Source organism: Propithecus coquereli, unplaced genomic scaffold (genome assembly GCF_000956105.1).
Source record: "Propithecus coquereli isolate 6110/MARCELLA unplaced genomic scaffold, Pcoq_1.0 Scaffold44, whole genome shotgun sequence".
NCBI lineage: Eukaryota > Metazoa > Chordata > Mammalia > Primates > Indriidae > Propithecus > Propithecus coquereli.
The window spans coordinates 11153339-11224197 of record NW_012150174.1 but is presented as its reverse complement, the minus strand read 5'-3'; the positions used below and the strand labels follow the sequence as shown (position 1 = coordinate 11224197).

The window sequence follows — 70859 nt, the reverse complement described above, 5'->3', positions numbered from 1 at the left end:
ATAATCTTTTGAGACTGAGTTCTTTGACTCAGCATGATACATTTGAGATTCATCCAAGTTGTTATGTGTATCAGTAGCGCATTGTTTTTTATTGCTGAGTGGCATTCTATTGTGTGTGTGTAACACACTTTATCTATCCACCTATTGAAGGACATTTGGGCTGTTTCCAGTTTTTGGTATTCATGAAATGTTGCTATAAACATTTGAGTACAGATTTTTATGTGAACATAAGTTTTCATTTCACTAGGATAAATACAAAGAAATGGGATTGCTGGGACATAGGTGAATGTATGTTTCACTTTTTAAGGAACTTTTTATATTTTCCAGAGTGGCTGTATCATTTTGCATTTCTACCAGGAATATATGGGAGTTCTAGTTGCTCCACATCCTTATCAGCACTTGGCATTGTCATTTTGGTTTTTTTAATTTGAGCCATTCTAATGTGTGTATAGTGACATGTCATTGTGGTTTTATTTTGGATTTATTTAATGACTAATGATGTTGAGCATCTTTTCACATGGCTATTTGTTATCAGTATACTCTCTCTGGTGAAGTGTCTATTTAAATCCTTTGCCATTTAAAAAATTGAGTTGTTTTCTTATTGATGAGTTTTGAGAGGTTCTTTTTTATATTCTGGATGCAAGTCTTTTGGTATATGATTTGCAAATATTTTCTCCCAATCTGTGGCAGATCTTTTTATTTCCCTTAACAGTATCTTTCACAGAGCAAAAGTTTTTAATTTTAATGAAGTCCAATTTATTAATATTTTCTTTTGTGTATTGTGCTTCTGGTGTTGTATCTAGAACTCTTTGCCTAATACAAGGTCAAGAAAACTTTTTCCTATGTTTTCTTCTATGAATTTTATAGTTTTGTATTTTACAGTTAGGTCTACTTTCCATTTTGAGTTTACTTTTGTATAAATTGCTTTTAATTCTTGACCTTTCAAAATTATTGGTTGTTTTAATTGACTTTCTTTTTTAAAGATAATGATTATGTTTTTTATAAAATACATGTATATTATACAGGATACAAACAAGAAAGCTAATATTTACTACCAAAATATACCACCCAAAAACAACCATCTATAACTCTTGATGAACATCATTTTAAAAATCTCTGTATATATGTACAGATAGAGCTAGAAAAAAATAAAAGATAAGTATGTGAAAGATAGGTAGTTTTTATTTTATTGGGAATATTCTCAAGAAACACCAGTTTTTTCTTATTGATTTTCTTAAGTTCTATATAGATTCTTGTCATCAGTCCTTTATAGGATATGTAGAAAGCAAATATTTTTTTCCCATTCTGTAGGTTGTCTATTCGCTCTAATGCTAGTTTCCTTGGCTGTGTGGAAGCTTTTTAATTTGATCAGGCCCCATTTATTTATTTATGTTGCTGCTGTGATTGCTGTGGGGGTCTTCTTCATAAATTCTTTGCAGGGATCCTAACGCCACACGTTCTCTATGTTATGATCTCATGACCCCCATTTAAGCTCCTCCTCTGTAAGCATTTCCCCTCTGACTAGGAGTCTGGCTAATAGACAGCAATAATGGTGTGTTGGCATCATCTCTCCATATAACTCATCTGCCCTGCTCTTCTTCCATATCAAACTAGGTATCTCAATGGACCATCCTTTCTACTCTGGTGACCTATCCATGCCCTGAACGTGGTTGCTCTCATACCCTGGCTGGACGTCAGAATCACCTGGGAGCTTTTAAAAATGCTGATGCCTGGACCCCACTCCCCCAAATTCTGAATTAATTGGCCTACAATGTGACTTGAGTATTGGTATTAATTAAAATGTCCCCTAAGGGATGCTGATGTGTGCCCAAGGTCGAGTCAATTGCCAATCAAAGGAGTATGGGATATTCAAGATACTGATATCTGGTACCGATATCAGAAATGGTATCCCGCTGCAAGCTCAGGTGTGTGTTGTCTTTCAGGGTCCTCCCATATTTTGTTCTAGATTTTTCATAGCCTTTGTCAGGTATGCCCCAGCCTCTCATTCCTCCTCCTTCTCGTGCTCCCTCCATTGAAGGTCCGATGCACATGCTGCACTGAATGGGTGCTGGGGCATCTAGATGGTCCCAGCTCTCAGCTTGGCACAATGAGGTCTTTCTGCAGACCACTGGGAGGCCCGAGGGAAGATGAAGCCATAATGCTGCCATTGCTGCCATCGTCTTCACAGCTTTAGAACAATCTGTATTCTTGGGCCTTTTCCTTAAGAGAGAGTATGGGAATACATACGATTCATAATGTAAACAATATACACTGACAGGATGTGAATGAATAAAAGATGAATAAATAAAAGCACAGGAATAAATAAGCCTCCTACCTTGGTCCTGCTCTGAGCAGCAAGAGAAACAGTGGAAGCATCACAGCAGGACAGGCCAGCTGGTGGCTGCTGCCTCAGTGTTCCTCTCCCCACCTACCCCAACCCCCAACTCTGGAGCACCCCATCTTTAGCAGACCCTTCATTAGAAGCTGACCTCTTCACACCTGGGCAGGCTGGTGCACAGAAAAAGCACAGGCAGCATAACAACCTCGAGCAGATCAGCATCCCTCCCTCCTGCTGCCCTCCAGGCCTTGGCTTCCCCATCCATAAACGATTAGATTAGATGGATGTCCTCTAAAACCTTCAGGAATGTGCTTTCACAGTCCCTACTGTCAGGAGGGTAAGTGTGATATATCCTATTTCTGAGCCTCAGTTTTCTCATCTATAAAGTGGGGTCCTGAGGAAAGGTCTCAAAGGACTTTTCTACCTCTGATGCTCTGCTAGGTGGCTCTGACTACCCTGACTTTCTCCCAGAGTTTGCATCTGTCTGAGCTTCAGTGCAGCTCTGGAATGGGCCTGGTTCTCTGGGCCTGCGGCCCTTGGGCAGACTGGAGGCAGCACATCCACATAGCCTCCTCTCCCCTGATCTGTGCATGACAGAGGGCAGAGGGTACAAGCATAATCTCCTGTCCTGTGGGTCATGCATCCCAAAGCCCTCTTGCTGTACCCTCAGCAACTACGCAGTGAGCCCCCGCTCTGTGCCGGCACCTCTGTGCTTGGGATCGAATCTGCTCTCAGGAAGCAACTGCCTAAGGTGGAGAGCTGGGATTGGTATCCTGAAGGGATGTGAAAGAAGGTTTGGGAGGCTGGAGGAAGTAGGCAGGCAGGCAGGGAGGGAGGCTGGGGCACCTTCTGGCTGGGACTAGCAGGAGAGAGGGGTTTTCCTGGGCACACGACTTCTGACTTGGGCCCATACTTAGTGCAGTCTCAGTATTGCTCCTCCGTCCTCCCAGCAGATGGCAGTGTGTGTATGGTAACCAAGGTGACAGCTCCTGGGATCACCAACCCAGGAATCTGCAGGCTAGAGAGCAGGAAGGGAACCACTTTCCTTCTTGTCAATGAGTTGGATGGTCAGATAAAGGGTCCTCTATCCTGCCGAAGAATCTGTCCACCCTCATGGGCTGCTAAGGGGAGGCTTATCTAGGAGTGCGAGGCTGATAGTGGCGAGTCCCTTCTCTCTTTCCAGGGGGGTCCTTTCCACCTTGCTCTGCCCAGTGCTTGGGCTTCCTGTGGGCCTGGAAGTCAGGATTGGCCACATGCCCTCAGGGCACCCCCACACTGGGCAAGCCCACCCCGCATAGCCAGCTGTGGCTGCAGCATTGTCCCCAACTCTGAGCTTGAAGCTCCTTCTGAGGAGCTCTCCCAAGTCCATTCCAGTCTGTGTCTTAGGCCCTGTAGCAAGGGTGGACTGGGGAGAGAAAGAGAGACACCGTGGGCAGGATCAGTAGTGACAGTGGGGTCTGGGTGTGGGTGCTGTAGCTGCTTCCTGATGGCACAATTTCCTTTGCCCTGCAGCCCTACAACTCATTTCTCCTGGGTCTATCCTACCAAGACCAGGGGCAGAGGTGGGGACTATCGAGAGGAAGGTCCGTGGATGGGCAGTGATGGGGTTTGCCTGTCTTTGGATCTGTAAGGCCTCGGGCCTTGGGAGATAAGCTTCTGTTTTACTCAGGGGTCGTTGGTGTGCAAGGAACGGAGCATCACTCAGGTCAACCCAAGTAAGGGAGCCAATAAGCAGGGAATCCGAGTCTTTCAGCAACACAAGGACAGGACCCTAATGGTGCAGGGTCTCAAGAGCCTGGGTGAAAGCTGCTTCCAGATCCCTGGTAGCTGGAGGACCTCAGTGGCAGGTGTTCACACTCCTCGCTGCAGTGCTCTGTCATTAACCTGACTGAGCTATGCCCTGTGCGTCTGCTTCACATCTCCAGCTATCACTGTTCTCACAATCCTCTGTCTGCTTTGTATTTCCAGCTCCTATTTACTCATGATTTCTCAATTTCAGCTTGCCACAAGCCTCCACAGCCCCTCAGATCTGATCACCCCGTACTCAAAGACCTTTCTAGATGCATCTTTTTACCTTCTACTCCTGCTACTGATCTTCTTCACATTTTTAAATCCAGATTTCCAAAAGCAAGAATAGGGTTTGTCATCTCCTGGTCAGGTACCAAGTTCTTGTCCGGTTAGCTGTGTTGGGTGGGTAGCATAGTACAACACCTGCTGCCCAGAGAGGGCAATATCAGACTCTTTGATGGCATGCAGGGAGGCTGCTTACAGTTGGGGAAGTCGTGCCCTGCACAAGCTGCCTGACTGAGGGGGCAAATGGGGGCTCTTGTTCACCCCCAACATCTCTGTCTCCTGCTTTCCACAGAAACTATTGCAGAATTTATTCCCTCTCCTCTAACCTCCTGCTGCACCACCTGCCACTTCACTCATTATCAGAAAGCCCTAAGGAATAGAAACTTTCATACGAAAACTCCTTTGATGCCCTTCTCTATCAATAACAAATTGTGATCTCTCCCCGACTGCTGGCTCTGACTCTAAATGGTCCACAAACTGTTTTTCCTTCCTTTCCTGGGTGAGCTGCTTCAGAATTATGTCCACACCAATTGCCTGTTTAGGTTTAGCCTAGAGGGGGACACAGCCTCATGGCTGATATGGGGTCTGGGTGCCATGTGGGGGCTCCTAGACAAGGCCAGACAGGAGCAAGCTAAATCATACCCCATTTTAGAAAAAGTCAAATTTCACGCACTGGAAACACCCAGAACAAACTCGAAGTACAAAGGGATAGTGGCAGAATCAGAGTTTGAGTTCTGAAGTCAGAATCGTAGCAAGAGTTGAGTCACATGAGATGGCATCACAGGAGAAGCAGATGAGGAAGGAACAAGGAAGGGTAGATCTAGGTGATTTCTGAGCAGCCTTAGAACATCCAGATAATGTTTCTTGGCCTTTGAGTGCCATATGTCAAAGGATAAAGGGGTCTAGAGTAACTTAAATGCATGGGAGATGGAGGCCACCAGCTCCCTTTGTGGTTAGAATGAGGCCAGGTTTTCCCTGCATGCTCCCAGAGGAAGTGAGGATGTTCCTGGGAAGAGAGGAAGTGGGTAGGGCCTTCCTTCAGGGCCTGTGCCTCTTCTTGACACCTGTACTGAGCTCTCCATGGTCTCCAGGTGCTGCCTTCCCTTTCTGGGTTGTGACAGCCAGGCTGAGGGTAAGAGAGAGAAGAGCCAGAGCATTGTGACAGGATGTCTTCCACATCCAGGATGTCCTGCAGGACACCTCTTGGCACACAGTATGATCTCAGTTAATATTTATTGAATGAACGACAAATGACAAGATAACTCTGGGCATGTCTGGAAGCTAATTTGTCCACTTGTTGCTTTCTTCCATCCCGATGAGGCTGTCGTATCCTGACTTTATGAAGACTATGCTCTCTGAGCAGATCCCAAAGGCCAAATGAGTTCTACCCTGTGGTTACCACACCAGCTCGACTATGACAGAGCCAGAGTTCTTCTCCTCTCCCTCACTCCCTGCCAGGAGGTGGTGTGCTTTTATGGGAGGAATTCTATAGTGGCTGGTCTTTGCCCCTGAGCTAAGTAGCGAAGGAACGCAGTGTTTAGAGAGAAGGGGAGAGGCCAGAGTCTGAAGGTGAAAATGGCTTCCTCAGCTAAGTTCCTCCCCATATTTATTTCCAAAGACAAGTGCAAAAGGTCAGGGCCGTTTGCTAATTTAACATCCATACGGGTCAGCTGTTTTCAGCTGACCTTTGCACACAGCAAACAAGCAGCTCCAGGCAGGCGTTTTTGCCTATCCCTTCATTCACCCTGCTCACATTCTTTCCATCCATCCTTTCTTCTAGGCCCAGCCCCACGTGTCCCCCTTTTTATTTAAAATTAGAAATGCAATATGAGGAGAAAGATGTAAGCTTTAGCCAGTGTCTTTTCATAATAGCGTTGGGAGGTCATCAATTGGCGGATCCGCCCTAGAAAGTAAAAGAGACAGAAAGTGACAAGACCAAGCACAACAAGTTGATAACATATTTTTGGGTGGTCATGGGAATGTAGCATGTTGTATTATGTAAATTAGTAACACACGGGAGGATTAGAGGAATGATGAACTGACTCTGGCATTAAGCCAGTCTGTTCCATTTCTCTGCCAGGAACGTGGAGGCAACTGTACTCCAGTCCATGTCGAGTCATTGGTAGACAGGGATCTCCGAGTCCCACCATGCTGGGGCTTAAACACAGGCGGGTTTAAGACACAAGCCCAGTAAACTGTGGCTGTACTGCCTGGGAGAAATAAAAGGAGAAAAAGGCTGCAAAGTAGCCCTCGGGGTACCTGACTGCTGTGATGGGTGACAATAGCCAAATACGCAAGAAAAGTGTTCCCCGGGTGGGAGGAGCCCCCAGTTGTGTTATCATAGCTGAGGCCTGTGTCTCTAGTTGATTCCATTGACCCCACGTGATCCTGGGCGCCGTCATGGTGTTATGTGTCTGTCATGGCGGGACCCCCATTGGCAGCAGCTAGAGGGAGAGATGTTTCATTTGTGGAATCGGGTTGTTGGGTTGATTTCTCCAGCTCATGGTGTAGGTGAACTCGTCTGGAAGGGAACCACTCGGGACCTGTAGAAGTTTGAACACAAACATCCTCTTCTCCACGTTAAATCAATTACAAAGGCCAATCTCTTGGAATTAACCACAGCTGGGGAAGGCCGGGTTGTAGATGTCCCATTGGGACTATAATAGCATTAAAAGCTCTTAGGTCCTGTAGTAAATGCCGCTTATTGTTCTTTTTAGGTATGACAAGTACAGGAGTGTTCCATGGGCTCAGGGAAGGTTCTATATGTCCCACTTTAAAGTTGGTCCTGGACAAGAGATTTTAAATGTTTTAATTTATCCTGCGTAATGGGCTACTGCTCTATCCAGATGGGCGAATTAGTGGTCCATTGTAAAGGTGTGGGTTGTATTGGATGCATCTGAGCAGTGGCCCCTAATGAACAGGCTGGGTAGCTAGAAGATTCCATTGTTCTAGCAAATCTTGTCCCCATGAAGATTGGTCCTCTCATAGGCCATGTTAAAAAGTGGATGGTTTACCAGGGAGGAACAGAGATCCCCTTTGAGATGGGGAGGAGGGGGGAGGAAGGGGGAGGAATGGTTTACCAGGGAGGAACAGAGATCCCCTTTGAGATGGGGAGGAGGGGGGAGGAAGCGGGAGGAGGGGGCAGGAGCGGGGAGGAGGCTGCTCCTCCTATTGAAGCACAGAAGGCGGTGGTGGAGAGAATGGCCCGGGTTTCAGGAATTTTATGGCAGGGGACGCAGCTTCTCCAGCAGAGCAGGAGGAGTGTGTGCCAATGATTAGAACCCGTAGGAACATGCATCGGTCCCTCTCCCAAAGCAGCGGGTGGGACTGTCCCTTACCAGGATGATTCCCCTTGTACTCCAGATGACGAAAATGCTCCCTGGATGCTCGGATTCCTGAATCATATCAGGGTCACCACTTGCAGTGGCCGCTTTTCACTCCAGAGCTCAGTAACGAAGGAATAATTACTCGAAACATGTAGTGTTTAGACAAAAGAGAAGAGACCAAGGTCTGAAGGAGAAAATGGCCTCCTCAGCTAACTTCCTTCCCATATTTATTTCTAAGCACACGTGCAAAAGGGTCAGGGCCTTTGCTAATTTCTTTAACAACATCCATATAGGTCAGCTGTTTCCAGCTGACCTTTGCACACAGCAAACAAGCAGCTTCGGGCAGATGTTTTCACCTGTCCCTTCATTCACCCTGCTCACATTCTTTTCATCCATCCATCCTTTCTTCTAAGTCCGGCCCCCACAGAATTCTGGACTAGGAATTAAACACTGGTGTCCTGGTCCCTTTATTGTCACTGACTTGTTAAGCAAGCTTGGGAAGGTCACCTACCCTCGGGACTTCAGTTTCCCCTGGGGGTGATTATCTCTGCCCTTATAGAGTTATTGCAAGATTGAATGAGCTAATGAATTGAAAGAGCTTTGCAGGTCATAAAACGTGGTGCGTGGTGGTGGTAGGACTATGATGATAATGATGTCAATTGTGGCATCCAAGATAACGCAAGCTCTTTGAGGGCAGAGCACGTGGGTGATTCTCCTCTATAGGCCCACAGGGCATCACATAGATGCTGTATAAGTCATTGAATAGAACTGAACTTCTTTCTCCAGAGGTCCTTAGTAATGACCCAGATCTGGAGGTTTTAGGCCCAAGGAAGGTGAAACTGTCCATCCCCTGCTGTTCCCCAGGACCAGCTGCTTCTCCTTTTGCCCCCATCCACCCACCCATCCCTCTGGGCCTCAAGGAGAGAGCTTGGAGTCTGAAGTCTCCAACTTTGCCATGTGCCTCCTCTGTGCTCCTGTCACCATGGACTGTTAGTGCCATCACCGTGTGCAGTGGCTACCCGGAGGGAGGCAGATGCACAGCATCGGCACCTGCTAGTCAATCACTCCCTTTTAGAAACGCTACTTAATGCAAAACTGAAAGCAACAATTATGCTAACTACATCTATTTTTTGTTATTAGAAGCTATTCAGTAGGGCAGCTGTAATCATTGCGTGTCTATGTGTCATTTTATAATTTTCAATTTCTTAGTTATATTTGACCAAAAATGGATACATTCATAAATTACAGTCCTGCCCATTGATTCGTACCATGAATGGGATCATGGGGTGTCCTCTGTAGTGCCCACCAGCGCCCACATGCCTTTCCTTCCCTCCATAGCTGGCCACTGAGGGTGCCCAACTTCAGGCCCGGGGCACTGTTACAGGGCAATGTTAAGGGAAGAGAAGCAGCTGCAGATTTAGGTGGTTATGAGAGGGCACATTTGACCTGAACCCAGAGAATAGCCCTGGGGCTCAGAGAGGAAGTGTTCCAAGTGCACATGAAGTGATGGATGTGTCATGAGACTCTCTGATGCTAGTGGGCATTTTACAGCCTGTTTGCAGCTGGACCGGATGGGGGCGAGGGTGGGAATCCAGATTCCGGAAGGCTCTACCTATCCCAGCCTAACAGCGGTGGCTCACGGCATGGTGGGTCTGCTCTCACTCTTCTCCCTTGCTGTGCTCCTTCAAGTGACGCCCCTTCCAATGCTCTGCCTTGACAGCCATGTAGCTTCTGGATCTGTCTCCCTTCCACACTGCACTCCTCCAGCCACATTTGTCTCTGGGAATGAACCTGCTATAAGGGGGTCAGAACGGAAGAGAACATGAGAGCCTCAGGATAGGTGTTCCATGCTCAGCAGTGTCCAGCAAGCCTGTTCCTATACACCAGCGGTCCCCAACCTTTTTGGCACCAGGGACTGTTTTTATGGAAGACAATTTTCCCACAGACCAGGGAGGGGGAGGGATGGTTTTGGGATGATTCAAGCACATTACATTTATTGTGTACTTTATTTCTATTATCACTACATTGTAATACATAATGAAATAATTGTACAACTCACCACAGGTTGGGGGCCCCTGCTATACTACATTCTGATATTGGGGCCTCTGGCACCCCTGTCATCAATCCTTTGTTCCAATCCATTTATTCAATAAATACCAGCTGAGCACACACTATGTACCAGTTTTGGTTTAAACATGCTGACCAAAACATGTGAAATGCTTATGGGAACATTTTGGTAAAAGGTAGTGTCAAGCCCAGATACCTAAGAAGTCAGAGCTCTTGGTCTTCAAAAGATGGCACCTGGCTCCACTCACTAGCTCTGTAATTTGGGTAAATTATTTAATTCTTCTGTGCCTTATTTTTCAAATTTGTAATACGGAAAGAGTAATAACAATGGTGAGTGTATAGTAAGGATTAAATGAGATAATATTGGGTTGAACAATGTGAAATTGCGAGCATTTGGCCATTTTTGAACAACAAAAACACCAATGTTATATGGTTGAACTTGCCAAAGTCCTTAGCACAGTGCTTGGTACAGAACAAACTGCTCAGGAAATGATACTTCTGCTTCTTATTATTTAGATGGACAAGCCCGACAGTGTGTTGCTTTGCCTGTCTGTCTAGTGCTAACATTTGGATAGGAAGCTTTCTAGCACCACAAGAAAGATTTTGACTCAGGTTAACATACTCAGAGGATTAGTTTCACTCAAGCCCAGGGGACAATCATATTTGAGCAGGCAGTGACTGACAACAGTTAAACACTAGCCAAGCAGCTGCCTAATTGTGTCTAGGAATTGGCATTTCTTTAGGTCTTATTCAAAGTAGTCTTATTCGCATTATTTAAATATAAAGCTAACTATTAATGGTAATTCATGATCTCTCAATTGTTGTAACAGAGAGTTTTATTTGTAGGAAATCATAATGAAGTAGGAATTCTCTCTGTTCTTAATAACAGATCATGTGTCCATTAATCACAAATATATATTTTTAAGTGCCAGAAACAGGAAGAAGCAGGAGCATGTTGCCTCTGAGCTGAGGAGAGTGCAATCCTTAGGCCTAGGGGGCCAGGAAGGGAGTGGGAGATAGGATTAGAGTGTGTTTTCCAGAAAGTTTAAATCCAAAAGAAACTACCTGGAAGCCAGGGCGCTGGACAAAGCCCTCCTTCTCGCTGTATCTTCTTCTGGTGAATGATCTACTCAGGCAGCACTTTCACCTGACCCTGGGTCCGGAGCTGCTCCCAGGGCAGCACTGGTCTCTGCTCCGGCGCCCAGAGATCAAGAGCTAGCTAGCACCTGTCAGCTATCCATGGGCACCTTGTCAGCAAGGCAGAATTCTCAGGGCTTCATGAATTTTCTCTATGCCCCTAGGGCTCTTCTTGCATTTCCTCTAGCCAGGACCCAATTCCTAGTTTTCAAGGAAGTGAGGCAAGGCTGCTAGCTCTGCCTTCTCCTGGGGTCTTCTGACTTAGCAGAGCAAAATGAACCAACACCTGCTGCAGCTGCGAGCCCCTTCCTGTATTTCCTCATCTCCCTGCTCCAGCCCATTTCCAGTCCTTGGATGATGGGGTGCCTGAATTCCCCTGGGCTTTTAACAAAGAGGCTGTATTTTTATTTGCAGAATCAATGTGAGGAGTGGCAAAGAGAAAGCAAAAATAAGTGGTTTGCCAGTCATTGCCTTAGAGCAGGAAAGCCCCACCCCACATGTTGCACGGGAACGAATGGAGGCTCAGCGAGAGGAGGGGCTCGCCCAAGGTCACCCAGCAAGTCTATTTTCCCTGCTCTAATAAGCTTTTCTTTCCACAATATTGTATTAAGTGCCAAACTGTAGGCCACCCCGGAAGAAGGAGAACTAGAGAACCAATCTCAAAGTCTGCATCTCAGCCACAGAACCCTCTGTGTGACGAGGCCCCAGGGAAATGCAACCCCCCAAGTTTGAAGTGAGGAGGCCCCCTCTTGAAAAATCAGTTAAAATGCCCTCCTTTATGCACATGCCAACTTTGACTTCAAAAAGACTTTATTCCCAAGGATAAACAACCCCATGTTTGTGTAATATAATTAAGTGAAGGCATCTTTAAATGTCATACTAGCTTGTGCCCATTTCAAATTGTTATGCATCAACAGAACTTAACGAGATAGCCAAGCCTTCTCCTTGCTGTGAGACGGAGATAAGCCACAGCACTGTGGGCCCTTTAATAGATTGCCAAAATAAAGCATTTTCTATGCAAATTATTCATGCAGTGGGACAGCTAATCGCTTGCCAAGAGCCCGCCCACTGCCTCTCTGCAATTAGTCTGGAAGTTGAAGGAGCTCCAAACTCTGCAGGCGCAGGCACACGCGGGCCTCCTGCTCCTGTGGCTTGTTTTCAGGTTAGCAGAAACTTTCTTTCCCCGGGAGGTCGGGCTGGACGCCCCGCCACGGAGACGTTCGTGTGAGGGCAGTGGGGGCAGGCAGCAGGCAGATAGCTAACGGTGAAAGGGTGGGGGTGTTCCTGGGCTGTCAGGGCTTGGCACCTGACTCAAGGTGTATAGTGTGCACTTGGCAGCTGTGGTGCCCTGAGCCTCAGTTTCCCCATCTGTAAAACTGAGATGCACTGTGGTCTGAGGGTGCCAATAGTCTGGTGTTTTGAGGACAAGTGGCAAGGGGAACTGGGAGCAAGCTCAGGAAGAACCCAGTTTGGGCTCATGGGAAACCAGAGAGTCAAGGTCAGGAGAGGGATTTGGAGTCAGAAAAACCTACAGGATCCCAGCCTGCCACCACTCCCATCCTGGCAACAGTCATCGTGGGCAGTAGGAAGGAAGTCTCCGTGGCAGCCAAAGGAGAGTCCCAGATAATTGAACCAATGATTAGGGGTCCCCGTCACTCTCACACATCTCTCTCCTAAGGGTGTCTCTGAGTCTCTCATTGTCTCTCTCTCTCCATGCCCATGTTCTGTCACTGCCTCTCGCTCTCTCCCACCAACAGCTGGCTGTGGGAGCTGCGCCAAAAGGGACCAGCATCCGGTGGCCTCCTGAAACACACCAGAGCAGATTTGATCTGGGAAAGGAAAGCTGGGGTGTCTCACTCTTGCAGGGTCCAGCTTGTGCAGGGCAGTACCCACAACCTGGGATCACACGTTCACTCCCCAGAGGGTTGGAATCAAGAATCTAGCCCAGATGAGGCACCTTTGGCCTCCAATTCCAAGATTCGGTGAGATGGTCAAACCCAAGTTATCCAAAGGCACGGACTTGCTCAGTAAGGGATCAAGGAGCCCCATGAGGGCTGAAGTCACATGGATGAACATATGCAGGGGAAGGACTGGCATGTTTTGGGTGTCTGGGCAGCTTTGGGAGCTAACTGCTCACTTGGTAGGTTAAGGGCCTGGGCTAACCCATGGGTTCTCAAGTCAATGGTTTGCTTACTTAACACAAGGCTATTTTCCTCATTAGAATTTGTTAATGCATCAGTATGACAGTTATTTAACCCAGCAGAGTGACGGATAATGGATGCTTGCCTTTGATTTTCTTCCATAGTTTTTTGATACACTGAGAGCCCCAGGGAGGGCACAGATGAAAGGATCATCTGATTGGGACCCGGAGCATCAGTGATGCTCCTTCCCAGGCTGATTTCTGGTGATTCTGACAGCCCCACCAGCCAGAGCATGTAGCCAAGCCTCCCCTGAGGCCCGGGCAAGTTCTTCTAGAGCTGTTAATCCTCTCATGCAGGGGCTGAGCACTGAAGACCCCTGTTGCTAAAGAAGTAAATGACCCAGGAGGAACAGCGCATTGAGCCTTTGCTGCTGGTTCACAGTGGAGACAAAGGAACTGGCCAGATTAGCAAGCCGCCTTTGGGATGCAGCCTGGGAGGCAGGGAGAACTTCAGTAGCTCCAGCCCCTCACTTGGTCTCACTCGGAATCACATCTGGTCCTTGCCTGTACCCCAGGGATGACAACTTTATCCCAACTTGTTTTGGGGCTCAAAGCTCTGCCAGGTCACCTGCCCCATGATAACATCTTCCTAAGCTTAGAGCTTCCCTTTGCTTACACCAGCTTTGCCCTGCCAGCCTCCCATGGCCCCTGTGGCTGAGATCCTGTCACCTGCTGATACCCAGAGCTCCTTGCATCTGGCCCTGGATCTAGGAGAAGCTCAGCCCTGAATTCCTCTCACCAAGTTCCACGATCAGCAAGGTCCTCCCCCACTGTGTTGGATCAGGGGTCCCGAGGCAGAGCTGTGTTTGCCCCTCTCTTTCTGGCCTCCTTATTCCCACTGCTTGACTAGGTCCTATGCAGCACGCATGAGAAGGTGGGGTGCAATTAGGATGGGGGACTCTCCATAGCTACCTCATCCTAAGCTAACTCCAAGTCCAGATCCCACTAAAGCCCTTCTACCCCAGAGAACCAGGCTTGTTCTTTCAAATGTAGAGACACAACCATGCTGGTCGCTAAGTGCTTGCGGCTCTGAACATGTGAGGCTGGGCTGGGGAAGGCAGGGAGGGGCAGAGCTGTGAGACTCTGAGCACCACCTGAGAGGCCGTCAGGGAGCAATGACAGAGAATGGGCTGGCGGGGTGAAGGGAAGATGGGGCAGGGCGGGAATGGAGGGTGCTTAAGAAACTGCCCCTGAGAAAGCAGCCAAAGCCTGACCCTGTGCTTGGGGCCCTGGGAAGAGAATAGAGTCCCCTCCTCTTCTTTTCCCCGGACTTTCTCTACTTCCTTCTCCTCCCTTCCCCATCCACGGCCCCGCCTGCTAAGGAGATGTGCTGCGACTCAGCTCTGCTGAGGGTCTCACAGCATCTGGGGCTAGCCTGGGAACCCTGTGGAACAGTGTTTCTATGAAAAATGCATCCTGGCGCTCAGTGGACTTCCAGACCCAAGCCTGGTATAGCCAGAGCTTGTCTACGCCGTTGGACATGTGCAGACTTATTCCACACTGGACAGGGCTCCCATGGGCATGACCATGGCAGCCGGATCGCTGCCTCTTTGCTGGCCAGTTCTAGTGTTCCCAGAGGGCCTTGTGCCCACCAGTGCTCAGGGCACTCGCTTCAACAGCTGTGGGAAAAGTGACCCCACACCACAGGACCCGGGCATTTGTATGTTTAATTCCCACCCCAGGTGATGCTAACACATAGCCAGGAGTGGGAACCCTAGTCTTGTTAACTGCATCTCAAACTTCAGCGTGCATCAGAATCTTCTAGAGAGCTTGAGAAAATACAGACTCCTGGGACCCCTCTCCAGAGAGTCAGATTTAGGAGGTCTGAAGTGGGCCTGAGAACTTGTGTTTCTAACAAGCTCCCAGAGGCTGGGTGCTGCGAGCCCATGGACCACACTGGAGTTGCAAGGGACTGGCCCAACCTCTCATTTTCCTGAGAGAAAGACCAAACCAAGAGCAAAGTAGAGCAGGCACTGCTGGCCATCCACCCAAACGCCCAAGTCTCTGAGGGCAACGAGACTCAGGCCAAACCCAAGAGGGCCAGGTTGCTGTGTGTGGGGCTCTGGCCTGGTCCAGATGGCTGGGGCATCAAGAGTGCCAGCCGCTGCCATTGGCTGGTCCCTCATTGACAGGTTGTCATTAACGGCAGAAACTTGGCCAATGGCAATCAATCAGGAGGCCCGCGCTGCCTTAAATACCAGCAGAGCAAACAGCCTCAGACAAAGCTGCGCCATATATCAATTACCAAGAGGCTGCTTGCTCCTCTGGGCGGAGGGAGCCAGAGCAAGCGGCCAAGGCTGCTGCCCCAGCTGATAAGGGCCCGCATTGTTTGGGGACAGCTGGCAGCCCGATAAGGGCCTGCTCGCCTGAGATAATGGCAGTGGGCAGGCGCCTCAAGGCAGTTTAGAATTTCTTGGGTCTCCAAGAAAGGTTCTATTAAGCCCACTGACCCCAATTGAATATTAATTAGCTAATTAACGGATTTATTGTTCCACGCCATTTCTGGAGAGGCCATTTTTTTCGAGTGCCATTATTTTTGTAAATGATTTTTCGCATTGTGCATAATTGAATCTTTGCAGCTGCCAGCATCTTCTGCATGATTTGGCAAAAAAAAGGAAGCAGAAGCACTTAGGGTTTTTTCCCCCCACCCTCGCTCTGAACAAATGTTTTCAGCCCCTCCTGCTAATGCTGGAGCGAGGGGGGCTGTGGGGAGGGTGCTGTCTCTGTTTCACAGGTTTGTTTTTTAGCTGAACTGCAGCGTCCACACTCTTTTTTCCTTCCTTTTGTGGGCAGCTGAGGGCCGAGGCACTCCATGCAGTCCCCACCAGCCCTTTGTCTGGCTGTCTTCAAACTGCCCAGAATTAGCTTTTCTCAGCCCAAATCCTTAAAGCATTGTGCGTTATATTAGGGAATAAAGGGAACAAGGCCTGAGCTCATCCCACCCGGCGGTGCTCCCAGTGCAGGGAGCTCTTGCCGCGTTCCTACCCCATCTACCCCACCCTGGCTTTCCCCAGTGGAGCCTATCCTGGGTCTGGCTGCTCTGGGGGAATGGAACCCCCATCCCGGCACTTCTCTGCTGCTCTTTAATAAGTCTTTGCTCCAAATTCCACACCAGGGTTGCCCGACTCCCTGGAACTGGCATCTTCCCATAATAAGTTGAACCAGACGGTCCCACAGGCAAATGGCTGATTGAACGAAACCCATGCCTCTGCAGAGGGGCTGGAATGGGGGTGGGGGTACGAGTGCTGGGGTGGGGCGGTGTGGGCGGCTCAGCAATATCATCGGGCAGCACTGGGGAGCCCATTGGACCTCTGAACCCCTTCAGCATCTTTAATGAAGCCAGGGGCAAGCAGAGGCTCCCGGAATATTAGCCAGAGCCCCCCGGTGGGTGGGTCTAAGGAAGGCTTATGCCCAGGACCTGCCCCTGGCCACCAGGGGCTGCAGAGCATTATTGGGATTTTTTTATTAAGCCACCTCTTCCTGCCCTCATCCCTGTCCCTATCCTGCTGCTTGTGCTCAGAAAGAAGAATTCTGAGGGCTTTTCTGAGCAGGGAGATGAGTTAGGAAGGAGTTCTTGAGTCTTCCTCTGCAGACACTGACTGGAACCACCTGTTTCCTTGCCTCTGGGCTGGAATAAAATCCAGCAGACAGACAGACAGACTGTCATGGGCATCCCCTCCAGGTGCAAAAGTTGTGGAAGGGACTACGTGAGGTAATACATATACTGATTAGCTAGAATTAGTCATTTCACAACATGTATAGACTTCAAAACATCATGTTGTAAAAGGTAAATACATACAATTTTATTGTCAATTTAAACAAAGTTGTGGAAGGACCTCAAGTCTAGCTAAGAATGGAAGGTAGCGCTTGGAATTGCGGAGGGGGTCATTCAGCCTCTGTTTGAACACCTCCAGGGCTGGGAAGCTCACTATCACCAAAGCAGCTTTGATATTGAGAAGGGCCATCCTTACCCAGAGTCTGCAAGCTCCTCCCTCTATCCCCCCAGGGTCTCCCTCACCCCACAGCAGCCATTCAGCTAACAGTGTCTAATATTAACTGAGAAACTACTATGTGCCACACACTGTAATAGGTTCTTTCATGCACTATCTCATTTAGTTTTCCTAACATCCCAGCGAGGTAGGTGGGATCCTGAGGCACAGACACTTGGAGTAACTTACACAAGGTCACTGACAAAGGTAACAGGACTGGACACCAAATTTAACTTTGCCAGATCCCAGAGCCCCCAAGTTTGACCACTCTGCATCACACTCTGGGAAACCATGGCCCCATGGCTGCTTTTCTGCAGGGAAAACAAGCCCGGTTGCTGGAGATGCTCCTCCCCTGACAAGGTCTTCTTCCTCTTTGCTGTCCTGGACCTTGCTCCTGAAGTCCAAAGCCCAGAGGTGGTCTGGCCTGGAGACAGCAGAGCGAGTCCATACCTCCTGTGTTTCAGACACTATACTCCTTTAGTGCAGCCCAGGTTGGCAATACGCTTCTTAGCAAGGGGTCACGCCCCTCCGCAAGACCCCCTCCTTCCAAAGTTCAGACTTAATGTTTCAAAAAGGAGCCAAAAAGAGCATCTTCTCCAATCCTCAGGATTTTAGAAGAATTTAGCCGATCCTCCTCGAGCAGGTTTTCCTACATCCCCAGAATCTGCCCAGGAACCCCTTCTCTGATCCCAGTGAGCTGACACCTAGAGCCTTCCTCTGGGAATTATGTAAGCAAGGGAGGCCTCCAGCCAAGAGGCCAGCGAGGCTGCACAGACCTGGCTCTACCCTTCTACTAATGTGATCCAGTCAGGACCCTCCAGCGCTGGCACAGCGCCTCCTCCTGGCCACCCTGGGGTCAAGCCATGCCTTGAATCTTTTGTCCATGGTCTGAAATCCTTCCTGGGCAGTGAAGTCCAAAGGCAGGGCCAGGGCTCCATGGAAGATGAAGGGAAATGTCCTGCCCCTTTCTCTGAGTGCCACCATATTTAATTTCCCTAGGTCCCACACAGGTTCAACTCCAGTGGATGGGGCATAAGCAGTCCTTCTATTGAGGGATTCAACTAAGTACCTGTAAATCAATACAGGAAGTTGAAAAGACCAGGGCATAAGATTTTGTGCAGCCAAAAATGTCCTTTGTACCACAACAAGGGGTGCAAGACTACATCTTTGGGGTCCTTTGTAGGGTGTATTATTAAAGATACTTTGAGCTGCGAGTAACGGAAATTCCTGTCTCAAAGGGACTTAAACAATAAAGGCATCTGGAGGCAGGTGGGCCCAAGTGTATACTACCAGCAGCTTAAGGAAGCCGTCAAGGACATAGGACTTTCTGCTCCTCCATTCTGCCTTCCTTGGTGTCATCTTCATCCTAAGACTGGTTTCCTTTATGGTCATAAGATGGCTGTAGTTCACAAAAAGAACTACCTATTTCCCTGTTCATATACAGAAAGACAGAAAACCTCTTCTTCAGCCACAGGATGTTAGTCCTTAGTCTGGTAAGAACAACCTGGATCTTGGATACCTACTCAGCCAAGACCAATAATGGGTTCTAAATGCACTTTTTGGTTTTAGACTGCTCATCTTTGGGATGGAGATGTGGAGTCACCTAAATGTCCACCATGAAGGGTGTCTCAGGTACACATTCCCTTGTTCTCGTGAGAGGACGATGTTCATGCTTGGCTCCAGTTCAACCTCTACACCAGACATGGATGCATTGCTTCCTCCTGGATTTACCTAGCAGAAATTCACCAAAGCTGCCACGAAGCTGATTCTCACTGGAGGAATGCATATTCTTCCTAGTTATGATTTTTATTTCTCTCCAGTAATTTTTACCTGAAATTACTGTACTAAGTGTTTGTCTCATTTCTGATCCTGCTTGTATTGCAGAGGGGCCCTCCATTCACAGAAAATGCTCCAATCTGAGATATTTGGGATATTGACATAATTCTCAATTCATTCTCAATGAGCCCCAGATTCTCTGATTTGGAAGGCTGAGGATGTGACCACAGTTCACTTCATCTCATAAGTCATTTGCCCTAATTTAAACACCTTTCCTCTGGCCATTTTATTCTCTGCGCTTGAAGATGCCCCAGGAGCAAAGAGTGGATAAAAGTCTCTGGGAGGGGATCTGGGAGGCCTGGTTTTCTAAAAAGGGAAAAAAACAGACCTAGGAAGTTATAGCTGGATGGGAGTGCTTGACCTCTGTATCCCCGAGAGTGTTCTAGTATATATTTATTGAGTGGATGTAAAAACAAAACGGTCCAGCAAGGGCTCGTGGAGAGCGAGTCGTGAAAAACTCATTCCTCACTTGGGCAATAGGAGCTGCAGGTGTCCTCACCCCCGCTGTCCGCTCTGGCCCCATTCCTGGTGTCTGCTCCCTCTGATTCACCCTTTATGTCACTCCAGAGTTATCGCTCAGAAACTTCAGATCTGATCATGTCCTGTTCCACTTACAAGCTCTGACATTTCCCAGTTACCCTGAGGACAAAAACCCATCGCCCTAGCGTGGCACAAGAGCCTCAGCCAGCAGTCTTGCTGCTCTGCTCCAAGGCCTCTGTTTTCGCTGTTGCAGGCACACCACGCTCTGGGCCACCCTCCGACCAAGCCCCACTTTCTCCCACTTCTGTGCCTTTACTCACTGCCTGATGTCCTCATCCTCCCATGTTTGATGGTTCAAGTGTCCTTTCCTCAGAAACTTTCCCTTCTTCTAGACTGAGTTAGTCACCTTCTCTCCCTTCTTTCTGGAATCTCTGTTCAGAGCTCTGCTGACACCAACCACGCTGAGTTATGACTTTTTAACAGGCTGGCTCCTGACTCCTCTCTTTTCTGTGAGATTTCTTGAGGGCAGGACTTTGCTCCATTTGTCTTTTCATCTCCCTTGCCTTACACTACATTAGACACTCAACAAACATTGAATAGATAGAGAGATGGATGGAAGGAGGAAAAGGAGAAGGGAGGGATGGATGGATAGAAGCACGGATGGATGAATTAAATGAACCTGAGTTTTTTTCTGCCTAGGTCACTAGAGATGCTTTTTGGTGTCCAGATTTTTGATAAATTCTTTCACAACCTCATCCACATCTGTGAAGGAAAACTGCATTCAACATGATACTATTCAGTTGTTTAAAGAACCACTCTGCAAAGAGCACCAAATAATGGTAGCCTGATAGGAGGTACCTAGTGACCAGCCACAGGGCACTGCCCTAGGCCACATCATGCTCAATTTTTCAGCAAGTGAGTGGTCACTTCTGCTTGCAGTGAGCATTCTTATCCCTTGGCAGAGGTGCACTTTAAAACATCACCCCATTGTGCTGGGCTCTGCCACCTGCTGAACCTTTCTCGTCTATCAGACCTCAAAGTACTCCCCAGTTAAGGGTGCCCCCTGACCCCTGTTATATGTCTTGTGCCCCAGGACAGAGATCATCCAAATATCTCCATGAACTGCAGTCCTTTACTTACAGTCTGCTTCACTAGTTCTAGAAAGCCCCCTCCCCTCCCAGCACATCTGGCTGCCTGCTTCTCCCTGAGCACCCCAAGCACTGCCTTGCCTCTAGATTTTTGCACTTGCTTTTGTCTCAGCCTAAAGTATTTTTTCTCCATATCTCCACCCACATAAATCCTAGACCTAGCTCAAATAAGCCAATTCTGCTTCCTGGGCCCCAACCTGACCAACCAAAAACATTCCTCTTGGTACTCTTGCCTCACTGCAGGTTGCTTTGCCCTTACTAAGGTAGCCCTTTGATGAGTGATACCCAGTGAGTTTATCTCTGGTGTCTATGGGAAAGGGCATATTGCAAGCATCCATGGGATTCACGACTTAGAAAACAGAGCAGAGGACTTCTGTGCTATGCCATGATCAAGAACCTGTGATAGCTCTCTATTGCCTAGTCCATAAAGGCTTAAACTTAGCTGCCAATTTCCTGTCCCCTCGCTTCAACTCTAAACACATTCCACTTCCTGGTGTCCCTTCTTCTGTTTCAACCAGTCAAGATTATAGACTTTCCCTATACCTAAAAAGCGTTCCCTCATGTTTCCAGGTATTCTTTCTGCAGGAAGCAGCTTAGTACCTGCCTCCTCTGCCACATGGGCCATGCCTCTTCAGAATTCTCACAACACAATACCGATCCATTCACTCTCACCATGTATTGCTTATATTAATGGTCTATACCGAAGGTACCACAGAGCAGGCAGAGCTGACTTCTGTTCTCTCCTCCGTATGACCTAGCTACATTACAATAAATACTTTATTTCCTTGCCTGTAATGTGGGGAAAGTGGGGATATTAACCTGTGCACTCCCAGGGAGGCTGGGAGTGATGGGGTTCCAGGGATTATTCAGCAGAAACATTTCTATAATGGAGGAGTTGTCATTGGCCCCATTGGGTGGGTAAGTTCCCAGAGGGCAGAGACCTGTGACTGCTAATGTAGGAATGTAGACTGTCCACTGGGAACAAGGGCCCTTTGAAATCCTGCCTCTAAGGTCTCTTCAGGCACAAGGGTATTATCTTGCTGGACAAAGGGCTACTGATCAGTGGTGGGGGTAGGTGGCAATGTGCATTTCTGTAGGGAAGAAAGGCAACCAGAAGTATAATGGGAATCTAGTCCTCTCCCAGATGGGATCAAGAGCCTGGAACCTACATCTATTTTGGGACTCTGAAATCTGTGCCCCTTCCCCTGTATGAAGTTTGTATCGTGGCCTAAATGTTTTCCTGCGAAAATCAGAAAGCAAAGCTTGAAGGTGTACAGAACTGGGAGAGTGTCGGAAGGGGAGTGAGGAATACGGTGCCTCACTCTTCACAGCACTGCTGGTGTTGAGGGTCACCAGAGACAAGGTCAGTGGTGGAAGTCAGATCCCTGCTTGGCTCTGGACTTACACTGAGAAGGCTTTGGGGTCCCCAACAGAACAGATAGTGCCACTCTTTTCCTTATATTCCTCTTTCAACAGGGCTTGGTTATGAGCTAAACACTGGTGTGCATCTAGGGCACACCACCAATCTACAGCCCCCTGCCAATGGTGGTGCTGGGAAGAAAGCATGCAGGGACAGTTCACACTCAATGTCCCTTGGAATGGGACTCAGAGGCTCCTAGAATGTGGGAAAGGGATGGACCTCATGGATTATGTAGCATAGCCCCCGGTGAACCAGATTGGGGAGCAGAACCAGATGGAGTCTAGACTCTAAGTTAGAGGACAGATAAGCTACAGGTCATATTTGGCAGACTTCCAAACTAACTGCCTGGGAAGGTCTTATGGTCCATGGATTACATCCTGTCCCTGAGTAAAGAATCTTATTGTGAGTCCCTCCAGTCTTACCATGAGTTTCTCAAACCGTTGATGTACCAATTAATATGTAACCTAATGACATTGAAAAGGACACTAATTTGTTTCTGAATCATGAAGTTTTGCTGATTTGTTTCTGAATCATGAAATTTTACTGATTGTCTTGTGGGCAGAACATGTTAGCCTGTATGATGTCATCTGCAGCCAATGATTGTAACCTCTGTATTGTACCTTCCAGCGAAAAAAGACATCTCTTATATGAGGAATCCCCTCACCCTAAACTTTCTTATATGAGCATTTCAACTTGTAACAGACTTTGGAATGTGCCCAACTTTGTTGTTTGCCTTCCTAGGTCGATCCTCAAATTTGGCTTTTAACAAACCTTTATCAAATTATTTCTGCCTCAATAGCCTTAATTTTGGTCAACAGTCCTTAAGTTAAAGAAAAATGTTAGGGTATCCTCCTATGGAATTTAAAATAAAAATATCTAAAGTGCAAAATAAAATTATATTTTTGAAATGAAACAAACTTACATATACGCTGAAATTTTAAAATTCTCCTTTCTAGATAGTATGATTTTGTAATTTGTTTTTGTAATTTGCTGGTCCCAGACGGGGGGCAGAGAGGAAGAAGACAGTGTCTCAATGAGGGGCGATGTGTTGGCATCATTTTCCGGAGTCAGAGGCACCTGTGCAGGGGCCTCCCTCAGTAGAGTTGAGCCGCTTCTGGAGGGAGTGAGCATTTGCTTTCCAGGGAAAGGCCACACCATAACTCTTGGAGGTGCTTTCCACCACCGCTTCCACTCTGTACCTGCTCATGAGCCTAACGTGCCCCAGCTAGGAAGCTCCAGGACCATGGAGAGCTCTAGGGAGACCTGCAGCTTTGACCCGCTTCCCCCTTTTGGGGGGCGGTGTAGACTTGGGTGGGGAACTTTTGCAGCTTGACAGCCCCACAAGGGGTGGTGCCCACCACCCAGATCTGGTTTTCCCTCTCCCCTTCTCCTCCACTCTTCTCCATCCAACTCTGCCAGCCTGAGCCCCTCCTGCTCCAGTCTCCTTCATGCTTGGCCTTCTTGGACTCGCTGGGATGTCTGCCTGGTGGGAGAAGAGCTTCTGATGCTTCCACTCCTTCCCTCCCCAGCAGCCTGGGAAGGCATCTGCGGGGAGCCATGCTTGAGGTGGGGCTAGGTGGGAGGGTGGGAGCAGTGCCCCTTTTCAGATGTGAAGTGTTTCGTAATTAGCCTTAATGAGGAGGGAAGGGTAGGCCATTTCATTGCAGGGAAATGGGATTTTTAAATCATTTTAAGGGCTGTGTCAGCTCTAAAATGGCCTGTAGTGGGGCCTCAGAGGGGCTTGTAATTAGCTCTCTTGTCTCTAATGAAAGCAGAGGGGCATGAGGAGGGGGTCACTTAATGAGCACAGGGATTAGCTTCCAAATATGCCCTAAATAAGAAGGCAGGTGCGGGGGAGAGTGAAGGACAGGCTCGGGCCAGCTGAGCCCCAGGCTGAGGGGCAGCCGGCTCATGGGAACTTGGAGAAGGGGGTCCACGCTCTCCTGAGTCCCATGGAACAAGTGCCCACCCAACCCTACTCTGTGCAAAGTGACCCTCACTCCTTCACTATGAGAGAGGCTAAGACTGGGCGGTGGCCTGGTGTCCCCAGACCAGGAGCAAAGGGCCTACTGTCATCTTGACTGGATTTCAGAAACTCACAGCTCTACGTGAAAGCCCAGTGAAGCAGGGAGGGATGTCCCCAGGAGCAAGACTAAACCACCCTTCCTCCAGGGGCTGGTTGCTTTGGCAGCAGACAGGAGCCACCACACCTCAGCTGTGAAGCACAGCTAGGCCCACCTGCCTCGGCCCACCCCTGGACCCTAGGAGCCAGGAAGGTCCAACAGGGCCCTGAGCCGGAGCCTTGGCTTAGAGCTGCTCCTCCATCAGAACAAACCAACCAGGCTGAAAGAGGCAAGGGCTGGAGGAAAAGAAAAGGAGGGCTGGTCCCGCCAGTTCCCAATGTCCCACAGCCCTTTGGGCATTGCAAATTCCTGCTTTTACAGTGAATTCGTTTTTTTCCCTGGAACACTGGTCACGCTGAGTCTGCAGAGAAACCTGCTTTCTTAATGCCTCCTCTATGTAGGGCAGTAATTCCGAGTGTCCAGAACAATCAAGCTAGAATCCCTCAGAGAATCCCCAGAAGCCACGGATCCAGTCAGTGTGTACCAAGTCGGTGGCATTATGGGACAGGGAGACCAGTGGTGGCAGCCAAGAACCCGAACTCAATTTCTTGGTATTTTAAAGAATAATATTTCCTATTAACCCAGAAAACAAAGGAAGAGAAACATTGAGAAGATGTCAAGCTAATTCCTCCACCCAAGCAGGATCCTTGGCTGGAATGCAAGTCACAGCATGCAGGAGACAGAGCCCTGAGACAGGCTGAGGGCCAGGAGACCAGGCTCCCAGCCCAAGCTGGCTCCAGTGTGGCCTGGCCATCACTTGCTCTTTGGGCCTCAATTTCCCCAAAGCGATCTCATCAGATGATTTCTAAGCATGGGCAAGAAAAGATCATCCCTGCCCACTCTATCTAAATAGGCGTCCCTCCAGCCACTCCCTGCCACTTGGCACTATCTTTAGCTTGTTATTGATCTATTTGTTTATTGCCTGTGTCCCCTGCTAGACTGCAAACTGCACACAGAGAAGGACCCTGTCCGCCTTGTCCACTGGTGTTTCCATTTCTTAGCTCCCAGTTCCATGCCCGGCACGCAGCAGGCGCCGAGTCATGTCTGTTGACTCTGGTTCAGGGACAAGCTGCCTGCACCACCTCTGCCTACATCATCTGGAACTGCTCGTCCCACCCGGCAGCCAGCACAGGCCAGGCCTGGCGGCATGCTCATTAAGGATGTGCAATGAAGGACAGAAGTGTGCCAGGGCCCTCCCCATCCATGGACCAAGCCCTTGGTGGGGCATGAGTTGTAGAAACAGGGGTCCAGCAGGGCAAGGGGCCAGGTGGTTTTGTCATGGCTAAAATCTACTCCTAGATTCCCAAGACCCTTCCACTGCCTGGGGCTGCCTCCAGGTGGCAGGCTCACATGGAGATACCTGTGAGGAATCTGGCGTCAGACGAGGCCTGAGTTCAAATCTAGATCCCACTACTCAGTTTCTTCAACTGTAAAATGGGGATAGGGTTGCTGAGAGGCTTACACAGGTCAGGCATGCTATTATTGATGACAGCCCACATTGTCAGGGTTGAGTTTCTCCTACTGGTGCCAGTGTGCAGTGCCCCGCTCCAGAGAGCACGCAGAGGCCCAAGGACAGCCTATGGAGGTGCAGCAAGGCCTCCTGGAGGAGGGTCCCAGGGGCTGCCCTGGAATTGAGTCCAGGCCTCGAACCAGTGGACCTGGTGCTGGTTGTGTGAAGTGAATGTTCCCAGCAGCAACTCCATGTCCTAGTGTTCGCCATGAGCCAGCCGCAGCTGTGAGCGCCGCCCATGTGATGACTTATCTAATGCTCAGGGCAGCCCGAGAAATAGGTGCTGTCAACAAAGCCCTGTAAAGATGAGGACACTCCTCATATGTAAGACGAAAGCTAAGTTACCTGCCCCGGGCTGTGTAGCTGCCAAGTGGAGGAGCTATGATCTGGCTCCTGGGCCTGGGCACTTAACCACATGCCACACTGCCCTTTGCACCATGGCTGCCCTCACCCCGTGCCGTCCCTGAAGTTAGAAGTTTCTTCCTAGAACATTTTCCCATTCTCTCTCTCTCTCTCTTTCCCTGACCCCCACCCTTTGCCTCATCTCTTTCCAACTCTCCAACTCTCTCTCCCTCACTTGCTCTTTCCCCCCCTCTTTGTCCCCTCAACCCCGTCATATTCTCTCTCATCTCTCCCTCCGTCCCTCTCTCAGTGCTCTGTCTCTGATCCCTGTCCCACCCAGTGCCTGAGCTGGCAGATGGGCCAGGAGACTCAGGCATCAGGGGTGTCGCAGGAAAAAGGGAGCCAGGGTCCCCTGACCCCCTATAGACAGAGCCCCTAAGTTCCCCAAGTGCAGCAGGGAGACCCACAGAACAAGAGGCATGGCCCAGGAACTCAAACTCTGGAAGACAAAACTGTAGGAAACTGTAGGAAACCCCAGCCCCCAAAAGGGGCTCACTCTGCTCCCAGAGCAGATCTAGGAGGTAAGAGTCTGTAAACAAAGCCCCAGACAGGAGCCCCCAGACCCGCTCCCCTATGGAATGTGGTTATGTTCCAGAGAAGATGGGATCAAGGGAGTGCAGACCCCTACCCAGTTGCTACAGGCAGCCAAAGGGCTCCTGAACCCCTAGGGGGCCCAGAACTTCCCTGCAAAGGCAACAAGCTCTGCAAAACCCAGTGCCAGTGGACAGTCTGGGGACTGGCTGTTTGTCCTGGCTCAGAGCACATGAGCTCAGAAATCGGGGGTCTAGGCTGCACCCTGGGTGTCTTGGGTGGTGTGCAGCCTGGGGGTCTGGAGAGAGGGAAAAACTGGTGTTTCAGGAAACCCCAGCAGCACAGAGGGTTTCCAGTAGCTTTCGTGAAGGATGATACCCTAGGATAAAAGCCATCTTAAAGAGACAAAATATTTGAATCCAAGTCTGGATTTCCCCCACTGGAAATAGGCTTTAAAAGCTAATGCCTCCCACTCTGAGCTGCAGGCCCTCACCTCCCTGAGGCCCATCCCAGGCATGGTCCAGCCTCTTCCTCTTGCCTCTGCCCCAGCAGCCACCTTCCTCATTCCCAGGTCTCCCCGAGCCCTAGACGGCAGGTCGTGATGGTCTGACCCAGGGACAAGAAGCCCCGTGAAGGGATGTCCTATGTTCCAAGAAGGGGAGTAAGCATGGGGTGAAAAGAAGTTCAAGGGGAAACTTACTAAGCAAGCACTGGACTGAGCCGGGGGGGGAGTGTGTCGATGCTGGAGACCAAGGAGGCCTGGGGGTGGAGGGAGTGCACCCTGGTGGCAGGAGCAGGCGGGAACAGAGGGGTTCTGCTAAGCTGGGGGCAGACCCCCTGGCAGGACAAGCTGGCTGCCACTGGGAACAAAAACAGCACCGACAGGACAGAGCTCAAGAGTCATCTACTTTGGCGGTACCAAGAATCTGAAAAGATCTGGGACACCCCGTGCCCTCATGTCCCAGGGACAGGCAGTTCCTACCCTTGTTGGGATAAAGCAATATGACAGTCTGCCCCATCCGCTATCATATAGCACTCTTTTCTGGGTTTTAGCTATGTGTGTGTGCGTCTATCATCTAATTATTTTCTCTTGATAAAAAAGGCTTGACCAGATATTTTTCTGGACCAACCCATCTTTACATTACATCTTCATTCATTCGTCTTCAGGTAATTCTGGTTTTAGAGGTAATAGACAGCTAAATATTGACTTGCAGACCGACAGCATCGGCTCCCTGGCATTTTCAACAAGGGTTACGCACAGCCGCAGCTACAAAGCATCTTCCCTGAGCCTCCCCTCACTTGGCACCCCAGATGGGTGGTGCTGGGGTCAGTCCGTCACTTGGGGCCAGATTTAGTCAGTCTGGCCATGACCTGGCTCTGATGGCACTAAGGGAAAGAGCAATTGTCTCCGTGTAGAAATGAGATCTCCCAGGCAGGAATGTCGTGTGGATTCTGCTCATGGCCCCTGCATGTCTCATGCTGTGGGGCAAGGTTTCTGGGAGCAGACCCAGGAGAAGACAGGATTCATATGAGATTTCATGATGCAATGTCAAGGTTGGAATCAAACTTCTTTCCAAACACAGACTGTGCAGTCCAGCTTCATGGCAGGGAATGGGGACATAAGCAGGTGCCACATTCCATGGGTCCCAGGCCCCTCATCAGGGTATCTTTGACACCAGGTCACCAAGGAAGGTGGGCAGAGGAGATGAGGTCCCAAGGTCTGGTTGCGGGGTAGAGGGTGTGCATAGCTACAGTACAATGCCAGCCTGCACCCCCACCACCCACGTGCCCCAGGCCGAGGTGTGAGCTCTCGAAGCCTTGGATGGTTCCCGCTCAGCTCTCCCAGCCCCCCACCCCCGTTGACCCCCCACCATCACCTGTGGTGAGCTGCAAACCCGAGGAGAACCTGGCCAAGACAATTCATGCCCTACACTTAACCAAGTTTCTCCTATGCAGTGAGTGGGGAGGAAGGTGAGGCTTTTCTTGGGTCACCCCTAGGGGTTGTAAACCGTCTCCAGGTGTACAACCACCAGCCCCCAGTAGCCACTCCTGCCCTGCCTCATTTGCCTGGCTACAGAGAGAGCTTGGTGTTGTCCCTGCTTCCCCCACCTCAGCCCTCCTATGGGTTTCACACCTGCCAAGGCCAGGCCTGTGTGGCCTCTTCTTGGGGACATCTGCAGACTGATATATTAAGAGGACTTGCTGGGTGAGGGGTCTCCTACTCAGGCCCTCATGAGCTCACGTAAGTGCAGCACTTCCGTGTAGATCTGACACCGTGGCAGACCTGAGACTCAGATCATTCCTGTTTTCTGGGTGAGGATGGTGAGAGAGCAATAACTGGGCCCATGATGCTGGACTCAGCATGTCTCATGCCATGTTGAGCTGGGCAAGCCCCTCGACAAGGTCTGGGGTAGGCAGGGTGGGGCTGGGGTCTTCTTAGAAGACCCAGCTTTGCTCCTGGGGGCTTTCAAACCCTGCCTGCCTGAGTTTGAGTCTATCTCATTGTGAGTGGATTAATTGTTGTGCAACCTAGAGTGGTGAGACAAGTTAATTACATAATTACTGCAAAATGACATGTTATTTCATGGCTGCAATATGGTAACTCTGTTGGAAACAATTGTAATTGCCCAGAAACTGCATTCGAGTAGCTCCTTTATCTCTCGATAACCATGTAATTAACTTGTGTTACAACTTTATCTGCAGCAAACTCTGAAGTTAGGAGTCGGGGCCCTTGAGGTGGGCACAGCCAGCCCAGACCTACAGGCCCAGGGAGGGGCCAGCATTGGGGGTTCTGCGACCAGGAAGATAATTTGCTTTTCAAGTCGGGCAAGAAAATTTCTCATTATGGATTCCAGTCCTCCGTGTCTTTCTGCACCCAAACTCGTTCACAATCTCACATGGTCACCTACAGACAGCCCCCGGCTTTGCAGTCCCATTGAACCTGTGTCTCGCACACACCTGTGGCACCCAGACCCACTGGCTTCTGCCTCTCTGCTCTCGAACGTGCATGGGTGCAGCTCCCTCACAGAAGGTGGGTGCCCTCAAAGTTGAGAATTCCTATCCCAAGTTCCTTGGCCCTAGCAATCCCTTCCTCAGACTGAGCCACTGACCACAAAACCACAACTTGGAGAGGCAGCCTCCTCCAAGCACCCAGGAGAGCACAGCCATCGTCCACTTCCAGCAGAGGAGCAGGCCCGGGGCAGCGAGATGCGGAGGCCCAGCCAGCACAGCACAGCCAGTTCCCTGCCCGGGAGCAGGCAGGGCTTGATGCTGTAGTCTCGCTCCACCTGCCCTGGGCTCTGGACTGCGGCCAGGGTTAAAACAGCCCCTGGGGAAGGATGGGCAAGTGTCCTGAGAGTGGTGGAGCCTGACCATGCAGCCTTCCTGTCCAGGCTTGAAACCCAAGGAGCCTCTCTTTTTAATACTGCTCAGTGATATGATGTCTTTTCAGTTCTCGGCTCTGTGCTTGGCACTGTGGCTGGAGCCAAGACCAAGACAGGACCCCCACTGCCTTGAGTGGACCTAGCTCAGCCAGGGAGGTGGACGTTGCCCAGCGTCTGCCTGCCTGCCGCAGTTTTGGCCGAGTGCTGCGGCTTGCCTGCCTCCATCTGTCCCTCCTGCCCATCTCTGCCTGCAAACTCGTCCACTTGTGTCATCTCTCCTGCCTACCAGCACATGTGTCTGTCTGACCTTATGTCCACTGACTTGTCTGTCTCTGACTCTCCTGTCATCACAAGTGGCCCTGTGTGCCCTGGAGGGAACTGGCCTGTCCTAGGTCTCCCTACAGCGTTCTGTTCTTGCCACCGTGTGCTTTGTTTTCCTGGCTTCCCCACTCTCTGGCTTCTGCTTCCCACTCCCACGGCAAGCTCCTCAAGGGCAGGGACTGTGTCTGATCTGTGATTCATCCTCATGTCTGATTTGCTCTGGGTCACCCCTGCTTGCAGCACAGCGTTGAGACACAGAGCAGGCTGAGGTTTGCTCACTGAGTGAATGGAAGCCTCCGGCCTGCCTAGGCCAAGTAGAAGGGAAACAGTAAAGGATTGTTCTCGCTCACCCAGAAGAGCAGACAGCAGGGCCCCAGGTCAGGCCCCAGCTGCTGGGCAGAGACAACAAATGCCATCTGTCACCCTGAAAGGGAAGAGGGGTTTCAGCATGGTGCTCCCATGGTAGGGGACACAGGCTTTGGGATCCTGCTGTAGAGGATGCCAGAGCTGGGTCCCCATCTGGACAGTCAGTCTGGGGTCTCAATGGGAGAATGGACCACAGAGGAGGGAAGGCTTCATCTTGCCCCTCTTCTGGGGGACCTACTCAGGGCCAGGGTGTATGCTCTGCCAGGGAGGGGAGGACATGTCAGGTCTCACCTCTGGCTGGGGGTTCCAAGTTCTCCCCTTCCTTCCAGCTTCTTCCCCCTAGAGCCAACCTATTGCTCCCCTGCCCAGAGCGGCACATGCCGGAGACCCGCACCTGTCCGTGCCCTACCCCTCAGAGGCAAAAGGGAGGGGCCCCAGGTCTGTGTCAGTCATGTGAACAACGCACAGTAACCTCCCCGGAAACATTCATAAGTTTAATCCACGCCAGTAATAAAATCGCATTACATTTCTCATAAAATAAATGTTCCCATTTATATACAGAAGACAGACTGTACAGGCCCAGCCTGGCCCCAGGAGGGGTCACACACAGACGGGCGGCGGTGGTGGAGGAAGGGCTGTCCCTCCCATCGAAGATGGAGAAGCTCTACCACGGCAGGAGCGCGGTGCGGCCGGCCGGGCGGGTGGGCAGGTGGGCAGCGGGGCCTGGGGGCCAGGCGCCGGGCGTTACTGAACCTGGGATTCAAAGGTGCCATTGAGCTGCCCCTCCTCATAGTCCATCTGACACAAGATCATGTTGTTCTTCAGGAAGAATTTGTCTCCCACACAAAATCTGGAAAATCCAAGCAAGAGAGAGAGAGAAGCCATGGAGGGGTCCCAGCAGGTAGCAGGGGCTCCAGCCAGGGCCCAGCCCGGCCCAGGAGGCGGGACACGTGGCAGGTGGTGATGGGGAGTTTGTTCCTTGAGCTTCCCAGAGGGGACTGCCAGAAGTGCCACAGCAAGCCTGGTTAGCACAGCCCCCGCCAGGGCCCGCAGCCTGGGTGGGAGGACAGACGGTCAGCCAAGCCTGGGCTGTGGCCTTCCACAGTCAGGTCTCCTGTGGAGGTGAGGGCAGGGAGGTGCTGGGCAGGTGCAGGAACAACTTTCCCCACTCCCAGAGGGGAGAAAGAGAGCACAAAGAAACGGGAAAGGCTGAGAGGACAGACGGAGAAAGGCAGAGATGGGGAGAGTGGGAGGGATAAAATGGGCGCTTTCTCATCCCTCTGTCCCTCTCCCCAACTTAACAAGACGGTTCAGTAAAGGGCATTCTTCCTCCAAACAGAATCTGTGGGTTGTCTAGAGCATTCTACCAGAAGGTAACCCTGTTCCACTATCTCCTCTGCTTCCCAAGGAAGGGCCTGCATTGGTCCCCTAGTCCTCCCCAAGTACTGGATGACTCCAGTCCTTTCCCCAAAGATGTCCCCAGGTGGCTGAAGCCTGTAGTGAGACCCAAGGATCACTGGCCCAGTCCTAGCAGATCCCAGTCCAACCACCAGGTGGCGCTGTAACTTCACCAAGCCCTCCTAGCAGCAGGTCTGGCCAGAGCCCCCAGCCAGACCAGCGTTCCCTTTATATCCCTCTGGACTGCACCCGCTGGGAACACGTGTTATGAGTTCCTACCCGACCTGGGGCTCCTGAGAAAAGGGCCTGCCCTCTGGAGCTAGGCCGCAGCCAGGGCTGAAGGGCTCTGGCTCCTTAGGTCCCCGGGGCGTCCCACAGGGCTGGGCCACAGAGTAGGGGCCAATAGTCCAGAAAAGAGGCTGGGCTGGAACCAGAATCAAGGAGTGGGGGCAGAAGCGAGTGGCCATTCCCTGAAGGGATTTCCCCCTCCAGGTTTGGGGACCGTTCTCACTAGAACGTATGTGTGTGCACATATGTGCAGTACACACACGGATACGGGGGTACAAGGATACATTACCCCTGCACGTGCACATCTAAAACGTGCACATGTGTACACACCTCATGCACACACAGTATACACACTTATACCCCCTATTATACACGTACATTTAAAAACACATGTACATGTGCATATTAATTCCATCATGCACATGTACCCACTTGTACATGGACATTTAAGAATCACAGACATGCATGTGCACACTCCAACTGTGCATGCACAGTAAACTCATGCTACCCTCATCCATGACATTCACACGGAAGTATGCCGCACAAATGTGCACACCCGGTACTGGAGCACACGCATTTGGCCACAGGGCTTAGGCACACATAAAACACATAAAGCACATACATGCACACACAGAACCCGCATTCACATGCATGCCTCCACAGCACCCTGACCCATCCCAGCAGGCCTCAGGCTGGTGTCTTCACTCACCTCTGGTTGCAGAGCTGGCAGGCGAAGCAGTCGAGGTGATACACATTGTCCCGGGCCCGCATCACCATCTCAAAGGCTGGGATCAGCTTGCTGCAAGCAGCGCAGTTTCCCGTGGTGCCAAAGAGCCTGCCAAGGGAAGGGTGCAGAGGACTCAGGGGCCTGCCAGGGAGCTGGAGGGACAAGGGAGTCGCCTCACCCAGGGCCCTACCCATCCCACAGCGCTGTGGGCTCGGCATTTGGGCCTGGGCAAGGGGGCAAGAGCACCAGTGACAGCATCTGGATTCCACCAAGAGACCAGGCTTCAGAGAAATAGGCACATCCCCCCAGGCAGGGCGTGGAGAGGGTCAGGAGTTGGCTGACACTGCCCATCCCAAGGCCCCCTCTCCCAGGTTTGCACTGGGATCCCTCAACCACCTGGGGCCACCAGGAGAGCACTAGGCTGGCTCCAAGCAAGAGTTCCAGACTCACGGGAGCCTGAATTTTAGAGGCTGTGTGTCCTCAGGCAAGTCACTGAATCTCTCTGAGCCTCATTTACCTTCCATAAAACAAAGACAAAAATATGCCTTGCACAGGGTTGTTGAGAAAACCGTTGTGAATTCTCAGCCACAACCAAGCAAATGCCTAGGTAGTGTTTACTCTGTGGCAGGCACTATTCTAAGAGCTTTACAGACATTAACTCATTTAATCCTGACAACAACTCTATGAGGTGGATACTATTATTATTCCCTATTTTAAAGATAAGATAAATGAGTAAGAGAAGTAAACACCTGGCCAACTCACGGAGCCTTGCTCCAGAGACCATGTTCTAAACCACTGCATGATGCTGCCTCCCTCCTTTAAAATTACAGTGTTTTATTAAATCCTTTTTTTTTTTTTGTGACAAACTCACTGTGTCATTTAGCCTAAGTCCCTTTTTCCTTTCTCTGAACCTCAGTTTATCGTTCTGTAGAATGGAAATACTGAAATTCTATAAAATGAGGATGGATGATCTTGTTCAAAGATGTTTCTAAAACAGAACTGATGCCCAAGGAAGTTCCAAGGACATCTGGCACAAATGCCCCTTTGAGGCAGGCACCCCTCCTCTTAGCTGCTGGCTGCAAAGCTCTAGGTCAGGGAGTTCACTCCCTCCCCATGCAGACCAATCCTTGTCCCACTGTTCCCAACCCGGCTCCTCCCTGCTTCTTTTCTGCACACTGGTGGGGCTGAGAGGCGGGCAGGAGGCCCCTCTAATCCCCGATTTGTCCAGCTCAAGCTCAGGCGCCTGCAGACGAGCTTGGCTCCATTATTCATCAGCCTGAGCTGCCTGGTGGCTCAGATTAAAGCACACAAAGGCTGGGCCACAGCATCTGCCTGCCAAGAAGGGCCTTTCTTGCCACCAGCCCAGTGAGCAGTGGCTGCAGAGACAGCAGGCTCTGGACAGCCACACTCTGGGCTGGGCAGCTCAAGGATGCCACACCCTCACCCAGTCCACTGGCCTAGCTGGCCCCAAAAGTCATTCCTTGCTTCTGCCAGAGCACAGGAACATACCTTCAGCCCCTAGTAGCTGGCAGGGCCCAGGATGCATGTGGGTGCGTTGGCTCTCCCAACAAGCCCATCTTGCATCATGGGCCTCCCTCTCCAAGTCCTGTGGACCCATCAGACCGTCTGCCACCTCTCCGTAACCTGGCAGGTTCAGGCCCCAGGTGACACCCCAAACCTCCAGACTTGGAGGCCCCTTCCAGGTCCTGGAGGGGCAAACTCCCAGGAGCATCCCTCCTTAATCCCTCCCCCAGGCCTCAGTCTCTCCCCTCCAGCCCTGGCCAGGAGCCCTAAGTCACAGATTCTGTCTTATTGCATCACTTTTTAAAACTGCTGCAAGAGGCAGGAGTTAAAAGAGAAGGTGCAGGCAGGTAAGTCTGAGGATTTCTGGGAAGTAGGGAAGCTTCCACTGACAACCCCTCGCCTCATATGCCCAGCCCTGAGCAGAGGGAGCCCATGAAGCCCTTGCCCCGACCTGTTAATTAACGCAATGGGCCTTCCTTCCCCAAAGGCCCGGCCACCATCCAGCGGCCTGAAACAGAGCCAAATGCAGGCGCTGGGCGTCAGCCAAGGCCCTGCTGCATGGCCTCCTTCCAGCCTTGTTGATGTCATAAATGGCCTAAGGGGGGTTAACTGGGGGAGGTGGCCCCAGGGAATAGGATCCAGGTTGTGGGGAGGGAGAGTTAGAGCTCTGAGGAATGCAAGGCAGAGAAGCATCCTTCTTTCACCACTTTACAGAGGAGTAAACCGAGGCTGGGAGAAGGTTAGCTGCCAAAGGCTCAGAGCGAGTACAAACCCGGGTCTTTAAGCTCCAACATCAGAAGCCCTTCTGCTAGTGCCTGGCTACCTGCCAGGCTCCCTAGGCAAATGGGACACCTAATCCAAGGACCACTTGGAGAGGGAGGGTTCGGGCACTGGGAGAGAGCTGGGGGAGATGCCATCAGGGAGGAGGGCCTGGAAAGGCAGAGCTTCCCCATCTGCTCCTCAAAGCCCTTCTCTGTGTCCCCTCCTAGGTTTCAGGAACCAGGGGAAAGGAGCACCTGGCAAAGGCAGAGGCAGAGCCAGGCCAGTGCCCTCGGGAAGCTTATCTCAGGTGCCCGTGCCAGGCCCCGAATCCAAGGAGGTAAAGACATGGGCCTGCCCTCAGGCAGCTCCTCCTGTGTCCAGGCAGGCGGGGTAGGAGCAGGAGGGTCAGGGATGAGTGGACACGTGGGCCACTAACACAGGTTCCTGGGTCTAGAGCCAGGGCACAGTCATGCTGGGCCTAGAAGGATGGGGGGCTCTCTGAGCGGGATAGGGGCTAGGAGGGGTGGGCGGCTACTGCCCACCTCAGGTAGTCGCGTCGGCACAGGATGAGATTGGCCTTGGTGTAGAGGGTGGAGCCCACCTCGCCCAGGCGGCAGTCACAACAGGCACACTTGAGGCAGTCTTCGTGCCAGTATTTGTCCAGCGCCTTCAGCAGGTAGCGGTCTTTGATCTTGCGGTTGCAACCTGCACAGCCCTTCTGCTTCCCTTTGGGCTGGACGGAGAGCATCGGCACGCCTGCAGAGGGACAGACAGACGTGAGCTCAGGGCGGGCCCTGTAGCTCTGGGCCTCAGGGCACATCCCCCTGGAAGGGGGAGGTCACTGCTTCTCTCTGCTGTCCGCTCTGGGTTTGGGGCTCCCAGGGGCCCTCATTTTCTCCCCAGTGACCTCTTCCCCTGGCTCTAGTTCCTGCCCTTTGGGGCTGCATGGCAGATCTGTTTCCAAAGGTCCCTCCAAGAGGCTGCAGGCAGAACAGGGATCCCTGAGTCTGCTCTGCTCCAGTCTGGAGCTGTTCCTCCCCATCCTGGCCACTGCCCCACATGGCCTGATCCAGAGTAAGCCCGAAGCCCCCATCACGGAACCACCATCCCATCCCACTCTTCCAGCAGTGGCACAAAGATGGAGTCTCCTCATGCATGTGGGGTCCCCAAGTACTCCCAGATCTTTTTGTCAACTTGAGTCTTCCTCGCACTGCTTATGTGTTTGACCATTTTAACCTAAAAAGTCAGGCCACAGCCTCTTGATCTATGCACATAGAACTGTGGATGTGTCAAGAAAAAAGTGAGGTGCCCTGGGACACTCCCATGGGGGAGCAGGAGGCTTGGGAGTCCCTGGCAGGTGAGGGGAGGCAGCTGGGCTGGCCTCGCTTCAGCTGGAGTCAAACTCCCACCTGCCCTGGCCTGCGGGCAGGAAGGTTCTGAGTCCCTGGATCCTTGCTCATTCCCCCTCCCAGGGCCCACACCAGCCCCCCAACACACGAAAGCACCAAGTACAAAGGGCAGGAATCTCAACATGGCGGTGTCACTGCAGGGGCCGGGTGTCCCAGCAGGTGAGCGTGCACTCACATACACCCCACACACACAGGCACAACGTGTGGGCGTGGGCACACGTGTGCACGGAGGCACGGGCTCCTAGTCCCCTGCCCTTGGGACCACAGCGGCAATTGAGGAGGAGATGGGGACAGATGTTGTCCAGGAGTCTGCACACTCATGTAGACCTGCGGGGCTCTACTGGGTGAAGACTAGGCTCGGAGGGACGTGCAGGGGCCCTCAGGAGCCCTGACCTGTGACTTCGCAGGGTGGGTTGACTGTGAGAGTCCCCTGGGAACCCCTCATGAAGACAGGAGCAGGGAATGTGTGCCCCTTCCCTGACCAAGGCACCCCTGGCCGCCTCCCCGGCTTCCCACCAAGCCCCTGGAGCCTGCTCCCCACTGGCCCATCCCCTCCCAAGGAGCCCTGCTCTCTCTGGAGTCCCTTCCACCCCCTGGCATCCCTCCCAGCCCCAGCCCAGAGTCTGAGCTGCTGGGCCCCTGCACTTCCTGTGGCTTCCCCTTTAGGCGCGGCCCTTCCTCAGGCTTCAGGGGAGAACCAGCCACCAGGGCCTCGGCCTCAGGATCCACAGATGTCTGGTCAGAGGAGTTCTTCCAGTCAAATGCTCATTCCACAGATGGGGAAACTGAGGCCCATACAGGCAGAGGGGCTAGTGTCAGCCCCCATCAGGCTAGCCCCAGGGCTCCTTCCCCTTCCGTGCTCTTTCTCAGCCCAGCTGCCTCCTCAGACTTCCCCTGGCCAGGCCAGGGCAGGGGGTGGCCCTCGCAGGCTGCATGGGCTGAGGCCAGCGGGCTCTCTCTGCACCCCCACCCCCCGTCCCACAGGCCCTGCTGTTAGCTGAGAGTTTGCTGCCTAATTTCCTTAATGCAGCTGTAAAGGTTAATTGATCTGAGAGAGTGATGGGGCCCAGGACGACTCTGTCTCCACCAGCAGGGCCCAGGCCAGCCCAGAGCTTTTGAGGAGCCCCTGGAGGGCAGCTGGGAGAAGGTGCCCCTGAGGGCTGAGACCTGAGGCTCATTCCAAGGCCTGGCCTGCAGGGAGGTGTGGGGAAAAAGGGGAGGAGGTTAAAATAGCTGGATGCGGGGAACATGGGGGCTCCAAGGGCGGGACTATTGTCCCTGGGTCCTGTGGAGGGAGCATCCAGCCAGCATAGCTTTGTGAGTGAATACAAACTCAGAGGATCTCTGGTGGCACCTCTGGTACCGCTCCCACAAGGCTGCTGCTCCCCTTGGTCACCAGGGCTGCAGCAGGCTTGGCTCCCGCCCTGGCAGCCCTGAGCCCCTCCCAGGGTGCCATATTTGTGCTATCACCAATGGATGGATAAGTGGCTGGAACATCCACACTCAGGCTATACCTCCCCACTAAGTGTGCCCCAAATTGAAGGGAGCAGTGAAAGATCCCAGCACTAGGAGCATCTGTCCCACTCCCTCTGTCTGGCTTTGCTCCTGAACAGGCTGGCCTTCCCTGCTCAGGCCCCAGCATGCATAGCTGTAAAGCCTACAGGGCTACGAACTACTGCACTAGCTAGAGGACCCTGTGGACGACGTGAGGAACCCCTCCCCTCTGCCTGTGCCCAGGCTGCACATTGCACAGGTAGGCTGTCTGTAAGGCCTGGGCACCCTTCTTCTGGGCTCTGGAGAGCTCTTATATTTAATAGAAACCAGGCAGGTTCTACCAAAGTATCCCATGTCCACTGAGACATGGAGGCCCCAGAACATCTAGAGACCCTTGACTTCTCTCCGCCTGGAAAGGCTGAGGTCCCGGGAGAAGGCTGAGCCAGAGCACGCCTGCGGGAAGGACCTGTGCCTAAGCTCCAGATCTCCAACCTTCTGGCTGTGGGGTCCAGAGCAGACGCCTCGGTCCCTCTGGGCCTTAGTTCCCTCCTCTGCCCTAGGAGGAAAATTGAAACAACCCCTTGTTTCTTACAGGAGGGTGGAAGAGCTCTGGGGGTCAAATGGGACAGCGGAGTCACTCCGCATCCGCACTGTGTTTGCTCTTGCTGGGCTAGCCCAGGAGACTTGTGAACACTCCCAGAAAGGTGAAGGAGCTTTAAGAGGGCCTCTGCAGTCTCCTGCTCCCCAGATGAAGGTATAAGCTCCCCACAAGGTCTGGGGGCCCTCACTCCTGCCTGTCTCCCCAGCCCCCCACCCAGTCTGCCAGCCTGCCCCCTGCAGACACCTCTTCCCTCCCTCCCTCCCCAGCCTGGCTCTGGGAGCTGAGCCTCAGGCCATGCACTTTCCATTAAGGAGATAGCATCCCTTTGCTGAAGTCCATTTGGGATCCATTTTAGTGTTATCTAAAAATCAAATCTACATGGTAATCCTTTTAATGTACTCCTGACTTTAGAAAAAAACAGCTTTGCGCTCCTTCAGGAAAGGTTTTAAAGCATTACCCAGTAATTACTACTCACCCATGAAAACACTGATATTTTACAATGGATGATGTTTGCGCCTACATGCATGCCCGGGCTCACGCTCAGATGCATATACTGGGCCCAGCAAAACAAACCAGTTCATTCAGCCTCTGTGTCACCCCCAAGTCTCAGGGTGTGGGGGGAATGACACTTGAGGGGAGACAAGCCACATGCCAACCCCTCCCCCAGCAGGATGGGGGAGGCAGGGCTGCTGGCGGGAGGCTGTGCAGAGAAGACTCCTAGTCTGACTCATCTGGCTGCCAGACACTCACCCTCAGTTCTTTAATCTGGGGAAAAGCCAGACAGTCCAGGTGACAGGGAGGGACTGCCAGAGGTCATCTGCCTCTCCCACACTCTCCCTCCAGCAGAGAGGAAAGCCCTCCTTTTCATATGGATCCCACAGTGGTCCACGGCCAGACCCAAGTCCTCAGCAACTCCTGCCCACCTATCCCAGCCCGGGCTGCTCCTTAGATCTAGAGTGTGGACTTCTCAAAACTGCAGGCCCCCAGGCCTACTGGTGCCTCCAGCTTGGACAGTGGCCTGGGACACTCCCATAGCTCCCTCGCAAGCTCCACCAAGGCCAGTCTTCCACCCCAGAATGTCCACCTCTCCCAGCCCCAGAGCACTCCAGGCTATGCCCTGTGGCTGCCCTGCTGGAGGCCACTGTGGCCACCACCGGTGAATCCACTGGGCATCTGAGGCCTCCTCCCACATGCCGGCACATCCTGCTTGGCACTGCTAGATCTGTTCCCTGAGGAATCCTGGAACACTCCTCTCCATCCTGGAAATGGCCCTCACTCCGCTACTGCTCCAGGGAGAAATGCCTTTGTTCTGCCCATTCCCACTCTCCCCCAAAGGTCAGCGTCAGCAGCAGGGCTGAGGCTGCGTCCAGACCTCAAAGTCAGAGAGTCTAGTTTTGAGTTTGGGAACTGCTCCAAGGAGCTGAGGGGCCTGGAGCGAATCCTTCCACCTTTCTGACTTGCATCTGGGAAATGGGGGCCTAATCGTCTCTTTCCACTCAGACTGGTGAGGACAGACTGACATGATGCGTGTGAAGCTACAGCACAGAGTCTAGCTCCCAGGGGCACAAGGAACAGGAACCGATAGTATTATTAACACTCACCCTGGGACACCATGCCTGCTCTGACACCTGTTTTCTTTTGCGTGTAACTTTTTATCTTGACATAATTTCAAACTTTCAGAAAAGTTGCAAGAATAGTAGAAAAAAATCTAGTATACCCTTGACCCAGATTCCGTAAATATAAACATTTTACGACACTTGCTTTATCCTCCTCTATCTAACAACTACCTATACCTATCTACCTACCTACTTACCTACCTAGCTACCTATTTACCTTTAATTTTTTTCCTCAATCATTTCGGAGTCAGTTTCAGACATGAAGCCTCTATATCCTTAAATAATTTTGGTGTGTAAATACTTTGCTAAAAGCAAGGATATGCTCTTGGATAACCACAGTACAATGAGCAACACCAGGAAATTATCATTGATATAATATTATTATCTAACCTACAGACCTCATTCAGATTTCACCAATTCCTTCAATAGTATCTTTTATGGCAAAATCCTAGGTCACACACTACAGTCAGTTGTCAAGTTTAGTCTACTTAAATCTGGAACTATTCCTAAGCCTTTCCTTGTGTTTCAGGACACAGGCATTTTTGTAGAATACAGTCCAGTGATTTTATGGAATATTCATCAATTTGGGTTTGTCTGACACTTTTGACTACATGACCTTAATTAATTCTGCACCTCAGTTTTCTTCTTTGTAAAACAGGTATGAAAACAGTACTCATAGAGTTTCCATGAGGAACAAAGGAGTTACTATATGTGATGTGTTTGGGACTAACTAAGCCCAGCAATCAAAAGTTAGCTCTGATTAGTGTCACCTGACTCAGCACATGAGAAAGGATGGCCACAGTCACAGCTCCAGCACAGGTCCCTAAAATAGTGAGGGACACTTATTTCAAGGGCCAATAAACTGATTTGGATGTTCCACCATGGTTAAAGTCACACAGGCACTGGCCAGAATACAGCTTTACCCAAAGGGCGATCTAGTGGTCATTGCGAGTGTGTGCAGAAGGAAGACGGCCCCATCTGTCCAACAGGCTGCTCCAGTGACCAGTCAAGTGGGAAACAGTTGCTGTGGCAGCTCAGAGGCTGACAGCTCAGAGGCAGGTCCCTCTGGCTGCTCTGGAGAGAGGCCTGGGGCACAGGCAGGTGTAGCCTTGGTATTTCTCACAACCGCTCAACATGCCTCTGTACTGGTTCCAAACCAGTAGCCGGGCATTCTCTGGCCTGGGCTGCAGCCCCTGCCCAGAGCCCACGCAGCACGACACAGCTGCCCAGTGCAGTTCTGGGGCTCCCCTTTCCCACCATCGGCTACCCTGCCCTCTCGGGCAGGCAGGGAGCCTGTGCACTTACCAGTGCTCAACTTCCAAGAGCTTTACTTACAACTGCCCTGTGAGATAGGTACTGTTATTATTCCCATTTTAGCAATGGGAAAACTGGGGCACAAGAAAGGTTACTAATTTGTCGTAGTTTGTAGTAGACGGACCTGCGCCCAAGCACTTGGCTCATATGCTGTGTTGCAAGGCTGTATGCTGAGATGCTAAAGGACCCAGGCAGGAGGCTTTATAGAGATCAGGAGACGCATGGAAGGCATGCGGGACACATACGCAAAGCAGCACACAAATACTTACCCATGTACATGTAGTTACACATGTACTCTAGGTCCATGTGAGGGGAGACTGTGTCTGTTTTATTCTCCCCACAAGAGTTTTATTCTAGTACCCAGCACAGTGCTGGCACACAGTACGTGCTCAGTCAGTTGGATGAAAGTACACACCCATGCATCCAAGCAGGCACATGCACGCGTGTGTATGTGCACGTGTTTGGGTGTGCTCGTGTAGATACACACCCAAGCACAGACGCACATACATGCACGGAGCAGCCACATTCGCGTTTACTATCTCTTAAAAGACTACAGTTCCAAAAAGTGGATCAGAGCTCAAAAGCAAGCTCTGATGTGAACAAAACCCACAAGTAAGAGGCCTGGAAATGGAAGAGCATGAGTCCCTCAGTTTTGCCCACCTGGATCTATGTGGAGCGTCAGAAATCATCTGGAAATTCAGCCCCACAATCCTCACACCCACTTCAGCAGCCAGAGGCGGGAGGCTCTGCAGACTGCAGGGGTCTGGGTCCCTGCCACCTGTGTGGTGCTCTGCCCGCCCGGGCCCACACTCAGACCTGGAGCTGCAGAGCAGGATCCCAAACGCAGCCTGCCAGCGGCCCCTCCTAGACATCAATCCCCTTTAATAAGGAAATTTGAAAGCGGAATCTAATTCTGCAGAATCTCTTTAAATCTCGTTTTCTCAGAAGTAACTTCATTTCACACGGACACATCCAGCCTTGTGAGAAGGCCTCCATTTCACACCAGTTTTATCTCCACAATTTCTCGTCTCACTGCACTCCTATCCCAGGGCCTTGCCATGCAGCAGGCGAGGCCTGAACTAATAGCATTTCCTACTCATTTGGAATCAAAAGCCAATGAGAACAACTGTTGAAACGCACGGCTACAGCCACCCAGCGCACGCTCATTACCGCCCCTCCGCGCCCCTTTGCAGGCAGCGCATTCACTGGGTCAGATGCGGGAGAGAAATGGGGCAGGGAGAGGAAGGCTGGAGGCCTGGCTCGGCCCACAAGGTGGGGGTCAGCTCAGTGGAGGGACTGGCATTCTTCAATTCTCAAGGGAGTCTGCGAGGATAGTCAGGGTAGTGTAGACTCCAAGGCTGTGGGCCCTGTAGACACACGGGCACAGCTTGAACTCTGACTCTGTCACTTCCCACCTCTGTCTGCTAAATGAGGACAGGCTACTTTAAAGGACTGAGGATTAAATTAGATAACGGACAGGAAGTACTTATAACAATGTTTGGCATAGTAGCTTAAAGCAATCAGCTAGGAAAACGTAGGTGGATCTTATAACCCAAAATTCTATTCCTAGGTATGTGCCCAACAGAAATGAGAGCTTATGTCCATCAGAGCAGAGGCACAAGAATGGTCACAGAAGCTTTCTTCAGGATAGCCCCAAACTGAAAACAGCACGAATGTCCATCAACAGTAGAACAGATAATAAACCATGGTACAGGCATGCAACAGAATAGTACGCAGCAATGAATCGGATGCATCGGATGAAGGAAGCCAGACACAAAAGGGCACATACTGTATGATTCCATTTGTATGTAGATCCCAAACAGGCAAAACTGATCTGTCGTCAGAATAATGATTACTTGGGGAGAGGGGAGATGTGTCATCAACTGAGAGGAGGCATGAGGAAGTCTGCTGAGGTACTGAGAATGTCCTGTATCTTGATCTGAGTGTTTAAATGGGTCATACATGTGTAAAATTTCATTGAACCAATCATTTGGGACTTGTCATTTTACTGCATATAAAAAGAACTAAGATGGATATGCCCTTAGGCACAAATTTGTGCCTCTTCATAAAAGTCACCATTTACTCAGCGGTCACTGCCAGGTGCTGGGCTAAGCACCTCACACTCGTTATCTCAGTGAATCCTCATATGAATGAACTCTGATGTCCTAATGATTACCCCCATTTCACAGATGAGAAAACAGAGGCCCGGGGAGGTTTAGGCCCTTATCTAAGGACATATAACTCAAAGGTTATAGAGATCAGTATCCTGACCTGTCAAACTCCAGTGTTCGAATTCTCATCCAGCCCACGCCCCGTGGCCTCCCCACACAGCCTGGGTTCCCCTGCGCAGGCTGGATGCCAGATGGTGCTGAGGTAGGGGAGTGGGGCATGCTTAGCAGAGGACCTGGGCTAAGACCAGGAGGAACAACTACCGATGGAGGGCATTGTCTCCGCACTCTGGGCCACAGGCTGTTTCTGCTCACCTATTGGTCTTTCAAAAGTTGTGGCTTCTGTGGGATCTTGAAAGGGCTTCTAGGTGGGGCCGGCAAGGGGATGTGGACCAGGAACTAAGCACAAAGAGGGCCCAGGGATAGGATGGGGTGGGAGGGCCGTGTAGAAGCAGAGTCAAGGTGTTTGCATTTCAGCCTTTCGAGGGACGAGGAAGCCTTGAGATGGTGCATTTCCTCGGGAGGAAGCTGAGCTATGGGGGAGAGCTGGGGGATCCAGACCCAGGGCCACAATGGGGAGGGCAGGGGGGCTCAACCGACAGCCAGCAGCTTGCATGTGAACGAGAGGATGAGGCAGCAGACGCGGTCCTGGAGGGGGCCTGGCTCAGGGTGAGAAACTGAAAGGAAGCCCAGCAGCGCTTGCCCCCTCGATGTACCAAGTTCCACCCAGACTCTACGCCCGCTGCAGGAGGGAAGGCTGAGGAACACGCTGCCTGGTCGTGCCCCTGCATCTGCAGCCACTGCGGTCACATTCAGTTGAATGATAGTAAACCACATCATCCCTCACTGAGTGCCTGCGATGTGCCAGAAGGTTATGCTCATGGTGACCCTCAAGTCAGAGAAATCAGGCCACTTACCCAAGGGCAAGCCTGTGAGTGGCCAGCGCGGCTGCAGACCCAGGCTGCTGGCCAGGAAGCTTCTCACGCCCTGCCTGCTCTAGCCTGCGGCCTGAGGCAGCATCATGGCATCATCTTTTCCCCAAGCAATGGGGAAAGCAAACATTTACTCAGTGGCCAAAAGAAGGCTGAAACCCCCCTTGCAGGACATATCAGGGCAGGGCGGGCCAGATCCCCAGAGCCCAGCATGTTCCCCCAGGCCACATGGCTCAGAGCCCCACAAAGGGACCATTCCTGGGCAGGAGTGCAGAGCAGGAGGCATTTTTGCAGTGTGTTTTGGTTGAGGAAAACCTATCCTTAGGAACGTTGTATCTACAGCCTGAACCCTCGATGACCTGCAGGTTCTCAGAGATAAAGCAGCTAAGGAGATTCTACACTCACCCCACAGGCCTGGCTATTGCAGGAAGCTGAACTCAGCACAGCCTGGTTTGGGGCAACAGCCCTAGGGACTGACTTAGTCCATTCAGGCTGCTATAACAGAGCACCACTGACCGCGTGGCTTGTAAACAACGTTTATCTGTCACGGTTTGGAGGCTGGGATGCCCGAGATCAAGGTGCAACAGATTCCGTGTCTGGTGAGAGCTCACTTCCTGGCTCACAGACAGCTGTCTTGTCACTGTGTCCCCACATGGTGGAAGGGACGAGGCCGCTCTCTGGGGTCCCTTTCATAAAGGCACTAATCCCATTCATGAGGCTCCACTTTCATGACCTAATCACCTCCCAAAGGCCCCACCTCCTAACACTATCACAAGGGGGGTTAGGTTTTAACATGTGAATTCTGGGGGACACATTCAGACTGTAGCAGGGACCCAGCCGAGAGCTTGCAGGAATGCCGGGACGAGCACTGAGGTTCTGGAGCAGGAGCAAATGGGGCTGCTCTTGCAGCCTCACACAGTTTTCCGTGGTTCTTGAGTGAGGGAAACTTAAAAACATCAGAAGCTGCACATGCTCACTGGAGTCTGTCCCTTGGAATGAGGCTTAAGTTAATTGCATAGTTACCTGCAGCGTGTTCTCCCTCTCCAGGATGGGTACAGGCGTTCTCTTCCAATTCTTTGGTTGTCTCTATAAAGTTACAGACACATCTCAAAAGCAACAGGTCCAAAATAGGACTCCTGATTTCCTCCCCTAAACCTGGCCCCTGCGTCCTCACCCCAGGCTTCCTCATGGCACCCACGCCATCATCCACCCAGATGCTCTGGCCAGGAACTCAGTGTCACCCTCAGCCTTTCATCATCCTCACCCGCTTCCCCATCCCACCTGCTTCTTCCCATTGCCAGAGCCACCACCATCTTTCACCAAACTGTCAGTGTAGCCCCCCACCAGCCTCCCAGTGTCTGGTACCCACAACCCATCCTTCACTCAGCAGCTGGAGAAATCTTTCAAATAAATTGGGGCAGATCATGGCTCAGCTTGAAAGCCTCCCATAACATCCAGTGGGCTGAGAACAGCACCCACACTCTTCCTCTAGCCCGTGACATCCTCATGTGGTCTGGCCCCTGCCTTCCCCCTCACACTGCACTCCAGCCACACTCCAGATCTCTTTCTGCCTCAGGACCTCTGCACATGCACAGGTGTTCTTCCCAGAACACCCTTCCCCGACTCTTCATGTGGTTGGCTTCTTCTCATCTTCAAGCTTCAGCTTAAATGTCATCTCCTCAGAGAAGGCTTTGTGGACCTCTTTATTTCCTTATTTCCCCACCATGCTGCCTCAGTAATTTCCTTCTGAATTTGTAATCACACTTTGTAATTGTTTTACTTTTCTGGGAGTTACTTTAAGAAAAGTGATTGGTTTCTCTCATCAGAACACAAGCCCCACAAAGGCCTGTTCTTGGGGTCCTGTGTGTCTTGCCCACCACTGTGTCCCCAGCGTTGGGCCTCACAGCAGTCACGTTTTAGCCATCGGTTCCATTCACGCATGAAGAGACTGAACGGAATCTATCCAGACGATTACTGGCACGAGTCTGCTGGCCAGAGTGTGCTGATTCAGACAGGCAGCCTCCCCAGAGATGGGGCCTTAATCGGCTTGTTGCGCCCCAGAGCCACACTCCCCAGGCATCGGTACTTCCGTGACCCTACCCAACAAAGCAGATCCATCTGCAGCAGCACCAAGGTCCTGCCTGCCACAGTCCAGATTTCTAAGAGGCCCATCCCAGGGCTCCAGCTCTCACGCCATATAGATCCTATATCCCTTAGATAAAGGAGCAGCAAAGTCCTGTCCCTCAGCCCTGCAGACCCATGAGGAATGAAACCTCCGCTCTCCTCCTCCCTTTACACACAGATACTCCATCCCACCCCTTGGGGAGCGTCAGGCAGAGCTCCAGAGCCCAGGCATCTGTGTAACATCAGCACTTGGGCCTGGGAACCCCTCCTCCTGGCACAGGGTCCTTCTGGCTTACAAACATGGCCACTCTCCCCTCCCAGCACAGTCTGAACCTCTGGGGATCAGAGGGAGGAAATGTGCCCTGGAGTTTGCCAAGGCTTTCTTTCTCTATTGCATCCTGGGCCGCAGGAGCCAACCCCCAGGTCCCTTAACAGGCTGCTGCTGGAGCTGCACCTATGTGGGGACCAGTGGGAAGCGTCTGGAAGCTGTGTTCCCCTGACAGAAACTCAGCTGCTCCCTGGGCACCCACAAAACCCACATCACCCGTCTAATGAAACAGGGCTCCCGAGGGGCCTGTGAGCTGCACAGCGGAGGAGGAGGAGGACAGGGACTCTTAGATGAGCCTCAGTTTCACAGCGGCAGGGACGTGCGCACCAGCGCGCTGAACCAGGAAACGAGAGTCTGGCAGGAGCTGCAGACACACCGTGAGCACCAGGGGATCAGAGATTAGGGCCCTTCAAAATCAATTTTGAATTCGAACTTTTAAATGTATTCTCCAGACGCAAAGAAGGGACCCTCCAGACATGCTCGGCCTAGTCAGCTGCTGGGTCCTGCTCCCTTCTCAAGGCAGCCACAGCCCATCTGCTAGCCACTGGGCTGCGTGAGGGAGGGAGGGCCAGGAGGTGAGGAGGGGGAGTCCACAGGGACAGGAGCCCCTTGGTTATGGCTGAGACAGCACCACCCCTGGGGTGCCTGCGTGAGGCGCCACCCTGGGCCTTCCTGTTGCAGACCTGGAGGAGAAGCACTGAGGGCGTGGCTGTGTGGGCCAGATCCCCTTCTCCCCACCCCCACCTGGCTGAGGAAGCTCATGGAGCACCAGTAGATAAAACCGTTTAGAACATGGGCTTTGGAGTCAGACAGTTGGGGATTTGTATCCTAGAGCAGCCATGGGCTCCCAGGGCGAAGGCCCTAGTTCAGAAGTGAACTTCCCTTATAGAAACCTGGCAGGAGAAAGTCTACCGGGAATGTCTCGGTGACAGTGGTGTGAAGCCCCCAGTGCAAAGGGAAAGTTCATCCCATGTATGAGTCAGCAGGGTAGGCCGGCCACAGGCTGCATTCTCCCAGGCACGGTGTCTGCAGCCAGGGAGCTGACACTCATGCTGTCCGTCAGCTGTCAGACCACGCGCCTGGAGGACACAGTTTGTTCTGGGCCCCGTACTGTGAGGTGCACCAGGACACGCAGGGCAGTGGGCCCCACCAAACACCTGAACAGAACACACTGTTCCAGCCAAGCCTTGGAGAAGGCCCCAGGGCCTGCAGTAGGAAGGCCTTTGGCACCATGGCTCACAGAGGATGCTCCTGGCAGCCCCAGCTGTGGCCCCCCAGCTCCTGCCTGGGTCCCTGCCCAGCCGCATTTGTTCCTCCCTACCTGCAGTCAGCTCACGGCTGATGCCTCCCCAACTCTGGGTGGGGAAGCTGGTCTATGACAAACCTCTCTGGCTCCCGTGACCCCTCAGCCCCAGACCCCCAGTTCTTGAATCCCAGGCCACCTCCCAACTTTAAGCCACACTCCTGAGACACAAACTCCAGTGACTGTGAAGCACTCTGCAGGTGAGAGACAACAGAACAGGTCACTAAGGCCTTGGGCCTGCGGAGGCTTCACAGGGAGCCCCTTTTAGAACAAGGGGCATGAGGAAAAGAGGCTGGGGTCACCAGACCACATGAGGGAGAGGAAGCAGGGACGCCCCAACCCCTCCCAGCTTGGGAGTGGGCTGCTGGCTTGGCAAGGAAATTACAACACGGGCCTGGATAATGCTCCTTTTAGTTACAGCATAAACTGCGGCAATAAAGCGTACCTGGGGAATGTTTAGAGAAAGCACTAATGATTTCTTCCCTAGTGGTTAATAAATTCACTTCCAGATCAATTTGTTCGTGATAGAGCCCGGCGAGCGGAACCGCGCGGCGGGCACAGCCGAGTGTGTCTTTTTCAGTATAAATGATTTATTACGATGATTAGCGGCACATAAACAATTTAAAATACAACGCTAATTAGTTTGGGGAAGAAAGGAGACGAAAAGCCACCCTGCCTCTCTCCCCATTATGTTCTACTTCCCTAAGTGTGTACTTTTTAATTAAATCCAAATGTCACAATAAATTTAAAGTGTTTTATTACCATTCGGGCTAACTGAGGCAGTCATGCAAGCCCCCCCCAGGCATCTACAGGATGGGTTGGGGGTGAGGATTTGGGGCACCAGCAGAGTCTGCCCACAAACTCTCGAGACCCCTAGAAACCCGAAACACCAGGACTGCCCAGAGGACCCCCTACCTCTGTTCACCTTCCTAGCCAGCCCAAGCTTCTTGTAAGTCTTGCTCTGACCAGCCCAGAAGCCAGCCACTTCTCCCCAGTGGTCCCACAATATACTGTACTCTCCCCAACCCTCCACATGTGCTCTAGAACCTTATACATACCTTCTGTGTGCCTGGCATCATGCCTGGCCCTTCATATACAACATCTCACCACGTCCTTGTTCCAGCTCTATGAGTTGTAATTATTGGTTCCATTTTGTGGATGAGAAAATAGAGATTCAGAGATGTGGAACAACTTATATAAAGTCACACAGCTAAAAAGTGGACTTTTACAGTCTCTGTTCCTCCTTTGATAGCGAGCTCTGCCTCAGAGCCCACATCTGGCCATGTCTGGGCCCTGATTTCCCGGTGCCCAGGATGACGCATAGAATACAGTGGCTGCTCACACAGGGCCTTTCCTTGCCCAGTGACATCTAAGATACTTGGACTCTGATAGGTCTGTTAGTGACCCACAATGTAAACTTGGTCAAGTCCTTTAGCCTCTCTGAGTTTCAGCTTCCTCGTCAGCAGAACTGGAGCAATAACACCCAACTCCCAGGGCTAAAAAGTGAAAGCAGCTAAAGAAGCAGAAGTGCTTTGCAATCCTCGACATGCTATGCAAGGAGTAATTACTTATGAAAGCCCTTGGGGTGAGCAGAGATCAGGACTATCCCCAATTCGTAGATCAGAGAACTAAAGCCAGGAGGGCAAAGGACTTACCCAAGGTTCCAATGAACCCCAGGAGCTCAGCAGGGACTGGCCTATGGGCACTCTCCCTTCCAGAAGCTCAGAGATCCAAGGATGGTTTCTCTCCTGAACACTCTTGCACCATCTGTTTGAATTTAAAAACACACATCCCCCAACATAGAGTTTTCATATAACCAAGCAATTCCAGTCCTGAATATATGCCCAAGAGAAATAAAAACATAAGTCTAAACAAAAACTTGTATACGAATGCTCATAGCAGCATTATTCACAACAGCCAAAAAGTAGAAACAACCCAAATGTCTATCAATTGACAAATGGATAAATAAAATATGGTACATACATTCAATGAAATATTATTTGGCCATAAAAAGCAATGAAGTACTGACATATGCTACAACACAGAGGAACCTTGAAAACATTATTCTGGGAAAGAAGCCAGATGCAAAGACCACATATTGTATTATTCTGTTTAAATGAAATGGCCAGAATAGGCAAACCCACAGAGACAGAAAGTAGATTAGCGGCTGCCAAGGCGGGAGGAATGAAGAGTGACTGCTAAGGGGTATGGAGTTTCTTTTTGGGGTGATGAAAATGTTCTTACATTAGCTAATAGTGATAATTGCACAACTCTCTGAATATACGAAAAACCACTAAACTGTACATTCTAAAAAGATTAATTTTGTGGTATGCAAATTATATCTCAACAAAGCTATTATATAGAAAAACAAAACAACAACAAAATAAATATTCCTTTGTGACCAGAAGAAACCAGTTCATAAAAAATTAAGTCCTGGGGCCGGAGAGGGGGCCAATAGCCTGTGGCATCTAGAAGCTGCCAAGTGAGGGGGCCTGGGAGGCAGCCAGTCCTCATGAGGGGGTCCTGGTCACCCTATCTCCTGCGGGCTGCTCCATAGGGCGGAGAGGGCTCCGGAGCACCCCCTTGCCTCCTTCCCCAGTACAGACCGCCTTATCCTGAAATCTCATTCCATACACTCTTCCAGTCCTGCTCTCCAGGAAACTCACACCCTACTGGATCCACTGCTGTCCTTTGACCCATTTGTTTCTACCACCATATTATTTTGTCTTCCTAGGTCCCTCTTTGTTAGAGTCTCTGCATCCTTCAAGGACTATGCCCTACCTGCAAATTAGGTGTGCCTGTGGGCCAGGGGTCCCTCTTTCAGGACCTTGAGCTTGTCCTAACGAGACACAAGTGCAAATGGTATGTGCATAACGGATAGGATGACAGCCAGGCCTTCCAGGGCCCAGCCAAGGTTGGGTAAGGAGCGCTGCCCTCTCCTAGGGCCTGTGAGCCCCTCCAGGGCAGGGATGTGCACGCACAAATCCAGGCGGGAGGGCAACAAGGCTGCCTTTGGAGGGAGAGAGCACCCTGAGAGGGTGACTCCAAGAGGTGAAGCATCGTGGCCAGCAGGGGGAGCCAGGACCACACTGTGGCAGGGCACATCCATCTGCCCCAGGGTCTGGGGCACCCACCTGGGTTAGGGTGACAGTAGTTATGGCGGCTCATGCCTCATCTCAGCACAGGCAGTCCAGCCTCCAATCCTCCCACATGTGGAAAGAGCCCTACAGAGGGGAAGGACAGCTCTGGTCACCTGAGAGGGCTATCTGGGCCTTGAGGTAAATGGACGCACGCCCATTTTTTGGTCCTGAGGCTGGTCCCATGAGTCTATGTGGATTTATCATGAAATGTCATGTTGGGAAGTTGCCCCTTAGGGAAATTATCCCCAAGCTTCTCTAAATTTCTCTTCCGAAGTTCTATGGGGCCTAGGGCAGGGAAGACTTCTCAGGGGCAGTGGGTGGCAGGAGCAGGTGCTGCTGGGACCCTTTATGCAGCCACTGTGTCCTCACCAAGAGCTCCTCAGGTGGGCACGTCCTGCCTTCCTGGCTAAACACATGAAAGCATTTTCTCTCATTTGCGTTCTGTGCAGGGGATAGGGAGGATGCTCTGGGCCCTAATTTACGTCTGAGAAAACAGAAGTTCAGAGAGGTTATTTAGTTAGCCCAGGAACACACAGCAGTGGGTGGTGTTGGCAGAGTAAGACTTGCCTGAGATCTCAGTCTGAGGACAGCAGAGTAGTACTGGACTCTGCAGCCCATGCTTATGACCTGCCCAGCCCCAAGCAAACTACCTCTGCAGCAAGCAGTCAGGCCCTGCTGCAGCTACTGTTTCTTTCAAAGAATTCTGAAGATTTCAAATCTGCATGTGTTTGAGCTGGTGCTCTTGGGGGTTCTCTGCTCCTGGGGGAGGGGATCCAAAGCCTTCACCCTGGAAGGGAAGCAGAGCTCCTGGGAGTAGGCCATGGGGAGAGGACAGTGTATCTTCAGACAGGATGGAGGAGGCTGGTGGGTCTTTAGCCCTGGGCAGCCAGGCAGGGGTGGTGTCCATGCAGGGGTGCCCCTGACGGACAGCTCATTGCAGAAGCCAGGCCTTTGTTTCCAGACCGCAAGGAGGGGCTCTGTGACCTCAGAAAAATTTTGCTCTTCTCTGGGCCAATCTTAGTTGCATATAATTAGGGGGTAGACTGTATTAGGTATAGCAAGGGTACGGAGACCCTGAGCTAAACCTCTTTCCTAGAATGAGGAGCTTTCACGAAAGCCAGGCTAAGAAAATTGGCTGAGAGTGGGAGGGTCAAGAAACACTTTAAAGACAGATGGTGGAAGGCCAGAGGAGTCAGGAACTGGCCCAAGGGTGGGGTGGCTGGGCAGGTCTGGACTTGCTGCTTCCCAGTCCTGAGATGCCCCTGCCTGCCACAGGCCCACGGGCGTCAGTTCACTCCCTCTGAGCCTAGAAAGCCAGGGCGGTGGGCCAGCCGTGGCACAGCGACAGAGGATGAAGCCTTCAGGCCAAAGCTGGGCTGGGCAAGCAGGGGCTTGAGGGACAAAGGTGGGTAAGGACATGCTTGCAGCCAGGGACTCTGGGCTACCTTCCCTGGAGCTCAGCTCCAGCTCTGGCCACAAGTCCAGGCCCTGATCCTGGGAGCTGAGAGGCTGCAGCCAGGATCCGGACCACGGGGGACCTCAGGTGAGCTCCCATTCCCAAGGCCACAGCTCCAGACTTCAACTGCCTCCTCCCACCAACCCGATCCCCCACCTGCCCCCTCCCCTGACAGGCAAACTCGAGGAACCTAAAGGGAGGGAGGAAGGGGTGAGGGGCAGTCTGGGGCTGGAGCGGTGGGGAGAGGTCACCCTGTGACACTGAAAGGCAGAACCCCTCCCTCCCACCTCGCGGGCTGCTTTCTCTGCCTCTAGTTTAATCCCCTCCAATTTGTTCTCCACAGAGTAGCCCAAATGATCCTAATAAAATGTAAATTTGAACATGCTTCTGCCTAAAGCCCTTAAAAGACTTCCCACTGACCTTAGCATATACCTAACCACGGCCTGCAAGGCTCTGCGCAGCGTGACCCTGCGATTCTGACCACCACCGCAGCCTCCCGGATGACGCTCCAGCCGTGACCTCTCCAGCCAGGAACTCAGCGCTGCCTGTGCTCTCCCTGGGACAAAGCAATCCGATGACTCTCTCTGCTCCCCTCCCTAACTTCTTCACTTGTTAACTCATTCATTCATTCATTGTTTTTTATTTATTTTCTTTTTTTTTTTTTTTTTTTTTTGAGACAGAGTCTTGCTCTGTTGCCCGGGCTAGAGTGCCGTGGCGTCAGCCTAGCTCACAGCAACCTCAAACTCCTGGGCTGAAGCGATCCTCCTGCCTCAGCCTCCCGAGCCTCCTGCAGCCACTGTGTCCTCACCAAGAGCTCCTCAGGTGGGCACGTCCTGCCTTCCTGGCTAAACACATGAAAGCATTTTCTCTCATTTGCGTTCTGTGCAGGGGATAGGGAGGATGCTCTGGGCCCTAATTTACATCTGAGAAAACAGAAGTTCAGAGAGGTTATTTAGTTAGCCCAGGAACACACAGCAGTGGGTGGTGTTGGCAGAGTAAGACTTGCCTGAGATCTCAGTCTGAGGACAGCAGAGTAGTACTGGACTCTGCAGCCCATGCTTATGACCTGCCCAGCCCCAAGCAAACTACCTCTGCAGGTAGTTTGGGACTACAGGCACGCGCCACCATGCACAGCTAATTTTTTCTATATATTTTTAGCCATTCAGTGAATTTCTTTCTATTTTTGGTAGAGACGGGGTCTCGCTCTTGCTCAGGCTGGTCTTGAACTCCTGAGCTCAAACTATCCGTCCTCCTCGGCCTCCCAGAGTGCTAGGATTACAGGCGTGAGCCACCGCGCCCGGCCCATTCATTCATTGTTGACTCAAAAAATATTCACTAAGCGTCTACTAGTAGGGGCTAGCCCCTAACATCTATATTTTGATAAAAATTATACCAACACTGATGATTTTTCAAGAAAGTAGCTCATAATGATCTTATTAAGTCAATTAAATTCCTTGATCACTTTTCCATTCAATAATGTTAAACCATTTCTTCACCCTTCCCCATTTTTAATTTATTGAGATTATTTTCATCGGGATGGATTACTTTTAAAATTTTAAGTGACTATTGTTTCATGATCAGCTTTTGGCTCACATCAAATCTTAAAAATTAGAGCTTTTTGCCACTCTTGAAATTTCTCTTCTGGCAATTATTTCCATCAGAAAATGTTTCCTGAGCCAACTTATGCAGATCTAATTTTGTCAGGAAGATGTGATTCTTCTGTCAATTTTTAGTCAATAACATATTTTACCAGGTGCAGTCTTAGCTGTTGCCAGTTTTACTTTGTGTTAATTATTTCAACCAATTTTAATTTTTTCCTGGATCTTAATAATACTAATGAGATATTATTCTCATGTATAAGGCATATTTTAGCAGTGATCTGATAAAGCATTCTGAGGATCAAAGAGCAGCATGAAAACATCCTTGGGGCATGAAGGCAGGTCAAAACTTCGAACTCCATTTGGGTGAAGTGCTGGCTTGGAATCAGGTGCCTGAGGGAGCCCTGCCCACTGCTCTCCAGAGCCCTGGCCCCTGCCAAGAAGACGCCTCATAGATGGGAAACAGCTCCTGGCTGGGTTGAGAGCAGCTGCCTGGAAGACGGCCTCTGACTGGCGGGCAAAGAGAAGGGGTGCAGGCCCGCGGTCCCACGCCAGGCTGGGTGCAGCCTCTGTTGGGCCCAGACTTTTCTACTCAGAAGGTATCTCAGAGACACTCAGCTGAGAGAGGAAGCAGACACTTCTGTGCCGTAGTTTCTCCAGGCATAAAAAGAGGTAATTGACCAGGCTGCTCTCAGCCCGGGGCTATGACTTCCACTCACTGGCCTCCAGGTTTTGAGCCTGCTCCAGGGTCCCCTCTGCCTCCTAGCTGAGATTCTACCTGGGAACAGCAGGGGACAGGAACCTTCCACCTGAATTCAACTGTGACAAGACCAAATGTGGAAAGCCGAGGCCACGAATGCTCTCGCCTGGAAAACTGTCTGCTGATGCCAGGAGACCAAGGAAAGGGAAAGAAACCTCACTGGGGGTTCCCTTCTGCTGGCCTCGGCCCGCCACACCAGTCCCCCAACAGCCATGTCTCCACATACAGCACCACAAGGCATCAAGCAGGCAGCTCCCCAGGCTGTAAATGGGGAAACCAAGGCCTAGAGAGGGGAAGAGACCTGCCCAAGGACACATGACGATGAGGTGGTGGCAGAGCTGACAGTGATGTGGGAGTTCTGGCCCCAGCCCTGTGCTCCCCAGGCTGCTGTGGGAGTGCTCCAGCCCAGGGCAGTGCTCCTCCACCCTGCTCCCACATGAGGAACTGCTAAAGCCACCTCTGCCCAGGCTGCCTCGCAGACGCTGTCTCCACCTCCCCCAGCAACAGCCAGCGAGGACTTGAGGCCCCCAGTCCAACAGCAGTGTGGAGGCTGGCTCAGGGAGCCTCCACCTCCCCTCCTCTGAGTGATGGTCTCCGCTAAGTGAGAAGAGAGGCCCTGGGGTGATGGACCCCACTGGACGGCTGCTTTGCAGGCCCCTACTGGCCTTGGAAACCTTACCATCTGTGAGAAAAGGAATCCAGCAGCCCCCAGGCCCAGCCCAAGCATGTGTGTGTGTCTGTGTGTGCAAGCATGTGCACACACATGTACACAGTCAGCACCACCCCCTCTTCCCACAGGGGAGGCGTGGGAGGGTCTTTACCACCACCTCTGCAGGATCGTGGCAGGCAGCGGCATGGTTCTCATCTCAGCTCTGCCATGTGCCAACTTGCTGGGGTATCCCAGGCAAGGGTCATTCCCTCTCCGGGCACAAACTACTTTTCTGCAAAGTGGGGCTAGAATTCATCCTCCCTGCTTCCCAAGGGTGCTGTGAAGATGAAATAAAAGACTTTGAGACATCTGTGCCTTTCCCTGGTGTGAGGTGACCCAAGAGGCAGAGGTACTGGGACTTCTGGGGATGGAGCTGGTGATTCATTCTCTGGGGAGCAACTAAACTGTTAGACACCTGAGGCCCGAGAGGCTATTCCAGAGGCTGACCTCTCTGGCAGGCCAGTTTCCACCATGGTCCCCAGTGATCCCATCTCCGGGATTCACACCGTGGTGTAATCTGCCCCACTTCCTTGAGTGTGGGCTGGACTTAGTGACTTGCTCCCAGGGAAGAAAACATCGCAAAAGGGACAGAATGTCACATGTGCCATTAGGTTATAAAAGACTGTCGCTTCTTTCTTGTGAGCAGACATTCTGTCTCGATGGCTGTAAGGAAGCAAGGTGCTGTGTTGGAGAGGCCCACGTGGCACGGGACTGAGGGCAGCCTCTGGTCAACAGCCAGGGAGGAACTGAATCCTGCCAACAAGCACGAGGAACTTGAAAGCGGCGGCTTCCCCAGGTGAATTTCGGGATGAACTCACAGCCCAGCTGACACCTGGATTACAGTCTCTGAGAAACCCTGAAGGAGAGGACCCAGTTAAGCAATACCCGGATTCCTGTCCCACCACGATGACAGAGTAAACGTGTGTTGTCTTGAGCCGCTAATTTTTGAAGTAATTTGTTATGCAGCAATAGATAACGAACGAATACACCGCTGTGCTGGCATACACAGGAAACAGAGGGACCTTCCCTCAGGCCACTGAGAGGGGGCGCTGCAGACATATATGTGCCCCACAACCTGAGTTCTTGTGAGCCGCCTCCTAGAGCGCAGGCCTTGGTGTGGAGTGTTGTGTGGAGGGGGGCCCAGAGGACAGGGCCCTGTCTCCTGTCATCCTACCACACCCCCTGCACTCAGCCAGCAGACCAGGAAAGTGGACGGAGCTGTCTCTCAAGGAGCTATAGCCGTGGGTTCTTTCCAAAGAGCAATCCTCCTAGGGTTGGGAACCCCAGTGTGTCTGGAGGACCCCAAGCTTTCCAAGCACGCCCGCTTCCCCTTTCTGCGCCGCTCTCGCCAAAACCCTAGGAAGGTTAGGGAAATTGCACCAACCATTTACAAGACTGTCAGAAGCTCTGCTTGTTAAAGTCTCAACAGACCTAAAAGGTGGCCATGATCATACCCATTCTACTAGATGGAATTATTACAATTTACTCATTAGAATTAATAAGTGGCAGAAGCAGGACTTGAACCTAGTCTGTCTGACTCAAAGGCCATACTAGTTCCATTTCTTTTACAAATAGGAAAATCGAGAATCAGAAAGTTCAAACATTCTTATGGCCCCCACAGGCAGCCCCACACAATCCTTCCTGGATACGCTGTCATTAGGGATTGGGGTGTTTATAGACTCAGGGGAGAGGAGAGGCAGAGTGGGGCAGGACTGTAGGAGCCCAGGACAGAGTTGCTCCCACGTGTCTGGGAAGAGTGGATCTCTCTCTCCCTATCAACCAGCAAAGTTGAATTATTAAAACTCCCTTCTGGGGTACCACGCAGATTTTTCTCCACCAAGACTCAGAGAAGAAGGGCAGCCGATCCTGCCACACAATATTAAAATGTCAGGAGTTTAAGGCCAGCGTTGGTTGAGTCATAAGTTATCAGCACCCAGTGAGGGCCGACAGAATGCCTCCCTTAAATTATTAAGCAGAAAGCGTCAGACTGTAATATTTTGCTAAACCAAAGTACAGACACAGACAAAGATGTCATTTCAATATTTGAAACCAGTAAGTTTAATTTAAAATAAGAGCAAACCAATAAGCTCAGAACATAGTGCCATATGAGAGGAAAATTATACTGTGAGAGGAAAAAAAAAAAGTGGAAGGACTTAAGAAATTTATAAAAGTAATCTCCAAGTGGAAATTAGAAATCAAGGCCTAGAAACAGAATAACACAAAAGAAATATTACTGTCCACTTTCTAAATCAATATAACACTGCTCCACGCTGGAATTACCATGGTAACTCAAGTAAAAAGAATCAAGCAATTCTTATTATTTCAAAATAAAATCACAGCCTGAAGCCTGGGTTTTATTACAACCACTGATAGATCGCTGGCTTGTATTTATCTGAAATATTGCTTTTCAATCAGCTGGTTTATGAATGTACACAGGCCTCTCACCAGCCCATTCACCGCCCCATTTTGAGGCGAGGGGCCAACCATGGAATTGATTTTCACCTGGCTGCATCTGCATATGTGCCCAGGTTGAAGTCAACTCTGGTAACGCGGAGCATAACACCCCTTCAAACTATCCAGTGGCTTTGCAGGACAGGGAGGAAAACCTGGAAGAGGCCATGGAGGTGAGCTCAAGCTGGTTCCCTCCAGGCTGGCTCTCAGAGAAAGGGGGCAGGGCTGCGATGGCAGCCCCTGACAAGCTGTCCACGCAGCAAGCTTTCTCCCACCCAAAGTCATCTTCTTCTGGGCTTCTACCCACTTCCTCAAACTCTCTCTGGGTGTCCTTCTCTCTATCCCCAAGTCTGACAGCTGGAAAAGGGAGCAGGCAGAGCACAGAAAACGGGTGCATGACTTTGCAGTCAGCCAGCCTGGGTTCACAGCCCACCTCTAGCATGAGCTGTAGGACCTGGGGCCCAATCACTCAACCTCTTTTTTTTTTTTTTTTTTTGGGAAAGTGTCTCACTCTGCTGCCCAAGATAGAGTGCAGTGGTGTCGTCGTAACTCACTGCAGCCTCCAACTCCTGGGCTCCAGCGATCCTCCTGCCTCAGACTCCTCTCAAAGTGCTAGGATTACAGGTGTGAGCCACTGTGCTAGACCAGTTGTTATAGATACTAAATGAGATCGTACGTGGAAGATGCTTGGTGGATTGATTACCGAAATGGCCCCAATTCTCCACCCCTCTCAGCATCCACGCCCTTTGATTTTTCACTTCCTACATTCAAGAGTAGAATCTATTTCCCCACCCCTTGAATTTGGGCTGGCTCTGTAACTTATTTTGGCCAACAGAATACAGCAGAAGTGACAACATCCAAGTACCAAACCTTGGCCCCAAGAAGCCTTGTGTGTTTCCACACCCTCTGGACTTGTCTTTGCCATGAGAACAAGCCAGACAGGCCCACTGGATAATGAGGGACATGCAGTCTCGTCACCCCAGCATCCAGCTGATCAGCCACCTCCCTCCTCCAGGTGTGAGTGAGCCCAGCTGAGACAAGAACAACTGCCAAGCCAGGCCTAGCCTAAATCACTGACCCAAAGATTTTTGAGCTAAATAAATGCTTATTGTTTTGAGCCTCTAAGTTTTGGGGGAGTTGGTTATACAGCCATAACTAACTGATAAAAATGCATAGCACAATGCCTCACTTTTAAATAGGGGTTCAGCAAAATGATAGCTATTTTTTTATGACCCCTAGAGACTGAGAGACTGAAGCCGAAGAAAGCATACTATAACCGTGCAGAGAACAACATCAATTCACACAGGCACGTGGCTTCCTGGTTTACCAAGTGTGTACGTGGACATTAGGTGCCAGTTAGGTGTTGCACCCATCGTAGGGATGAGAAAACTGAGGCCCAGTAAGTTGTATGAAATTACACAGCAGTCGGCTGGAATTAGAAGCCAGGTCCTCTGAATCATGCTAGCAGAATGCACCTGAAGACAGTGCAGGACACTCAAGAAAGCCCAGTTGACCTCCAGGGGAAGGGGAAAGGACTGTGACCTGACCTGAAAGGCCTTCACACTGGCATCTGCCCCTGAAACCTGGACCAGCCATCTCACTCTTCTTACACCACCTGCTTTTAATTCACCCCCAGTTGTATCAGCCACTGTGGGCTCCTGCCTTAGACAGAACACAAAATGAATATATTCCGACGAATGAGGGACAAGCTTGTTGCTGGGTTGGATGGATGTGTCTCTGAGTATGGCCTGAAATGGTCTGTGAGAGGCCACAGCCAACTAAAGGGGGAAAGGGCACGCCAGGCAAGGGGGACAAGGGCAGCAAGGGTGTAGAGGCAAACGCTGGGTCTGCATGGAACACAAAAGCCGCATACGGGACCTGCATAGCTGAGTGAGATGGTCGAAGTGGCAGCAGGTCTCAGGCAGGATGCCAGGTAGCAGAGGTTGGCTCAGTCTGGTTGTAATGAGCACCAACAGAAAGATGGTAGGTGCGATGGGACAATGGTGGTGGCAGAACAGAAAAGGGTAAGTCCAGAATCCCAGATGAATGCAATCCGGTAGTGTGCTGATAAATGCTTAACCACCAGCTCTTCCCGAAAAGCCCTTATCTGTAGTGTTTGCCAATTTCCATGGTGCAAATTCTCCCACCATGGCTGATTTCAAGCTACCAATGTGATGTCTCCGAACTCAGAGTTGGGAAGAGATGCACAAAATTAGTTCTTGCAAGCCAGTACAAATTGACTCCACTGGAGTAGTCCTGACCTGAGCAAAAACCTGCCAGGAAAACTCACTCTAGCAGCACCACAAAGAGCTAAGCCTGGGGTACGAGGGTGTTCTGCATTCCTCTCCAACTCTGGGCAGGGCAGGTAGGCAGATGGGCTACATGTCATGTGTACGTCTGGGGCTTCTTCAGTCCAAAAGGCCCAGGATAGGTGAGCACCCATCAGCACCTTCCATGAGGACTTATATCTGAGGCTAGAACCACATCTCCTGGGCTGTCTGTAGGCTGGCTAGGGCCATGACTGGGATACAAAGTCGCAGTCTAGCTGATGTTCCTCTAAGCAGGTCAGATGGTATCTGGCACACTGGGACACCCACATTCTGCCCTACCTCCTTCAATCTTTTTAATGCCTATGATCAGGGCTTTCTGGGAGGCCCTCTGGCCCCTGGAGATGGATCCAAGCAACAACCTTGGCCTCCCTGCTACATGGGGGCAGCTCTGCCCTTGGTGGGGCACAGCTCTGGAGGGAGCCCCTAACTCTCTGGGCCCACATCTACTCAGGACCCCAATATGGCTCAGGTCCACCCCTCTCAGCCTCCCTAGCTGCACCACCACAGCTCTGTCTTCTGCTCAAAGTTGGCCCAGCCCACCCAGCCATGGCCACTTCCCAACTCTGGCAGTCTCACACTGGGCCATGGCAGAACCTAACGTCTCCTTTGCCCATGACCACAGAGGCTCAGCCACCGAAGTTCACTGGCCATCGTCCATCTGGTCCAAGGGTGAATGACCAAAATAGACCTCCTTTTGGTCCTGGCATCAATGGTGCCTGCTGAGAGGTTCCTTAAATGGCAGTGTGTGGGGCAGCCATCTGGTCTGACTCCAGGACATGGGGTGGGGGATCAATTCTCAGGAGGGATGAGAGGCAGGCCCCAGCTCTAGGAAAACACACATTTCCATGTGCTAAAAGCATCTTTGTGGGACGTGTTCAGAGAGAGAGAGAAAGGCAGCTCCCGCAGCTGCAGAGGCCAAGTGAGGGGCCATGCCGGTGCTGAGCCCCAGCACACAAAGGGTGAAGCTTTTAGGCGAGCAGCGGCCAGTGATCTCAGCGTCCCCCAGTCCTAATGCTCCTGAAAGGCTCTCTCCCGCTCCCTGTAATTGGGCATCAGTAGTTAATGCAGTATTGACTGCATTACACGCTCCCGTGCCTCCCCTCGCTAATGCCAATTGCATCACCTTGTACAGTCACCGGCCTGCTTAGCCAATAGCCGTTAAAAGCAATCCAAATCATGAATCATATGGGAAACTTTTAGCAAGACACCGCCATCCAAGGAGACAATTTACAGTTGAGTTAATCTGGGTACATTAGCGAGACATGGATTCTGGACGACAGACCAATTTATGTTGTTTCCCTGTTCCCCTTAGTGCTCTGTGTGGGCAAATGAATGGAAGAGCAGGGAACACAGAGAAGCACCTGCTTCTTTACCCACCCAAGGCTGGGTGGGGGGAGACCCATCTTTACAGACTCTCTGCCTGTCTGAGTTTGGGTAGGAAGGGAAAGCGGCCGTACATGCTGCTCAAGATTTGTGACTCCTCATTCCCAGCAGAGGAGGGCTGCTGCTGGGGTTGGTTATGGCAGATGCAGATGGTGACACCCATCTTCCAGGCACTGGGTCAGTGCAGGATCTGGCCCCACCCTGCCAGCTTCACAGGCCTTTACCTTGCTTGGCTCTGCCTTCCTGCTGATGCGCTGGGGTCTCTAGCATAGAACAGCATCAGGGCCCACTCCCTGCCTCCATCTCCAGGACTGGGAAGGTCCTGGCCAGAATCTGAGGGGTTATCCCAGAAGGTCCTGCTGGTGGCGCTGGTCAGTACCCAAGCACAGCCAAGCACCTGTTCCGGAGGATCAACGGAGTCAGCTGTGGAGGCTGTGCTCCTTGCGGTCATTAACAATGGAAGACTCTGTTGTCTGGTCCTCCGGAGCCCAGCTCCACTCCCCTTGGGCATTTTTACTTATTAAAAATGCTCTAGGAATCATGTCTGGTGTTCAGTTTCACAACCTGCCTGCTGTTTCCTGTGGTCACCGCACCCTTCGTGCTGGGCCTCTGCAGAGGCGGTTTACACTCAGACTTGCCCTTTTGCCCCCCTGTGTGCACCTGGGAACACACCAGCGCCCCCAGCTGGATGCCCCAGCATCCTCTCCTTCCCGGTTCCCCACAGCCCAAGGCTCTCATTGTTCTTGGGTCCCTCGGACTCTCTGCTGTCTGCCCCTACTCAAGGGCCTCTTCTCCAACAGCCCAAGGGCTAATTTGACTGGCAGGGTTTAGGGCGGTAGCTCCCTCTGCTCCCCTGGGACTGCAAGCCTCCCCAAAAGCCCACAGCCTGGTACCAGCCCAAGCCGCAGGTGCCAGGGGAAGAAGGGCTGTTTCTCCGGGAAAGTTGCAGCTCGGCTCGCTTTCACTGACAGGCAGACCCGGCAGCATTTAGAAAGCCCGGACCCTGAGTTCCAGTAAAGTGGAGATGGCTAGGCCAAGAGCAGGCATCCAAATGAAAGCAATTAATCTTAAAACTCGAAGTTTAACTGTTTGCAAAACAGATCTTTCCATCTCTGTGGTGACCCTTCACTGCTCGACCTAATGGATTACTTTATTAATAATGCACTGTGCTTAAAAGCAAAAAAAAAAAAAAAATTTTTTTTTCTGACGATTCAATACTTCAGAAAGTCTCTTAAACCCGTTGCTAAGGCAAACGATTGATATTTTATTATCTTTCAGAAGTACAACATGAAAGCCCTGCAGCCCAGCAGAGCGGGAGCTTTGGTCCTCGGCAGCTGCCAGACCCGACTTCAACTAGAGGAGACCCGGCCTCTCCCGACAAGATGCTGTCAGGTGGAGAAAAGGCATTGGGGGTGGTTAATAGGAGCGCTGAGTCCCTGCTGCAGCCAGACAAAGGGTGCTGTGTGCAGCCCTGAGGAACACACCCCTTTGGGACCCTGAGGGGAGAGGCAATGCTGCCACCCAGCTCAGATAGCCACCTGCTTGGAGGGCATAAGTGTTTAGGAAGAAGTTAGGCAGTCAGTTTGGAGGGGCAGGTGAGTGGATCCAGAGCCTTTCTCCCTCCCCCAATTGAAGGTGCCACCTTCAAGGTTTCCTGGAACCAGGGGAGGCCAGACTCTAATGGGGAGTAGAGCATGGATTTATGGGCAGAAAGGTTGCTTTTGGAGGACAGCTCGGCAGGGCAGGACCCCAGCAGCCTGCCTTCCTTGGCTGTACTGGACCCCAGAGCCCAGTAGCATCAATGGTAGCAGGCACCATTTATTTGGACTGGACACAGTGGGGGACAAAGAGGAATCTCGAGCTCTCCTCCACAGCTCTGGCAGAAACCAGCGGAAACACATGCCCAGGGTGCTTGAAGTGCACTATGGTCTAGAGGCAGGAAACTGGCTAAAATGACTTCCAGAGATCCATTCCCACTCAGGATTCCTCTGAAACCCTTAGTATGAGAGCCCAAGGGGTGCCTGGACAGAGAGAGATCTAGCTCCAAGATCCTAGGTGGAAGTGGGGGTGCCATCTTGTCAGCATGAGACCAATCTCCCTGGCCTGAGGCCTCTCACGTATAGAGCCTGGGTTTTCTGAATTCCTGCCTTGGGTCTGGGGAGCCAAGCATGCCAGATAACCTCCGCTAAAGATGGACCTGATTTCTACATATGCCCCATAGTGAGAATATCCCCAGGTACTAAGGAAGGACCCTCTGCACTGGCTTCTCCAAGCCCTACATTATTACTGAGAGAGAAAGTGAAATCTAGAGATGGGCATGACTGTTCCAAGGTAACACAGAGAGTTCATGATGAAAGGTGCTAAATCAAGGCCTCTTCCTTCCCTGTCTGGCCTGACCCCAGACCCCTTCTTTTCCTTTTCTTTCTCTATGAAGTTTTCTGATGGCCCAAATGGGGCTGGGGGGGGGGCGGTCCATGAATAGATAAGGATGTGCTAAAGACAGATGTCACACTCCAGCCAGCCCCAAAGCACTTAGTTCCCCCTTTCCTCTCTTCCTATAGGCATACCAAGACATGGCCTGCATGGGCTTCCCAGCCACAGGGCTCCCCACAGGCCACACCAAGCCCAGACACTTGAAATGCCCCCCTGCCTGCCAGATGTCTCAGGAGGTGGTAGGTAAGCTCGGGCATCAGCACATGGTAGCAGCAAAGTGAACATCCTGTGTGACCTTGAGCAAGTCACTTAACTTTGCATATTCACCAAGTGACCACGTCAATAACATCGTGGGCAGAGGGCACAGGCCCAGCAGAGGGTCCAGAGTAGAAGGTCAGAGGATGGCCACCATAGTCACTCCAGGATTCCCGCTGACTCACAGCTTTGGGCCCTTTCAGTTCCTCACCAGAGGCAGAACGCAGGCAGCAGTGTGGGTGCCAACAATCATACACGGATCTCCCTACAACACCAACAGGGCAGGAGGGCCTGGGATGCCAGGGAACTACCACTCTCCCAACCCTGGGGGCTCGTCTTGGGTCACAGAGCACCCACTTGGTTTTACCCCCAAATGGGCTGGGATCCCAGCCTTCTAGGACACTTACTGCAGGGCACTCCCAGCCAGGTAGGCTGGCATCTATGAGACCACCTGCTAGTGGTTTCCAGCAGCCATGGGCTCCTCTGTTCTGATCTCTCCCAAGCCCTACAGTCTTCTGGGGCGCACTGAGGCTCTTGACCACGAAAGGTCCATGCCACTCTCGAAGGCCTCTCCTGCACAAATGCCACTGGCCAGTGGTGGGCCACTTTCTTCCTCTGGGCCAAACTCTCACCTCAGTGCTCAGGGAGACAGGGGATAGTGGGCCAGCACAGAGGCTTCTCTCTTTCTCACCGAGCCAGGCTCGTGGGCAGCCGTCCTCCAGAGGGCCCAACTGGCCTTCCAGATCGCGCCGTCCTCCCGCGCTCCCACTCGCCCCAAGCTCTGGAGTCGGTTCTCCCCGAAGCCGCTGATTTGCTCGGCGCTCAGCGCCTCTCGGGTTACGCGGCCGGCGCGAGGGTGATGGCTGCGGTGAGAGGAGCAGCCGCAGAGACGAAAGGCTCAACGCGAACCGCCACGGCGCGGAGATCGGAGGGGATCCAGAGCCTCCACGCGGCCCCGCAGCGCATCGCACGGCCGGCGCGCGGCTCCCCGGCTCGCGGCTGGGGCCCGGGGGACGCGCGGCCCCCGGCTCGCTCGCAGCCCCCCCGCCCGAGTCCCGCCCGGCCCTCCCCCGGCCCCCCGGCCCCAGCCCGCCGCGCGCCGCCCGCCGCCCGCCCCGCAGTCCCGGCACAGCCCGGCATGTGTGCGCCTGTGTCCCGGCGTGCGTGTTACCGCCCGCCGCGGCGGGGGCCGAGGGGGTCGGGGGCGCCGGGACCCCCGCCTGCCACCTACCGTCCTCCTTGTCCAGCACCATCATCTCGGGCGCTCCGTGTCCAGCCGCAGCTCGGCTCGGCTGGGAGAAGGGCGCCGACTCGGGGCGCGCTTCGGCGGGGCGGCCGGTCCTCGAGCAGCGAGCGGGCTCTAATTACCCGCTTGTCCGGCTCTTAACCTAGATTGCACTCAGCTAGAATTACATTCAGGAGTGAAGCACTTCGCGGATACAAAAGCAGTCTCACCTACTTTTGTGCCTCAGAATTGCAAGGAACTACGAACTGCAATTTAGAGAGGGAGGGGAGAGGGAGAGAGAAGGGGAACAGAGGATCAGAGCCGTTTCTTTGATTCTCACCTTCTAAATGGCTCAATTTGCCCAGTATAATCTGTCTTAATGTAATTGCATTTGATAGCTCATAACCCTGGCTCTGGCAACGACACAGCTTTCAGCCTCATAAAGTGTTTTCCCCTCGGATTTAATCTGAATCTCGATCTAAAATTATATTCAAAGAGATGGGGGAATCTCGGCGGCCGTCTCCCGCTGCCTTTCTCCCTCAATGTATGAGGTTTGCACTCCTGCCACTGAATAAATGCACACATTTCCCGAGGCCCCCTCCCTCCCGGGTTAATGGGGAGTGGAGACGCGCGGCTGTCCGGCTCCGCAGCGCCACCTGGAGGCCTCTCGGCCCCAGCTAGGCGCGTGGCTCGCTCCAGTCGCGGATCTTGGTCTCCAATGTTTGTCTGGTGGACCAACCCCATCTGCTTCTTCCAGCCCCGGAGCCTTGATTTCTGCCTGAGCGATATTTCTCTGATCCCCGTCCATTCCCTTCCTACCAGCTCTGCCCAGGGTTTCTGGTTGCTTCCCAGATTGGCAAAGTTAACCCTCTTCAGAGCACAAATGCTCCCACCCTGAGTCTTAACAGCACTATCCCTGACCCTGGCACCGCCCCCACCCGGGCCAATCCCACCAAGAGCATCCTGATTCCATGGAGTGGGAGAACTTGTCTCAACTTCTGTCCGAGCAAGCACAGGTTTTCTCATTCCACAATATTTACTGAGCATGTATTATGTGCCAAGCACTATTCTAAGGCACTGGATATACAGCTGTGAACAAAACAACCATTCTCCGTAACACATGGTGCAAGAAAGGAGACAGTGTCCATCTCTCCTCCTCTTCGACCCTGCTTCTCCCTAGAACCCTGAGGCTGGTGTGCAGGCTGCCTATTCCAGGAAGGCCACCTACTTTTAAATCTCAAGAGGTTTTTTTCTTTTCCTCCCTAGACAGTATAGAGTTTTAGGTAGAATGGAAATAATGATTTTTCTCCAGGCCAAGAAGGGATCCAGACAGATGTTTTGGAGGCTTGGTCCCAGCAGTCACTTCAGAGGACTAGACCCAGGCAAAGAGAAGGAAGCTGAAGTCCCTGAAGGGGAGAAGAATCACTAGTTGGGATTTTATTTCATCTCTGCCAATTACCAACAGTGGACCTTAGCAAGTCACTTTCTCTCTCTGGGCCTCAGTTTCCCTGTTTGTGAAGTGGGAGATCTACTCTTCCTGTCTCCAAGGTTGCTGTAGGATAATGCATGTAAATGTGCTTTGTAAACTGTGGCACTCCAGACAGTTGGTGGGGGAGGGAGGAGATTATCTGGTACAAAGGAGACCTGGAGGCTAGTGCTTGCCCCTTAAACCCTGGGAGGTCCCAATGCCTGACGGGTGGAGAATGGGGGGCTGCAGCCCATCTTCCTCCCTCCTAGGCAGGGAAGTCAGGCTTTGAGAAAATAGGAAAGCCGCTGCTTCTAATGAGATGCTTCATCCGCAGCTCAGAGGTTTCGCTTTCCCCTTCATCTTGAATACTTAATCCTAATAGTCCTTGAGTCTATTTGATGTTAAATATATCATTTTGCTCAGACTTGCCGTCCCTCAGGACTGTGAGCTCGATCTCTCCCCTGTCACTGCAGCCAGAGGTGTGCCCTCAGGGTCCGGAGGAGGCTTTGGCACCGCTGCAGCCAGCACCTTTGGCGCCAGCCCCTCACCCTAGCCAGAGCTGGGGGCCAGAGAGTGCAGTGAGCACAGGGCCCGACAGGCTGGTAAAGGGCAGCTTCTTGCTGCACAAACCTCTGTGCTACCTGGAGGCATTCACTCCATACAGGCAACAGCCTTACTCCTGACCTCCAGGGATGGCTTCTCCTCACTTTCAGAGGAGAGAGTGGCCCTGACCCACACACCAGGATTCAACTAGCCATGCCACTTTCCCACTCTCTTGTCTACATATTGCACTTGGGACTCCTTGTTTCAATACCAGCTCACCCCAGCCTCCAAGGTACCCAGTTAGCAGCCACATGGCTGGCACCCCTTTGAGGAGTCTGGGCCCCTGTGGCCCAAACCCAGAGACTGGAGCAGGCCTGAGGTTCTGGGCAACGCACTGCAGAGGCAGGTAGGGCATGTCAGCAGGGGACTCGTGCTGTGTGAGGGCCGCTTGTGCCCACAGGCAGCTCGCTCTGCACCCCCAGCTGTGAGCATGATCCTCCCAAACTGATCTGCAGGGGGACCTCCACAGCTGGGTTACAGAGCTGCCCAGTAAGTCTTGGAGGGTTTGGGGCTTGAGCTCCTAGCCAGGAAGGGGCCTGCTGGGTTGACAGAGGCAGGTAGGAGCCTCACTCATCAGATCCAGTGGCCTCCCACCAGCTCATAGGTAATCACTGGGCAGGCAAGTAACTCCCACCCCCATGCTCACCCCCACCCAAGCTGCCTCCAGGTCCAGGGACATGCTCACAACATGGGAGTGGAATCCTCAGATCCCCCGGGGCTGGGGGAGTCTTTGCCCAGCACATTCCGCAGGTGATGAGCAGGTACTCTCACTTTGACATGCCAAAAGTGCTTCAAAATGCTCTTGAAATGCCTCTGGGGACAGCAGGGAGAGGCCAGTTGATCAACCCCTGAGGTTACTTTGAGGAGAAAGTGGGTGCTACTGGCTGCCTTACAAATTTCTGGGCAGGTCCCAGCAATTTGTCCCTGCACCTGGCAGGAAAGTCCTGAGGAAGAGTTCCTGATTGAAGGTGGGAGTGGGAGATAGTGGGACTCAGTGCCCAAGGGCTCAGGCAGACTAGATATTCCAGAATGCTTTGGTGGAGACCGTCAGATGTGCCTCAGCCTCAGGGCCTGCTCCCAACACAGAGCAGCTGCCTTCAAGATGGAGTTACAGGTGATGCTCAGAGAGGTATTCAGAGTGACAAGGGCCCCTTCTCTGCGGCCACCACAGTTGACAGGACAGAGTGAACCTACAGAATTTGCAGTGCAATCAGGATCCCTGCTGGCCATGTTCAGATGCCTGGCCCTTCTCCCTACTTACACAAAAGCGACCAATGCACAGGAATTTGCAACTAGCTAGAGTGGAAAAGTGCACAGTCGGCGAACTTTTCCTCTTTTGGTTTCTGAAGAACCTGGACAGGCCTTCTCAGAAGCTGCAGTCATAAACTGTTAGGCCTTGTGGAGGCCTAAGCCAAATCTGCACCCCAGAAAACAAGTCTCCCCCACCCCTTGATAAAAGTCAACCTTTCCCTGCACAACAGCCCTGAGAAGGTTGTGGGTGTAGGCTCACCAACTGTCCAGATTTGCCCTGGGACTGAGGGGTTTCCTAGGATACAGGACTTTCAGCGCTAAAACCAAGACAGTCCTGGGCAAACCAGGACAGCTGATCACTACAGTGGGAGGTGGTAGGGTGGGACAAAGGACTAGTGGGGCCACAGAGGAAGGCCAGGCAGGCAGACCCTTTCCCTGCGGACCAGCAGCTGCCTTTCAATCCCAAATTTCCCAACCTCCTGCCCATCGTGTCATTTTCCAGGCACTAATGGACTGTCCCAGGCCCTGGGGATGGTCCACAGGCCGGCCAGGGCTGTGAGTCCTGATAGAATGGCAGTGGAAAGGGCATGAGTTGGACGCAGGGGTGGGACGAGATTCTGTGAGGCCTCAAGCTTACTGCAGTTTAGGGGGCTCTTTAAGAAAAAGAATACAAGATTACTAATGCAAAATGACCACCAGGGACCTGACGACTTAAGGACCCTAAACTTCACTAGCTTTAAGGCAAAACCGTCTCTGTTCCAACTTGATATTTTGGATTATATGGTCCACCCACCTACCCCAGCTAGCGCAGCACCTCCCAACACCAGGACTGGGTGAACTGATGGCAGTGTCCTCCCCAGTCTTGCCAGTGGCGGAAACAATGTCACCCATCCCGCAGCTATGAAGTCCCAGACCTGAGGGACCCCAGGACCGTGCTGGTTTGACTGCACCCTCACCCCGCACCTGCAGGTTCTCTGGGCATGCCCCTGGGGGATCCATTCCGCAGGAGCGTGCGGAAGCGCGGCGTGCAGACACGCAGAGAAGCCGGGCGACTGGATGACCGTGGGCACTGCCTGGAAACCCGCGGCGCGGGTCGCAGAGGCGCTCCCGAAGCCCGCAAGGCGGCAAGAGCCAGTGAGAAAGTTCCCGTCCGGAGCGT

At 51.9% G+C, this 70859-nt stretch overlaps 1 protein-coding gene across 1 annotated transcript; it reads right to left on the bottom strand.

Moving 5' to 3' along the window:
* Window positions 1–31118: 31118 nt before the first annotated feature.
* LMO1 (LIM domain only 1 (rhombotin 1)) lies at window positions 31119–66926 on the bottom strand. Its single transcript, XM_012654254.1, has 4 exons — window positions 66385–66926; window positions 35892–36105; window positions 33046–33171; window positions 31119–31500 (listed from the first exon to the last, which is right to left on the bottom strand). The coding sequence occupies exons 1-4, from the start codon at window positions 66407–66409 to the stop codon at window positions 31395–31397; spliced, it is 471 nt and encodes a 156-aa protein (XP_012509708.1). The 5' UTR covers window positions 66410–66926; the 3' UTR covers window positions 31119–31394.
* Window positions 66927–70859: the final 3933 nt, after the last annotated feature.

Excerpts from the sequence above, each read along its gene's own strand:
- LMO1 (XM_012654254.1), bottom strand. The coding sequence starts at position 66,409 with ATGATGGTGCTGGACAAGGAGGACG. Across the intron at positions 36,106-66,384 it reads GGTGCTGGACAAGGAGGACG|GCGTGCCGATGCTCTCCGTC; the intron begins GTAGGTGGCAGG and ends GTCCCTCTGCAG. Across the intron at positions 33,172-35,891 it reads TGCCGACGCGACTACCTGAG|GCTCTTTGGCACCACGGGAA; the intron begins GTGGGCAGTAGC and ends TTCCCTTGGCAG.